The following is a 72,089-nucleotide window of genomic DNA, read 5'->3' on the forward strand; positions in this document are numbered from 1 at the left end:
CTCTGAACTCTGATTCCAGCTTGATTTCAATCCTGCCTCCTGCCTCATGATCCTCACCAGGTACTGCCCTTGATTTTATCTCTACCAACAAATCCTTGCTCCTAGACTAGCAATCCCACATGCCAGTCCCTTCAGGATTTTGTGACAGAAATTATCCTGGCCCTTTGATTTGAATGTATCAAGATCTTTAAATATTTTTTCCACATTATAAATGGTAATCTGCATTTATGGACACTTATTTCCGTCAGCTATACTGCCTTCGTGCACATGCTCCAGTTTATCATTCTTATTGAAATCTGAGGCCAAGTATTCATTTAGTTTTGGGGCCCTCTCTAGATTGGCTTTAATCTCCTCCCCATCCACCTGGCACAGTGGGCCATCTCCATCTTTCCTTATTCACTTTTTTTTTATATGGCTATAAATCCTCTTATTTAATTTCCTTGGCACATGCTAATTCAGCTTGAGTCTTTGCATTTTTCTCTTTATTCCTATATTTTATAAACTCCACAACGTAGCTTTGTTTACTGATCAAACCCTTTGTCCATTCCCTATAGGGTGTCGTTATCAACCTTTTTATTTCTTGTGTGAGAAATAAAATAGTGTTACCCTGTAACCTTCCAGAAAGAGCATTTCATCTCTTTATCCAACTTCTCTCTTTGTATGCCATGAATAACACAAACAACAAGGGCAGACTAGCTGGCACAAGCTAGAGAAAGTGCAAGAAGCTGAAGTGCAAAGAAAAGAAAAGAAAAAACAAAGCTTAAGTGCAATGTCACAGCCAATTTTCAGTGTACTTGTTTTCCTTCCCTTGGGGGTGCTCAACAGTAGAGTGCATTGGCTACATGTGCCCACATGCACTTCCATCCATAGTTGCATTGACAGCACAAGGACAGTATCTGGGGTTGCAAATTCTGCTGACCATCATGCCAAGCAGCTGTTCAACTAATTCTGCTGCTAACAGTCCTGCTTCCTTGTCACCAGGTTATAATTGAGCAGCCCACTGCCATTGTTTCCTCCGCTATCCCAGCTTGAGGTGCAACTGGTTTCTGGTGGTCCCACTCCAGCATCTCCCTCTAGACTTACAAGACCTGATCCAAGCTGGAGGCTAAGTTCTGCCTGGTCCTCTTTCTGTCCCCACCCACCGCCAGGTTCTGGACCCTCTCTCTAACAGCCAGAGATTCTCTAGATAGGTACCTTGCCTCCACAGAGATGGATGACCACCAAAAGCAGTGAAATGGCACTTTTTTTTTTTCCTATTCAGAGGTCAGGAAGTTTCTCGCTTTTAATTTTCTGTGTCACAGTAAGGCAAAGGTTGCAACTTTTAAAACCTTGGCATGTGTTCTCTTCCATGTCTGCTGTCAAGTAGCTGCTTCCAGTGTTCCTCCCCACCAAGACACTGACAAATGTTCTAGGTGTATTTGTTTATTTATTTTATTTAAATGTTTAAAAGTAGCTTTTCTGAGTCCAGGTGAGAGGACGCCAGGCCAGGCCAGGCCAGGCATCCTCTACTAGTGCTGGTCTTAACATGATTTCAGAATTTATTGGAGAATGCCGAGTAGAAAGAATCAGTTGTTTCAGGTATCTGGTAGAAAATCATCTATCTATGCCACTGGTATGTAATGTGCTGGTCAGTTTCCTGGATCCTCCCAGTGAAGGGGAGCTGGGAGCCAACCTGCCGCCTGGTTCCTCGCTCCTCCTGTCTTGCACAACATTTGAGTTACACAAAGGTGCCCAGGAACGTGGGGATCTACAATATTTGGACTTCACACCATCTTTTGGCAGTGAGTTCCATCAGCTGACCGTGTTGTATGAAGAAATATTCCCTTATATTTGTTTTAAACGTGCTTCCTATTAAGTCCATGGGGTAATCTCTTGTAATAATAGTCCCTTATTCACTATTCTTTACAGTTTTGCTGTAGCCCTGTTGGTCCCAGAGTATTAGAGAGACAACTGGGTGGGATAATATCTTTTATTGGATGAATAAAAGTTATTACTTCTCCTACCTATATGTGTAACGTTATTTAAGTTCCCCATGCCATTCATGATTTTATAGATGTCTTTCATAACCCCCACCTTAACTATCTCTTTTCTAAGCTGAACAGTCTTAGTCTGTTTTTATATGGAAGCTGTTCCATTTTCCTAATTGTTTTTCTTGCCCTATGTTTTTTGAGACAGGTGACAAAAATTGAATGGGTTATTCAAAGTGTGGGTGTACAGTGGATTTAAATAGTGGCAATATGATGTTTACTGTCTCATTATCTATCTTTTTCCTAATGGTTCCTAACATTCTGTTAGCATCTTGACTGCTGCTGCACACATAGCAAATGTATTCAGAAAACTATACATAATGACTCCAAGACTCTTTCTTGAGTGGTAATAGCTAATTAATATATATATATATATATATATTATATATATATATATTTGCCAACGTGTACTACTTGGCACTTAAGAACATGGAATTTCATCTGCCACTTACTTGCCCACTAACCCAGTATAGTGAGATCCCTTTGTAACTCTTTCTAGTCAGCTTTGGACTTACCTTTCTTGAGTAATTTTGCATCGTCCACAAACTTTACTACCTCAGTGTTTACCCCCACATCCAAATCTTTTATGAACACAGCAGGACAAGAACCACTTGACATTCACATCAAAAGAAGAAAGTGGGGATGGCTAGGCCACACTTTCAGAGAACCATCATCCAGCATAGTCTGCCAAGCTCTCAAATGGGACCCGCAAGGGAGAAAAAAAAAAGAAAGAGGAAGACCTCCGACAATGTGAGGAATATCTACTGAGACTGAAGGACAACTGGGATACTCCTGGGGTCAGTTAAAAGTTTTGTCCTCACACTGAGTGAAGTGGTGGAGATTTGTAGATGACCTATGCTCTGTGTGGAGTACAGGGGTCTAAGTCAAGTAAATCTAATCTTCCTGAGCATTTCACTGTCACCATCACCATCGTGGTCAGGCAGTTGGTAATATACTCTGATACACTCTTATTTTTCAAGCACAGAATTTGTATCCATAGAGATTCTGAGGTAGACCTTGATTACCTTAATATTTTTACGATATTTGATTCTATACTGTCTTTCAAATTTGGTTCCACACCCTCTCCCATATCACCTATTCTGTCATTCCTATATATTTTGTACCCTGGTTTTATCATGTCCCATTGATTATCATCATTCCATCAAGTTTCTCAGATGCCTATTCTACCCAATATCTTCATTTAATACCACCCACTCAAGCCCACTTGTCCTAATAGCTGTATATCAGTAATTAAAAATCCATCAATATTTAGTTGACAGCCTTTATGAGACTTAACTTAACGGAACTCTTTCTCTTCAGTTCCTATCTCGTCTTTATCAAAATTGATCCTGTTCTCTTTACTGGGATATAGAGAATCTCCCTCATTATATCCTCCCCTAAGGGATGTCAGTGATCAAACCATGTCCAAACCTCAGCACCTGTTGATTTTCCCCCTAGTTCTCACCTGCATGAGATATAAGGAGAAGAGGAACTGAAACATACATCAACACTTCCAAAATATTTTCACTATGGGTAACTAGTCGCTCATTCTGGTTCCATCACCTCTGAATTCTGTATTATAAGGGAAATGTCTTGTTGACTCCCAGTGGAAATCCTTCTCTGCACCAAAACTACTAACATTTCCTTCTCCTTCACTGATACAACATAAATATTCTCTTAGAAGAGTACCATACCATCTTAGGCCCTTGATCTCAGTTTCTCATTATGCAATCCACCCTCTGATTCACTTGAGGATTTCCTTGATGCTAATTTGCACAATGGTTCATTTTGTTATCTGAACACACAGCACAGCTCTTGCCATGAAACAGAAGCCAGATAATTTAAACAAGATGTGCAGGGAAAGAAGTTTTATCTAGATGAAAATATTAACTCAGACATAGCTAGGAGTAGATTAAGAATGTGTGCTAGCACAATGCAGGTTGAACCTCTCTACTCCAGAACTCTCTTCCAGCAACATCCATAATCTGGCATGATTTTAGTTAGCCAAATGACCACTTATCATGGGTGTGGCCATGTTTTCCTGTGTTCCCAGAAAGTTTGTTTACCACCACTGTTCCTGATTCTCAGTGTTTTGTGCTGTTATTTAGCTGTAATTTACCTCTGAATGTCTTTTAAGAGCCCAGTAAGCAGTGGAAGTGTTGGCAATGCTGCTAGACCTTATAGACATCCTGTGGTTCAGCAAATTCTCTTGTCCGGCACCAGTCAGGTCCTAACAGTGCCAGACTAGAGTGGTTCAACCTATTGGTTAGGATACAAAACTGGGAGCCTTTGCTTCTACTCCTGTCCCAGCAACAGACTGTGACTTTGGCCAAGTCATGCAGGCCTTATCTTTAAATGCTCACTAACCTTTATGTGGCTCAGTCTTTGGATACTCATCTTCAGACGTCTAGCACCTGATTGTCAGAGGCCCAAAACTCCAACTTTATTGTACAAAGAAGGGGAAATAGTCTAATGTGAAAGTGTTACAGTTGGTATCTTAGTTTTGGAAGTCAGGAACTTAGGGTCCCTTTGATCAAGATATAAGGATATCCAAGGTGGTATGTTATGTAGTATTATTCCAGAAGGAAAAAAAAATATGTGCAACTTGCGTAAGGATAGAAGACTTAAGAATGTTGTTCATTATAGTTAGTCATGTCCCTGAATAGATTAGTTTGGGAACATTTATTAAGGTTCTTTCTAAGATGTTTCTTCTTCCTAAATACTATGGCTGGAATAAAAAATCATGAAAAATAACAGGCAATAATTATTACACTTTGCACTTGCATACAATAAACTGCTTCTATTACTGTTAGCTTGTGGGAAATTAAAAAGTGCTTAATTAGATTTATAATTCAGAGCACTCTCATAAATTATTTAAGTGAATTTAGTGGTGGTTTGACAGAACACGGAACTAATAATTGTCATTGTGGATCAAATGCTTCATGATTCAGGGAATAGGAGTTCAAACTTCTACATGTTGCCCAGCCAAAATGCTGCAAGATTAAGCTTAAAAAAACAAATCTCTGTATGAGGACAATTATTCATGCTCCAAACCAATTCAGTTTTTGGCTCTTCTAAGGCTGCCGATTAAAGATGACTACAATGATATTTTTATCATATGGAAACCTGGAACTGAATTGGACTAACACAGGGGTTGGCAACCAAAATAGCAAGAAGAGACATTATTTTTCAAATTTGGTAAAAAACTCAATAATTCTAAAGCTGCAATGCATGTGAATATGAGATGGTCCTTAATAAATAACTTCAAATCATATGTTTTATAAACTCTATTTTAAGAACAGGGCACACAAAGATTTGTAATGCAATACATGTTTGCTGCAGAATATTTGTAAACTTTTTTACATATTCTATTTCCTTGCGCTTTACATGTGTGTGCTTGTACCACTATCTTCCTGACTTTCACTCCTGAACCCCCTCCCTCCCTGGAGGATGCTAGATTCTAAATAATTTCATTTTTGTTTTTGAAATCACTGTACTGCTCCTCTGATACTTGGATAAAGCACTCTTTTATATTAACAGAGATAGTCATGCTTGTCTATATACCATCAAAACAAAAAAGCAGTCCAGCAGCACTTTAAAGACTAATAAAATAATTTATTAGGTGATGAGCTTTCGTGGGACAGACCCACTTCTTCAGATCAGCTGAAAGCTCATCACCTAATAAATTATTTTGTTAGTCTTTAAAGTGCTACTGGGCAGCTTTTTAGTTTTGACACTCTTTTATATATTCACCACCCGTGAACACCTTTCCTTCTTTCACAATCTCTTGAGTTACCACAAAACTGGCCACAGTTCTGCTACTCGGTGATTTAACCCACTCAGCGAATGTGTTCTTACTTTGCTCTGCTTTTTGTAGCAGCTCCTCCACAGCCTTTTTTTTTGGCATCTCCTGCTGAATACTGTTTAGTGTGTTTTTTGAGAAAATGCTTCTTGAGTCTGCATTTTTGTTGTTGGCAAATTTCTCATTGCAAATAAGACATAAAGGGATCCCAGCTGAACTTGATATAAATACGAAGGATTGGGTCCATTCAGTTTGAAATCATCTTCAATTTTCCATTTATTTAAGTCATTCCAAACCCACCTTAATTGCACCAATTTTACTTCACGTTTAATGTCAGTGTTTCTTCTTAAAATGTGTGTAACCCTTAACAGCTTCCTTTTCCTTTTCAAAATCAAGACTTTATTAGAAAAATGATAAAAAAACCCAAATATATATGATATCATATCCCACAATACGCTGCACATATTAAATTGGGAGTTATTCAGTGTTTCAAGGTCACAACTTGTTTACTATTTAGATAGGAGTTGTTCATTATTGGGCTTTTCGATGTTCACCATTTATCAAAAATGATCAGGAGGTAATTTTTTTTAAACTTTGCCATTATAGCACTGGGAGATTGGGACCCACAAAGAAGTCCTTGAAGAGTTGCATGTGGCTCCAGAGCCACATGTTGCAGACCCCTGGACTAAGGTCATCACTTGTCAAATTCATGTGTTAGATCTTGTGAGCTATGACAAAAGACCTTTTTTTATCCTATCACTTTGCCCACCCAATCCATTCTCTGAGTTCCTGCTTCAGAAGCAGGACTGGCTGGATTAAGTTCTGACCTGTATGTGTCTGCAAAAGAAAATTACAAAGTGATTGTGGGGGACCAATACAATTTGCAAAAAATAACTTATTCAATTATTATAAGATTAAAATTTCAGTACCACCATTCTTTGCATACAACCTTTTCTGGATTTCTCATGCAGGGGGGCCAGGATCAGGTTACCATGTTGTATGGGATTAAGGGTTGTACATGCATCCCTCATTAAATGAGTACTTTACTTACGAGTACTTGCTTAAAAGAGAGACACATGTCCCTACCTTTGTTCACTAGATGAGTGAACTCCCCCCACTAATATGAGCCTTACCCCACTCCCCGCAGACACAACCTGCTGCAGCCTGAAACCTTGGTGGCCCTGCAGATTCAACCCACCTCAGCCTCACCCCACTGCTGAACCCGCAGACCCTACCTGCCGCAGCCTGACCCCCCCCACCAGCCCACAGACCCAATCCACTGCAGCCTGACCCCCCTGCTGGCCCCACAGACCCAACTCACCATAGCCTTAACCCCCATCCACCTGCCCCGTGGCCTCACCCTGCCACAGCCTGAAACCCTGCTGGCCTCGCAGACCCAACCTGCTGTGGACCTAACCCCCTACCCCCACCCCACAGACCCAACCTGCAGCACTCTGAATGCCTCCCCACCCTCCCCATGGACCCAACCCACCACAGTCTTAACACCCTGCCCTCCCTGTGGACCCTACCAGCCACAGCCTGTCCGCCCCACAGAACCAGCCCACCACCAGATTTTAACCCTCCCTTCTACTCATTGCCCCAAACTGCCCCCAGCCTTTAACCCTCTCCAAGAGCAAGATTTGGCCCAGAATGTTTAAATACCGACTACATTCTTGCTTTCTCTGTTAACACCCCATTGTAGCAAAACATTAAGTGCACATTAGAAATTGGTCCCTTAAAAAAGTCGAAAGCCATCCAGGTGGGTTGACTTGCCACATAAGGAATGCTGCAAAGTGTCAGAAATGCAGGTAAAACCTCATAAATTGGTCCTTTATAGTCTCATTCATTTACAACAATTCCCTGTGAGCAATTGTTGGCTGCCAAATGCAAAAGCTGACTTAGATATGGTATACTGAGGATTTTACTTGAGTTATAAACTGTTCCTTAAGAAATGGGTATATATGGTTCTTATCTTTATGTGAAGATTTTTGTCGGATCTAAGCAGTTTATTTGAACAGCTCCAAGTAGCTTCACTGTGAGACCTGGTAAAGTGGGTGTTAGTCTCAGTGAAGGTAAACTTGTGTCACTGAACTGATATTTGTGTGATTTGACTCAAGAGCCCCTTAATGCCAACTAGGTTACAGGAATGTCTTGATTCTGGTATGCACATTCTGCACATATGGCTTTTGCTGTCTTAAATGAAGCCCTGGGTCTTTCTGATCACTATTGTAAATGTATGCACTGATACTGTGTAAGGAATTATCTAACTGAAAATATGTTCTTAGCATCTGTGTCATCACATGAGTCGCCAGCAGAGGGAAGTAAACAGGTTTCATGTCGGAGAAGACTTGTGGATTGTGCTTTCTCTCTACCAAATGTAAATAAGCATTGTAAGATAAAAGGATGGATGCCTATTTATATAGGATGTTATCAAAGAGATGTGAAGTCAACAGGGAAGCAGCACACAGAAGAAACAGGCCACTGGGGGTTATCCTTCTTCTGAGTACAGACAATAAATGTTAGGGAGTATAATAAAAGGTGAGTTTGAGATCCCTGATCTAAAAAGTCTGCTATGATTTTGTTTTATATGTAAAATTTTGTTTCCAGAGCCTGAACTCACTATTACTTGAATCATTGGTAATAAACTTATCCTAGATTTCACTTTCTGTACATCTACAGCAGTGGTGTGATATTAAGTAGGGTGATAATTCTGAATGGAGCCATACAAGCTGACATGTACACTCTTCCCCTGAAGATGGCAGACCTGATATTTCTGTGAGTGCTCAGCTGAAGAGGGGCTGGATGCTACAGGAGAATACATTGAACAAGCTTGGGGTTGGGGTCCACCAACTGTTAATATGCAAGGCAAAATTGCACAGAGCCCAGAAGAGAATGTTTGGATAACTCACAGGCTGGTGGTGTCAGGGGGCTGATACCCAGTGAAGAGCAGCAGGTCTCCCTCACATTGGAGGCAGGCATGCAACGACATGACTTGCGGTCCAGAGTACCCTAAGAACCATGTCTTGTGGGTGTGAAACAGAGATAGGGCACAGTGTCAATTAATACAGGATTAGGAGTATCAGTGGGGCCTCCAGCCACCTTGGGCCCTGGGGCAAGGTCGAAGGGAGTTCCAGTCACCACTGCTACTGCAGCTCTGGGCCTCTTTGAAATGCTGGGCAACTGTCCCCTTTGCCCCGCCCTCTCAGCGGTCCTGAGGCGTATATTGTCCTTTAACTGTGCTTGGCCAGAGAAGCAAAGTTTAACTTCTGATGTGCTCCAAGGGCATAATGTCAATGGAATGAAGGCTACTATTCTCTTCTCCTTCGAATTTCTTCTTTGGCACTCAGTTCTGCCATGATATCTACCTTAAATCATCCAAACAGGGTTAGTTAGGTTGTGCTATAGTCAGGGAAAGCTGCTTTTGTTGTAGTTATTTTAAAACCTCGATAATAATTTGCAGCCAACAAATAAATTAACCATGTAACTATAGGTTTTATATTCATAATCTTTGTTGCCTTCCATCTTTTCTTCCTACTCCTCATTGCATTCCACTGTTCCCAGCTGTAGGTTTGGTTTTCTTTTTTTTTTGCACACGTATTTTTTTCGTCGTCTGTGTTTGTACGGCAGCTAGTACAGTACAGCCCCCAAGCTAAATGTGGGTCTTTTGGACACTACCCTGATACATCGTGCATAGCATTCTTATTGGTGGTAACAATAGTGGAGCTCCACCTTTTAATCATTATAAAATCTTTTCTGAACTCATTTGCATTTTCATCTCCTCCCTCAAATAAACATGTTTGGCTTTACAGACGTCATCATTCAGAGTTGCAAAAACTATGTCAATGCAATAGCTCTCAAAATATCAACATGAACGCTTTGAAGAGATGAACTTCACAGTTCACACTGTGAGGGAAGAGATAAATAGCCATCACTTTCTGCACACTTGATTTCCCAGTTATCATAAATTATCTCCTGTGGCTCTACTATTGAGCATGGATGGCAGTGTTCTTGTGACATGCTGCTGACCAGGACATTTGTGTGAGAGTAAAGCTCACTAACAATCCATTCAATACCCGCACCTGGGGACCCAAAATACACTTCCTCTCTTTCCTGCTTTGCATGCAAACAAGTGTGGCAAATTATGAGACTTCTCTTAGAAAAGTTTAAAAGGAAAGATGTAGTTTATTTAGATGAGTAAAATTAAAATGATTGTTGCCAGCCAGTCCCGAAAGCATCATTTTTATATAACTTTTATTTTGCATGAGTTACTGATGCACTGTATTTAAATTTGTTTTTTAGGTTTTTTCTGGGTACTAGCTGTAAAATGGACCATAGCGCTGTTTCCTCGCCCGACTGCATAGAGCAGAGCTGCCACAGCACTTCAAAGGGGCCCAGAGTGCCAGACACAGCTACTGCTGCTACTTTGGCAGTGGCCATATTCCTGGGCCTCTTTGAAATGCTAGACACTGGGGCAACTGCCCCCTTTTCTCCCTCCGTAGGGATCAATTCCAGCTAGATTCTGTTCAATATCTTCATCAATGATTTAGAGAATGGCATAGAGAATTGGCAGATGAGACCAAACTGGGAGGACTCGAAAGTACTTAGGTGGATAAGCTAAAATTCAAAATGATCTGGACAAATTGGGGAAATGGTCTGAGCTAAACAAGATGACATTCAAATGCAGAGCACTACACTTGCACACATACAATATGGGAAATGACTTCCTAGGAAGGAGTATTGCAGAGAGAGATCTGAGAATTGTAGTGAATCACAAGCTAAATCGAAGTTAACAGTGTAACATTGTTGCAAAAAATCACAACCATCATTGTGGTATCTATTAGCAGGAGTGTTGTAAGAAAAATATGAGGATTCTTCTGCTCTACTCTGTGTTGATTAGGGCTCAAGTGGAGTATTATGTCCAGTTCTGGTTTCCATATTTCAGAAAAGATGTGGACAAATTGGAGAAAGTCCAGTGAAGAGCAACAAAAGTGATTGAAAGTGGAGAATACATGAGGGAATATTGCAAACATTGAATTTGTTTAGTCCAGAAAACAGAGGAGTAAGAGCAACATTATAACAATTTTCAAGTACATAAAAGTTTATTATAAAGAGAAAGTAGAAAAATTATCCTCTTTCACATAGAAGAAGCAATGGGCTCAATTGTAGTATAAGATATTTAGGCTAGACAGTAGGAAAAACTTCCTGTCCGGACAATTAAGCACTGGCATAGTCTAAGCATGTTTTGGATTCTCCATTACTGGAGATTTTTAAGAGCAGACTAAACAAACATCCTGTCAAGAATGGTCTAGTCAATGCTTAGTTAATGTCTCTTTCTAGAAACCAGAGATGCATAGGACTGGAAGGGACCTTGAGATGTCATATAGTACAGACCCCTGCACTCATGGCAGGACTAAGACATCCTTCCAACCGTACTATGTCTAGTTTATATTAGTGAAATAATGTTCCTATAGTGTTAAATACAAGTTATCTGAAAGAAACTGCGATGCATAGTTACGACATTTTTTGATGTTAACCTTATGAAGTTTCTTAATAAAACACAAGCTGGATCTGGAACTATTCATGTTCAATAATTATTACATTAGCTCTCTTTTTGGTTAGCAAATCTTTCAGCATCCTGTCCCAATTTTCTACAAAAAGATATCTATTATTTGCACACACTAGCTTTTTGAAATGAATAATTATCATTGTTTGTTTGCAGATGTCTTGTTTTGTTTATTCACTATAGGTTCTTCATGACATGTACTTCGTCATCTAAGCCACATCACATTTTCTGCTCCCTGAGTAGAGTGAAAAGCTGTGTCTACACTACAGCAATCTTGCGAAATATAATCTTCCAGACAATCTCTTACGGTAGATCTTTTGAAAGAGCACTTCCACACACAAAAAAGTGGATCGATCTGCTCTTTTAATAGTGAGTGTCCAAACAGACCCCACTTTTTTGAAAAAATAGGGCAGGGATTGAAAAATCTGATGCCATGAGGACTGCCCTTTCACAAAAAGGACCCAGGGAGTGCTTACAAGTTGCTTTTTTTTATTTTTTTGAAAGAAGGTTTCAAAAGGAGGTGTTCTTCCCGCTCTGGGAGCGGAAGAGGCTTCTGGACAAAGACCTGCATTCTTTGATTTTGGATCAAAAGAGTGCTGTTTTTGAGTGGACACTGCATGTGTTCTTTTGAAAAAGACACTGATTTTCCAAAAGAACTTGCTAGTGTAGACACGGGCAAACATTTTAACCAGGAATATAGCAAACTGCAAATACTAAAATATAAATTACATGAATTACTATCCTTATAAATTCTGACATAAATAATCATTTATGCTGAAAGTCTTGAACCTCGATAGGTTTAGGCACATTTTCGTGACTGATCACCATTTGTGTATAATGAATAAGCTGAGCTCTCAAATTATATTGAAATGAACTGGCTCTTGTACTTATGGGTTAGTCTTCTTAATATTTGCCCAGCTCTGACAGGGCCAATGACATCACGATACAAAAAATAACCTCACAATCTGGTAATGTCTACATAAAAAGTTTATTTCCAGTTCTTTTCCTGACATTCTGAAGAACTGCTTTACTCTGTGGAATAGGCTCCATGAAAAGAAACTCCATTAGCTCTTTGGGGCATAATATGCAATTCTCTCTCTGCCTACATCATTTAACTTAACTGGCAGAGAAAAATTGATTTGTTGATGTCTCATCACAACTACCTGCATCCAGCTATATGTCTGTAATGTATTTCCAGTGACACAATACTGACATTTATAGTATCTTCATGAACTCACTGGAATTCTCATACCTGATTTTAACTGATGCCCAGTGCAAGACATTGCTTCTGTGAAAAAAGGCTTTATTTATGTCTATGTTTTGTATCTTTGACCAAAGACTTCACAATATACTAAGAATTTTGGAATCAGTGTTAGTGACAAAGGAAAAAAAAATCAGCTATATCCCTTCAGGCCCTAGAGGAATTATAGTGTCTTTTGATTAACTTCTAATACCACACACACATCTATCTATCTATCTTAGAATGTAATGATAGTGGGCTAACTGCTTCAGCATAAAATGAGAACCAAGCGGAATCTGTGTGCAAGCCATGAACCAAGCCTGTACCAAATCTTTGGTGAGGTTCTTGTTTTATTTTTGGCACTGAAAGTGCATGTGCCAAAATACCATGAGTTGGTGCTTCCAGCCCAGTTCATGAGCATTTCAGATACCCATTTTGCAGTTACAAGGAGATCTGGGAAGCATACCAGCTGTGAAGCCAGTTACTTGAGAAGATAGGGAGCTGGACTGTGCATCTTCCCTGTAGGGGCACAGGGAAATGAAGATGCTGCAGGAGGTCACTGCTTCCCCATCTTATGCACCAGATAGGAATCAAATGGCGTGTCGGATTTGCACTTTTCTGAAAAGGAATGATGGCTCCAAGCTAGTACTGCTGCTGGTGCTACTCAGTCCATGGAGGATAGGATAAGGGCAAGCCTTCCTTCAAGTCATCCAAATGAACTGAACCCTAAAGATCATGAGGTAAGCACTGAACCCTATTGCAAGATGGCGCAGCAGCCATACTTTCTCTGAGGTGCTCCTTTCCCGAGGCAGAATGCCTCGTGGCACTTCTAGGCTATGTCTACACTAGCATTCCTCTTTCAAAAGAGGCATGCAAATGAAGGAAATCGAAAATGCAAATAAGGCATAGATTTATATACCAGGCACCTAATTTGCATATTCTTCTTTTGAAAGAAGAACAGCAGTGTAGATGCAGCTGTTTCGAAAGTAATCCCCATCTTCAAAAGAACCCTTCTTCCTAAAAAAAAAAAAAAAAGAAGAAGAAGGGAAGAAGGGTTCTTTCGAAGATAGGGATTACTTTTGAAAGAGCCACATCTACAAGGCTTTTCTTCTTTCGAAAGAAGAATATGCAAATGATGTGTCAGATATGTAAATCTGTGCCTCATTTGCATTTTCAATTTCCTTTGTTTTGCATGCCTATTTTGAAAGAGGAATTTTAGTGTAGAAGTAGCCCTGGGGGGTATTGCACCTTCCCACTACTTTTTTTTTTTTTTAAATTATTACCTTTTCAAAAAATTCTCTTCCTCTCACTTATCAGTATTCTCCAGCTCTGAAGAAGTGGGTCTGTCCCAGGAAAGCCTATCACCTAATAAATAATATTGTTAGTCTTTAAGGAGCCACGGAACTGCTTTTTTGTTTTGAGAAGATACAGACTAACACAACTACCTCTCTATTTACCTATTCTACTTGGGTTTTTATACTGCCTATCATCTGGCTACCCTCCAGGAGTGCATAAAGTGACCTGATGAACATCTCTCATGTGTGGTTCATTTCCTCTCTCCTCCTCTCTGAAGGGGAGAACTGATGTTCAGTGGAACGTGTTGGTAGGGTTTAGATTTAGGGCAAGTTTTGAAAGTACATGCTGCTACTCATTTGTCAGAGAAGATATGTCAAAGACGTGCTCAACACGAATACTAGAAGGTGGTGAGGTTTGTGTCAGGCATTAGGTTGTGGAGAAATTCACTCCACAGTCTTAAGCTGGCACCGAGAGTGTTCTGTCTCTTTTTTATGGTAGAGTTCAATAATTCCTGAGGAGCAGAGTTGTTTACTATCATCTTTAACCTGGAGCTTTAGGAGATCTTTTAGGTAATCTGGGCATAGAACATTGAGCACACAGGCCCAGCATATCAAAACTCCTACACGCTTCAAAAATTCTACCTGTCTCAGTCCCTGATAACCAGCATTCAGAGTAAGATCTGCAGTCTCCATTTGTCCGCTTCTTAGCAACAAAAATCGTCATCATTTTATAACAAAAATTAAGGAACAGATTTAAATAGCAAACTTGGATTTATCTAAAACAGGAATAACCTTTCAATTCCAATGTGTGCTCATTAATTTACTGGAAGAGAATGTATATGACAATTGTCAATCACAGATGTTCTATACGCCATACTTTTTCATAACATTTTCTGACTCATACTTCATATGCTATTTCACAAGCTTGACTCTGGTAACAACTATCAGGCCCTATGGCTAAGTTCTAGGTCAAATCTCAAACCAGACGGAGCCTATTTTCTGCATACAGTTTGATGCATCTGACAAGCAGACTCGCTAGATTCAGTATCAAAATCACAGAAATCTACAGCGTACAACTGATACAAAGTTACTGAGGATAACCAAAGAACTGATGAGGTTTTTAGAACCATTTCCAGTCTGAATCTAGAACCCGCACTCTAATCAGGAACTATATCTGAATCCTGTTTACGTGGCCCATTTCTCATTTGGATATACTGCGTGAGCTAATTACTGTCAGGGCATCCAGCACTTTTGTGTGGGAGACCTTTAAAAACCTAAATCTAAAGAACTAAAACTCTTTGTGACTGATATGGTTAGTCTGATGTGCCTTGAGGGTCAGTTCTTAGATATTGGCTATTTTTATTATTCTTCAGTGACGTAAATGCTGTTCCTTTAGATCTTCTGTCCACTGCTGACCACATGGTTATTATTTTCCAGTGATAAATGACTGCCTTTATTGAATAATGAAGCACAAGTCTGATTTTAGTAGCCTTTTTCTCAGGCTGAAAAAATAAGTAAAAGGAAACAAAACTGAATTAATAATGAATTTACTTTTTAGCCATCCATACAATGAGAACCTGACTCATTAATGCTTCCAGCTTTGTCACCAAATCTTAGTTAAACATCTGAGTTTGGCAGTAGATTCCAAGCTGCCTTTTAAAGCCTGTAGAGCTCTAAAGTGGTAATAAAACCAACACAAACTATGGAGAGTTTGGGATCATCTTAGTCCTGCAGACTCACAGAAATTGACAACGAGTGTGATAAGCACTGTGCTTATGCAGCTAATATTTGCCCACATTTCAGCCACATACACTGGATACTCTTAAGCTGAATACTTCCCAAATCAATGACAATGTATTCATTATGCAGTACCTGCTATACTGCATTCACAGAGCAAGATCTTGCCTCTATTCTGAGCTATCCATGGAGGGGCAAGGGTATTCCCCAAGGGTTCTTCCAATGCAGAATAGCTCTTCTTGTGTAAATAAACAGGGGACTCTGAAGGGGATGTGCTGGAGATCTACCAAAGACACCATAGCACCATTTAACCGTGCTGTCTCAGTTTCCACATCTTTAAAGCTAGACTAATAGAACATTCACAGGGTTTCCTTCGTTTCCCCTGCCCAGCCACTTGGGAGTTGCCCTCAGCTTGGGAGTTCTACAAGGACTCAAATTGGCTGCCACACCATACTCTTTTCCCTGCATCTCCTACTCCCAGTACTTCCAAAAAAGATTCAAGCAGCTCCTGGACCAACACTGACCACTCGTGGCAAAAATTTGTCCTTGCCTGGGAAAGCAGGTTTTTCAAGCCTTGGTGAAAGGTATTTGCCCTTAGGTCATCCTCCAGTGGCTCCCTCCTAAGGACATTCAAACATGGACACCTTCTCACTAGCAGTCAGTATGAGATGCATCCTGAATCCTGGAACATACTGTCCTTGTCATGCCTGCTCCCTTACTTGTGTTCAAAGTAACCTCACTGTTGCAACATCACTGGGGCAAAGAAAATCCCTAACAGAAAGAGACAGACAAGCCCAGAAAATGGGTAAAATGGCTCAGGGGGATAACGTGAAGGACATTATAGAAGGCTATCAGTGGGACCCAGGCACTGGTCAATATATCCTACTGGTAAGTAACATGAAGAGAAAGCAAATATTCAAGAAAAGCATGATGAAAAACATGAGCATTTCCAAGGCATGATTTGTCTTGAAAATGGAGATAATTTCTCACTCTCTTCATTAGAATTCATGCTCCAAAATAAAACATGAGAATTTGAGTCAGTGGGAAGCAACATGATTGAGAGGATACTGCAAGCAAATGCCACCTACTGATGAGTATGGTCTCCGGGGGCAGCCATGGTAGTCTGTAGCTTTACAAAAAACCAAGCAGTTTTGCAGAACTTTTAAACTAACAATTTTATTTATTAGCTAATGAGCTCACCCACAAAAGCTCATTACCTAATAAATAAAAGTTAATCTTTATGGTGCTACAAGACTGCTTGCTAGTTTAGTTTTTTTTATTTGTTTTTTTTTTACTGATGATTAGGGCATTCTTCAGATAAATTTTTATTCAGACAAAATAATTCAGTCAGAAGAGCTCTGAGGTCCAAGGTATAGGAACAGCTCATAGTTAACTGGTGAGAAACCAACTCTGCTATTATGGCAATTGTGAACATTTCAAAACAGAATGACAATTACACAGTTTCCTACCAGATCATTTTACTGGGTTTAGAAAACAAGTAGAAACTGGACTGTGCAGAGAGCTAAAGCTGGATGGGACTGGCAGAAAAGGAGGTCCACAGTGAATGTGATGCTGCTGGGTTTCTACCTTTAACAATCACAAAAATTGCTGAATCTTATTTTAATAGCAAGGAGTAGTAGTTCCAAAAAAGACCAAGTTATTCTTAACAGCTGAAAGGAGCAAATAATGCAAAAATGTGACTTGTGCGGAATACTGACCCACTTTTCAAATCAGTCATGTTTGCCTCCCTTTAGTTAATTTTGCCATTAGCATTTATACAAACATTTTTTTTCCTCAAATGAATGTTAGGGAATGGCTGTTTTTCCATACAGATACTCAAATTCACCTGCATAAAGTTTCAGTCATCCAATCAGGAACCAGAAGCAAATCCATGTGACATAGCTGACAGATTGCACATGATGAATGATGAACAGAAATTGTGGAATTTCTGACAACATTCAAAAGGCTGCAGTGTGCACAGCTAAAAACAACTGAAGACCAGTTCCTACTACCCTGATGGAGCCTGAGTAACATCTGACTATGCAAGTAATCTGCCTACAGTTTGGACATCTGTATGCCAATGAGTAGAAAACAACAATTGCAAATATTTATATGTGGAAAAATTTCCAGCAATCATTTGCACAGTGCTCAGTAGATATAGAGGTCTATTCTAAGTGCTGTGCATTCTAAGCACACTGGGGAATATGTGAGAACAGTCAAAGATTAAAGTGTGCCTGGACCCTATGATTTCTGACAGCACTAAAAAGAAGGATCTCTGTAGCAACAATCTGTTCTGAGTCAGAAGAATATCCATGGGATATAACTTCCACAGTCATGTTGACTTGTTCCGCTGCTGACTACATCCATCATATGCCGGCCATTGCACAGAGCAGATTAGACAGCAATTACAGGTTGATTTGGAAGTGTGCCAATTTTATTTTACAAGCAGATCTAACATTCTTGAGCTGTGGTGGGGAGAGCACTATTTATAAATATTTTGAAAACATCATTGCATTGTTTAAAACATTTTGTTTGTGAATGAGGTGTAAATAAATTAAAGTGTATTGGTGTGTTCTTTAGCTTCTTCTCTGCCTTTGCTGCATTCACTTGGCACACTAGCGTTATTCGGATTTCAAGGGAGTTACTATTTATTGCCTCCAGCATAAATGAGAACAGCACCAGGCCTGTGAAAATGAGATCTGAATCAGGCCTTAAAAGCTAGCTCATATCACAATCCCATACTATCTTAGATAATGCATTATCATTGATTTTGATAATGCATTGCCATGAAATTAGAATGGTAGCTGTGCGTATAATTCTTTCATCCATTCTGTAATTTTCTATGGATTTTCTAGAAAATTAATATAGTTAATTAAAAATACTTACTGATGGTGTTGTGACTCAGAACCAGCTGTGAGTCAGAGTCCCCCAAGGCACTTCGGTAAAGGGCACCTCTCCAGCTTCAGGAGCCCCAAGAAAAAATAGACTTCAGTTAAAAACATAACAGTATTAATTTTGAGCAAATTCACAGACTCTTTTCATTTCACTTTTCTGTTGGTTGTGTCTATCTTAGCCCGGGACAGCCCCACAGTTCAATAGCACTGTGCCCCTCATGCCCAATTACAAATTGACAACACTCAGGGGCAGGTTGTAACATTATAAGCTGCCCCTCAGAAATGGGAGAGGGGGCACAAAGCTGCACTCCCCCTCCTGCAGGAACAGACCAGAGGACAAATGCTTACAGTTCCTTCCTGTTGGCCCATGAGGTTTCATTTCAGAAACATTCAAAGGCAGGGAACTAAAAGTAGAAGAGACAAAGAACCCTGAAAAGTCTGGGGGTGAAGGGAAGTGCCTCACAGGACGTCACCTCTGGCTCCCTGTAAATGCCAGATGGTTAATCTGACCTGGGGGCCTTCCAGTCCCTGCCTGCATTTCCATCTCCAACCTCCCAGCTACTCACTCGAGGGAGAGGGGGAGTTGGAAATGGTACAGAGCCAGACAGTCCAGTAAAGGGGAAATTTAATCTAACCCTGAGCAGCTGGGCGAGGTCAGTAACACTGTAGCCCTCAAGGAGCATCACTAATTTGAATTAGTGACCCAAATCCCATATAGTTATTAATGTTATTTAGTGACATAGAAATTGCCAGACTGGTTCAGGTTCAGTCTCCATCAAGTTCAGTGTCCATCTCTGATGGTGACCCACTTTCCTTTCTTCCGGGCAATATGTAAATACCCTGCAGGAGGCAGATGTAGCTAAATCAGCCTTCTGTATGTTAGAGCTTGTCCTGACCTTTAATAGTGCGGGGTTGACTTAAGCGTTGAAACATTAGATTTAATACTGTTTCCAAAATTATCGTTAGCTCTAATATATACATCACATGACATTCTTCCTATCCACGTAAACTTCCAGTCTCTTCTTGAATCCTATCAAGTTATTGGCTTCAGCAATTGCTGTGGCAATGAATACCACAGTCTGATTACGTGTAGTGTGAAAATGTCTCCTTTCATTCGTTTTGAATATGCCGCCTTTCAACTTCATTGATTTTCCCCTTCTTCTTGTATTATGAAGCCAAGAGAACAGATCTTCTTGTTTCACCTTCTTTACACTATTCCTTATTTACATGCTTTGATGTATTTCTAAATTTTTCAGCGTATTCCTAAGGTTCCCTTCACCGTATCAGGATTGAGGGTACGTACACACAAAGCTACTTTGAAATAACAGCCTTTATTTCAAAATAACTATCCCAGCATCTACACAGAACAACCGCTACATGGAAATAATTTTAAAATAACAGTTGGCTTATTTCAAAATAGGTAAACCTCACTGCACAAGGAATAGCACATATTTCAAAATAGGGCTGTTTAGACAGGGAAATAGTGCCAATTGTGAAATAAGCCATGATGTATCCAGTGGCTGTATTTCAAAATAGGACATATGGCTGTGTCTATACTAGCAGGTTCCTTTAAAAGATTTTTCAAAAGAAGGGGGCTCTTTCCAAAAATCCCATGGAGCATCTACACACAAAAAGCATTCTTTCAAAAGTAAATCGAAAGAATGCAGTGCTCCTTTTGGTATCCCTCTGCCTTTCTCGTTTGAGGAAAAGCACCCCCTTTTGAAACCTTCTTTTGAAAGCAAACGTGTACACACTCCACAAGGCCTTTATTTAGAAAGAACATTCTTCATTTTTGATCCCTGGCCCATTCTTTCAAAAGAACAGGGGTTATGTGGATGCTCTCTTTTGAAAGAGCAGATGACTCTTTAGATCTTCTTTTTTGTGTGTGGACGTACTCTTTTGAAAGAAGTTCTTTCATAAGAGACCTTCTGGAAGATCTTCTTTCAAAAGATCTCTGTAATGTAGACGTTGACTACGTATATAAACACTGTGTTTTGAAATACCTTAGTGCTATTTTGAAAAGCAAGTTTGGCCATGTGTACGCTAGCAGGGCATGGAAATGACACAGAATGGGGAATATCAATGCAGTGCTGCCATGCTTATGTAACTCCTCCTTAGCAGAATGGTGGTCACGCACATTTTGTGAAGCTGCTTACTCTGAAGTGCTGACAGGCAGTCTAGCCATGAGCGCTTCCAAATACACGCCTAACTTTGAAATTCCCTTATTGCCAGTTCATGTAGACATGGCCTTTGTGTGTAGCTGTGTTATTTTGAAATAAGCTATTTCAAAATAGCTCTTCGGGAATAGCTTGTTTTGAAATAGGGCTGCTGCATAGACATATCCCGAGACTGGTTTACTTTTCAAAAATTGTCTCGCAGGCTAATTCAAAATAACACATGGTGCAAATTGCATAATTTACTTTGAGTTAACTTATTTCAAACTGGGTGCCATCCACATAGCACCAAAGTTTGAAATAATTGGCTATTTCAAAGTTTCCACTACCCCTTGTAGGACAAGGAGTACTGGAACTGGACTACCATGCTCGAAATAGTACTGCAATTTTGAACACAGTTTTTAGCTGAGGAGTTGGTATTTCAGGATACGTTTATGTCCCTAAATAGCAACTATAGTGTAGGCATAGCCTTAGTTTTAGCTAGAGGCAGGAATCCTGAAATTATTATCACTAGCTAGTTCACACCCGAGAGATTTTGCAGCCTAATTTTAAACCAAAATGTCTCAGAGAAGTTCTTGAGAAGCTTTGAATAAGTACCCAATGTTTAGGATGCTTAGCCAAACTTTGGGCTCCCAACTTAGCTCCCAATAAATGCATGGCAACGTCTTCCGTAGAATTCAATGTGAACTGAACTGGACCCCTTACAAAGATAGCCTATCACTATTATCTGCCCGCCCCATTATCACAAATTAAAAGCAGGCTCAACATCTCTGGTTTTACTGTGGCCTCTGGAGTTACTCCAATGAAGGACAAAGCTGCTCACTAAATGGAACCTTGAAAGACTGAACCTTCTCTCAAAAGCACACACACTTGTGTCCTATGCTTCCTTTCACTCATGGTTGGGAGCTGTTTTGTATGAGGGAAGGAATAGTAAGCCAATTCAGCGGTACTACAAATGGGTAGGAAGTGCCATATCTGCAAACAACTGCAGTAGATTAAAGTGATTTCTATTGAAAACTTAGCTGATTCATTTGAGCAGGGGTATGTTTGTGGGGTTTTGTTTTGTTTTTGTTTTGAGGTTTATTCAATTGTCATTATGTTTCTGCAGCCAACACAGATGTCTTTTGGTATTGTGCTATTCATCTTTTTATTAATTATCTACTTAGACATATGAACAGGCCATTTGGAGCCTATAAACACTTGGGATCTGAACTTTTCTGTATCATACACACTTATGTTCTTCCTCTTGTAGCAAAAATACACTTCATTCGAAGAAAGCATTCAGGTATTGACATAATAGCCACTTCATTCATAAACACCCTGGGACTGAACTCAGTCCCTGTATTGTTTTTTCAATAGAAGCCAGAGCAAGCAAAATCTTTGTGCTCCTTAATTTTTTCAATGATTACACAGAAATTGTTATACCTTTTTCTTTAAATTAGAAACAGAAGTCAATAGCCAATGCAACCTATTCATGTGAACACTTAAATTGGTCATAGAGCACTTTGTATCACTTTCGCTTTAGTCATCCCCTTTCCACTCTGCCTCGACTGAATTTGGCCCAGCCCTGTTTTTGGAAGCTTTCCAATGGATTTAGCAGGCCCAGCAAATTCTGATAATCTCAAAAAGTATTCAAAATTGTGGAGGCTTTTCAATATTTAGTCTCTTAATTTTTAAAGATTTGCCCATCTCTTACTGAGACTGAATATTGTGCTGAAATTTTGTGCATTTCAGTGAACTATTGCTCCGTGACAAAGATATTGGCATCAAAATATGTACTTCAACTCAGGGCCATGGATAATGATAATAAAACTTCATGTCAGTGTTGGGAAAACTATCCCTATGGATTAAATGTGAGGCAGATTCTATTCTACATAGGCTCCATCCCTACACAGCTGAGCACATGCTTTGCAGAGTAGGCAGACAGATACGAGCTTGCGCTACTTAGGCTAGCATAGTAAAAATACCATCATGGCTGCAGCTACATAGGTAGCTGCCTGAAGTATGTACTACGGTGGCTAGGTGAGCTTGTACTAAGGAGGCTATCCCAAGATGCCTCTGAAGTCACACTGCCATTTTCAGCATGCCAACCGAAGCAGAGGCGGCACCACTGCTGTGTAGATGTAACTTTGGAGGTGTTGGTGGTAGCCCTGACACTACTGACTATGGAACTATGCCAGACCTCTGGAAGTTATTACAGGTTGAACCTCTCTAGTCTGGCACTCTCTTGTCTGGCAACATTTGTAATCCAGCATGATTTGGTTAGCTGGATAACCACTTATCATGGGTGTAGCCAAGTTTCCTGTCACAGAATCACAGGGCTGGAAGGGACCTCAGGAGGTCATCTAGTCCAGCCCCCTGCTTCAAGCAGGATCAACCTCCACTAAGTCATCCCAGCCAGGACCTTGTCCAGCCGGGACTTAAAAACCTCAAGGGATGGAGAATCCACCACCTCTCTAGGCAACGCATTCCAGTGCTTCACCTCCCACATGAAGTTTGTTTCCAGCCACCAGTCTTTGCTCTCCGTGTTCTGTGCTGTTATTTAGCTGTAATTTACTCCTAAATGCTTCTAAGAGCCTAGTAAGCAGTGGAAGTATTGGTAGGCCATGTCTACACGTGCACGCTACTTTGAAGTAGCGGCGCCAACTTAAAAATAGCGCCCGTCATGGCTACATGTGTTGGGCGCTATTTCGAAGTTGAAATTGATGTTAGGCGGCGAGACGTCGAAGTCACTAACCCCATGAGGGGATGGGAATAGCGCCCTACTTCGAAGTTGAACATCGAAGTAGGGCACGTGTAGACGATCTGCGTCCCGCAACATCGAAATAGCAGGGGCAGCCATCAGCTGAGGGGTTGAGAGATGCTCTCTCTCCAGCCCCTGCGGGGCTCTATGGTCACAGTGTGCAGCAGCCCTTAGTCCAGGGCTTCTGGCTGCTGATGCGGCAGCTGGGGATCCATGCTGCATGCACAGGGTCTGCAACAGTTGTCGGCTCTGTGGGTCTTGTGTTGTTTAGTGCAACTGTGTCTTGGAGGAGCCCTTTAAGGGAGCGGCTTGCTGTTGAGTCCGCCTTGTGACCCTGTCTGCAGCTGTTCCTGGCACCCTTATTTCTATGTGTGCTACTTTGGCGTGTAGACGTTCCCTCGCAGCGCCTATTTCGATGTGGTGCTGCCCAACGTCGAAGTTGAACGTCGACGTTGCCAGCCCTGGAGGACGTGTAGACGTTATTCATCGAAATAGACTATTTCGATGTCGCTACATCGAAATAAGCTATTTCGATGTAGCGTGCACGTGTAGACGTAGACGTAATGTGCTAGATATTATTGATCTCCCATGGTCTGGCAAATTCTCTTGTCCAGAATCAGTCAGGTCCCAAGGGTGCCAGATGAGAGAGGTTCAACCTATACCTCTTGGTAGTGTGTCTGGTGAGTACTTTTTGGACTCTCCTGTCTGATTCCTTTGAAAGAGCAACACGTCTGACAATGTTTCTTTGAAGAATCAGGCCTATGACAAAATAGATTTTAAAAATACATTTACACAGGATGAGAGCAATTAAGTTCACTGTCAAAGCTCCAAAGGCTGGCAGTGCATTTAAACCCCATCAGCATACATGTTAGCCGGTGGCCGGGTAATGTGCGGTGAGATACCAGCTATGCCCTTGTTACCATCCGAGTCTTTCACTGCTAGAGTGGGGAGCCCCTAGCACTCTCACCTATGGCCAGGCTGTGGTAACCAAATGGTTAAAGTTCTTTTTATTGTGCCGGCTGTGTTGCAGTGACAATGAGTAACAGCAGTCAGGCTTAGATCTTAACTAGTTACAAGTTTATTAAGCTACAGTTATAAGCGTGTGGTTACAAAAGGCTATTGTCTACTTCTTATATGCTAGCAGAGTACAGGTGTTAACAGGGTACATTACAATTCAATACCACAACGTCTTAATGCAACAGCATCTATCTATAGAGCTCTAATTCTTTAACTGTGCGCACCAAAAGGAGACCTTAATATGCGTACATCTTACCCTCCTTAATATGGGTATATCTTACCCTCCTTGCGTCTCTCGATACCAGCGTAGCCAAGCCAGGATCGGTCACTCAGTTCCACGGAAAGAAGAATACGAGGTTGGGGGTCCCCAGTTGCGGACCTCAGGAGGCAATCACCTGACCCGACCAGCAGGCAGTTGGTGAAGATGCACTCAGAGTCAGAGTGCTGCTGGGTCCATCTTTATACCCCCTGGGTCACATATTCTCTTTCTTATCTATGGTACCAGATCCTACTGGTCTGTCTTTTGTGACGCCAGTTTTACAAGGGCAATTCTTACTTAATTTGCACTTGTAAGACAGGAGATAAGCAATTTGGGAGTACAGGACATTCTTTTACAAGGGCGGAGATTCCTCTTCTGGGATGGCTGTGTGGGTGCATCAAATCCATCAATGCCAGCTGGGGTAATTTCCTGAGGCCCCCTTGTTAACGGTTAGCCTGCTAGCCCTCTATCTGTGTTTTCTGTTTCTCAGGGTCAAGATGAGCCAGCACATCTGGGCCCCTTTAGGAAGGCATCAAAGATTGTGCTGTTTAACTGCTGTTCAGTGCCCTGTGTGCTCTGAGGCACCTTAGAGGGGAGGCAAAAGCTGGTCTGTAGTGGGGAGATTTTGTCTGGCTACAATACACCAGACAGCAAAGCTGAAATGAGGGCCAGAAAGCGGAAGGCATTCTTTTCCAAAAAAGAGAGAGAATCTGGACACCATCCCAGCCATTATAAGGCCAGAATTTGGAGGTATTTGATTTGGTGGATAATAGTCCCTAACTTTTAATGGAAATCTTCACCTAAGTTATCCAGCCACTGACTGTTTTCAATTCCCTCCTTCTCAGGATTGCTCATCTCAGTTAGCCACATTGCACTGACCTCCCCCTCAGCACGAAAATTCTGGCAGCTTAGTTTGCTCCTTGTGAAGTCGTTGTCCCAGGCTGAGCAACATTCTATACACTCTTTCCAAATCAGCTAAGCCCCGGTGTCTCCCAACTCAGTCACCTGAGTAGCTTTCTATGAGGCTGAGTTCAGTGCCCAATTTGAACACAAACAAAGGCTACATCTACACGTGCACACTACATCAAAATAGCTTATTTCGATGTAGCGACATTGAAATAGTCTATTTCGATGAATAACGTCTACACGTCCTCCAGGGCTGGCAACGTTGATGTTCAACTTCGATGTTGGGCAGCACCACATCGAAATAGGTGCTGTGAGGGAACAGCTACACGCCAAAGTAGCACACATAGAAATAAGGGTGCCAGGAACAGCTGCAGACAGGGTCACAGGGCAGACTCAACAGCAAGCCACTCCCTTAAAGGGCCCCTCCCAGACACACTTGCACTAAACAGCACAAGATCCACAGAGCCAACAACTGGTTGCAGACCCTGTGCATGCAGCATAGATCCCCAGCTGCCGCAGCAGCAGCCAGAAGCCCTGGGCTAAGGGCTGCTGCACATGGTAACCATAGAGCCCTGCAGGGGCTGGAGAGAGAGCGTCTCTCAACCCCTCAGCTGATGGCCGCCATGGCGGACCCCGCTATTTCGATGTTGCCGGACGCAGATTGTCTACACTTGCCCTACTTCGACGTTCAACTTCGAAGTAGGGCACTATTCCCATCCCCTCATGGGGTTAGCGACTTCGACATCTCGCCGCCTAACGTCGATTTCAGCTTCGAAATAGCGCCCAACACGTGTAGCCGTGACGGGCGCTATTTCGAAGTTGGCACCACTACTTCGAAGTAGCGTGCACGTGTAGACGCGGCCAAAGTGATAGAAAATGCCTTTCTCTCCAGTACAGAAGGGGTGGAGTCTGCTATTTGAATACAATGCTCTGTTTTGATCTGAACCTCCTGATCTCTGAGCACAACATCATTTCCAAGGCTGCACCGCTTTATTAATGTCAAGCCATGTTCCATATTTTAGGGCTGCATTGACTGCATATGGCCACTTTAGGGGCACCGCGGTTTCTGTTCACTTAGCAACACATCTTTTGGTCTGATTGACAGAATGAATATATTGGCTTATGAATCTCATGCCCAGGTACAACACTGAAAATGAGCAACTGACAAAAAAAAAGGAGGGAAACGTTTGCTGCGAAGAAGGATCAAGTAAGGAACAGCAACCTATGGCCTTAAACTGTTGTACATCACAAGAGATCAAGGGTTTCATAATTAATCTGAGTTCACCTGTGTCATGGATGTGCTCAGACTAACATTCCGGATAATTTTTTTTTCCTCTTCCCACCACAGGAAATCTATGTGTCAATGTAGCACCTTTCTTAACTAACCAATTCACTTACCAAAAAAAATATCTGAACTTCTTGACATTGTGATCATGTGTTTGGCTTAGGGGCAGAGTACCAATTAACACAGAAGCCATATTCTGTCCTCACTTAACAATATGCAATCCCCCCACCGCAAGTTCAGCTGCAAATACTGATTTATGGTCTGACAAAATCTGAAAATGTATTTCTTGATTGCAGGAAACTTGAGTATAATAATTAAATATTAACTATCTCCCAATGGAAGCTTAAGGATTAAATATTTAATAAATTTAATAATTAAATATTTCCATAGGGTATATCTTTCAATGATAGTATATTGAGACACTCCAGTATAGTGGTCAAAGGCAGCATACCTTTTAGTCTTTTCCATCCATGGGCAGAATAAATTTTGTTACCTGCACCAAAGCAGGTGCAGATGTGGACCATAAGTAAAAACACACGCTGTTCACTGTGGATAGCCACGTGTGCTCTGCTAATCAGCTGTGCAGCACCTGAATCTCTCCTGGTTGGCTGCCCAAGTACTTGGCTTACAGGGCACGCTGATCAAAAGACAACTGTCCTTGTCCAACTCATCTTAACTGAGACTACTCATGTGACTAAGGCCAGGTTGCTTCAGCCCCATGTGCAGTTCTTGTTAGGATCAGATATTGTGGCACCGGGAGCCATATCAGTCTATAGATCAATATATATGACAAACAACAATTCCTTACATTTGAATTAAACATGGTGTCTGTTTCTTTTTCTTAAGCTTACTACTGATGTCATTGTGCCAATGTGCACAGCCTGCCCTCGGTCTGGTGGCTGCCTCAGGCTGATTATTGTAGCTTTTTTTTCACTTAATTGATTAATTACTGATCACTGGCTTGTTCTGATATTCCTTCTGAAAGTTCAGCATTTACCTAAATGTTTCAGTCCAGTCAGAAAAGGTCTACATTAGAGAATATTTAGCACAATTCTTGCTGTCCTAGCTCTCACTTTTCTGTGTAGGTAGCACAGCTTCTAATTAATATCTGGGAAATAAATAGCATTAACAATGAAAATGCAATTTAATTTTACATACATTTAAAAAAAAACTATGAATCCTTTGCACCATACAGATAAAATGATTGCTCATCTATAGCAACCATTATTTTGCACAGAAAATTTAAAGTATTCCAAAAAATCTCCTACAATAAGGGGAAGAAAACTAGATAGTGAAGGGCCCCAGGTAAACAGAATATTGTTTTTGTATGACCAGGGCATGGAGGTTCCATGACTTAGCATCCTTGATGCCTGGTTCTAAGTAGGGAGATGGCAGATGTCCACATCATGTTGCTTATGAAGGATGTGACAGTGTAAGAAACTGAATAAAAAAAAAACAGATTTTTCATATTGTCATAGAGTATATGTCTGTGGAAAAAGACATGGATTAAGAGCACTAAGATCTTCACCATGGAGATCAAGTAGTCATCACCTAGATGAGTCTTTTTGGTGTCAGCTGTCTATGTTCTGTCCACGGTGGAAATACACTGAAGGGTGGTGCATTCTTTGTTGATGCACACAGATCAAATACAGAATACCATCCCCAGTGCAGAGTGATTTAGCCATAAAACAAATATGTCTGCTACCCCGTTCGAAAGACAATACTCTGCATGGTCATTTAGCCTCAAAGCCACTTTTCTTTGGTTAGCTCAGTATAGGGCTCATCCAAAGCCCATTGAAATGGAAGAAGAGGATTGGCCGGTGCAGGTTCAGGGTTCTACCCATACGCTCTAGATCGCAGGATGAAAGCCTAAAGGACCTGTTCCTTTGGCAGGCTTTCATGTAGTAGAAAAAGTATCTAGAGCTTTGAAAGAGAGCTATACAAATTAATTAGAATAAGAACTGAGTTACCGGAAAATATTCCATACATATTAGAATTTCCAGGAGAGATTGTGTTGTTTTTGTAGTTTATTAGTAAAACTGTGTACGAGAAGCGAAATGAAATCTGATTAACTGATTCTGTGCTAATTTCCACAAAGTTTAATCAGGTCTGTCAATGACGTCTGCGCAATGTGCTGCCAATCTGAACTGATCATATTATTAACGCCTCCCCAGAGAAGTGAACCTTAAGATTTAATTGATTTACTAATTTCAGTTAAATCTTCATGGGTCAGATATACTGGCAGCCACAGTTAGACTGTTCTGATGTCATTTCTGCTATTTTCCCCTAGTTTAATGGGGAAAACCGTAATTTCATTTTAAATGAAGTTTGAATAACTGATAGGCAGCAAAGACTTACGCAAGATTAGTCATGGTAAAAAGTCAGGAAAAACAAAAATAAACATAAGTGAAAAGATGGGCCAGGCTTTACCTCCTTGTTACTAGTGTAACTACATTGATTTTAATCAATTATACCTGTTTAAAACTGGAGTAACACATTGGTGAATCAGGCACATCAGGCAGGCTGGCTGCAGGGAAAATGGCGCCCTGGCTGAGCTTGCATTTTGGTGCCCTTTGTTTGAATTTAAGTGCAGATACACTGAGATCCCTCATCTCCTGGCACTTCCCTGTGTCAAGGCTAGACCTGGCCCTGACCCACCCTGAAGGGCACTCCCCAGGCCCACTGGGTCTCGCTGCTCACCCCAGGGCAGATTCTCCTGAGACACAAGTTGCAACAAAAGACCCCACAGCTTCAGGCTCTTCCTCCACCTGGGAGCGGGTCACACTGTCTACCCCCTCCACTGAGCTGAGATCCCACATGGGCCAATGAAGCCACCCCCAGTAGAAGCAGAACTCTACCAATGGGGGCTCACCTCTTACTTGCCCAGGCACCAGCACCTGCTTGCCACATGGCATCTCTTACAGCAATGCCTTGGGGGCTGCCCTTATTGCCCACTCACGAGGGCGGCTGACATCTGATGAAATCCAGGCACCACTTAAGTCCATGTGAATTTGGCCAGTTTGGGAGTCTCCAGTGGAGTCTATCTTCCTCCTTTGTTGCATGTGGATTGGACTTTCTGGGACTTAACCAAATCAGTGAGGGGCTGTGTTACCACCTGTCCTGCACCTCTCAGTACCTTAAACTGTGGTGCAAAGCCAAGACACCAACAGCTGCCGTACAAGCTTGCAAGACACTCCCTGGCATCCATCCCTTAGTTTCTGTTTGCACAATAACACTAACATCCCCCCAAGACCAAATTTTCCCCAAACTGTTTCCCCGCAGGGTCCAGCTCTCCTCTGGTATGCTGACAGACATGAAGTTCATTGCTCCTTTAATGAGTCAATACATTGCAGCTCACTCATTTAACTCTGGCTTGACAAACATGATAAGACTCTTGCATTTTCAACCAGCCATCACTGTTTGCAGAGTTCAGACAAATCAGATGTTTGTTTCTATATGCACTCATAGAACACATTTTTTGCATAAAACATATTGACCACATAACTGTACATTGTTTTCCTACTCTTTTGCTGCCCATGGGGTGAAAAAAACTAATGACTCATAAAGCACATCGCTCCCCCTTCAAAAACTCCTTTTCTAATAAAGCACACAAAATCACGAGAGCTACCGACTCAGTAATAAATCATTTGGCATCCAAAGAATGTACTTTTGATTCTTTGATAGATCTGGTGGTGCACTGCATTGTCTGAGGTCTTTAAAGTATATTTCCACCCTGAAGAAAGAGTATCTGAAAGAGCCATAACTTTGTGTCAGTATCTGCAGGTGGGCAGGTAGAGCTGGTCCGTCTGGACTGAAGATAGCAACATTTAATTGAACACCTTATGTTTCTGAGAAAAGTTTCCCACTTTGCACCTCACATCCTGCAGTGGCAGGAGCATCTGCACAAAGCAATCTGCCACTACGTTCACAGGTATAACTTAGCTTTTCGTAGATATTTAGCCAGCACTGGCATGTGGATGAGATATTTCTCTGTTCAGCAGGTGAGCGAAATACAGTGTCAGAAGGTAAATAGTTGTGGGTGAAAAATCCTCTGCACCTTTCCTTTGTCTTGAAATCTCTACAAAGCAAGCATGCCCAGGGCAGCTCAGAACCTTGCCTATACTCTGTCTGCTGCCATGAATGACACAGTTTTACATAATCGTAAATACAGCCCCCAAATCAAGGGATTTTAAAAATAATACTTCTGGGGGCCTTTGCCTTCTGGCTTGGCAATCTTTCGGGATCACACTTTCAATTGTTTCCTTTCCAGTCATAAGTGCTAGAAACTTACTTTTAAAATAATTGAGATTCTTACACAATGTATGACTGGAGGAAATGCGTCTTTAAGAAAAAAGCCAAATATTGTGGGACTTATTATAAAGAGAGTTGGCAACATTCCTTGTGTAGGATGCACCCCTTTCTTCTCTTGACTTGTATATGCAGTGCTGAAGCAACTGCTAGGAGGACCTGGAGAACTGACAGCCTGGAGTCATAGCTTGCCTTGCAGTGGAGGCCAAGGTAGCAGGAGTAACAAGGACCAACGAAGCAGGGTCTTGAATAATGAATACAACCCATGGGCAGTACAGTTCAGGAAGAAGAAGAATAAAAATGTGTGTTGGGATGAAGAGGAAGACAGGATGTAGCAGGAGATGACCTGTCTGTCCTCTTGTATGCCTAAATCCAGAAGGTTAGGTTTACCTGGTTTTGTTGATAAAACTTATGGAAGGTCCACACACAAAATGCATTTTGTCTACAGTTTGTCGACAAAACTCAGCACTTGGTGGCAGTGTTCTGCCTCTCACCTCTGAGGCACAATGCTGCTGTTGGCAGATTTGTCAACAAAAAAGCCATGTGGGTGCTCTACGGGGGCCTTATCTTGAAAGACAAAGCATCCAGAACGCTGAGCAGTCCTGTCTGCTGTGCTTCCAGTTGCCTGTTTTGTCGACAGAGCTGAGCGCTCTTCTGATTAGCTTTTGCGTGTGACCGCACTCTGTGGACAGAATCTTTGTTAGAAAACCTCTTCCTACAGTGACTTCTGTTCACAGAGCACTGTAGTGTAACTATAGCCGAAGAGAACAGAAATATGAGCAATGCTGCCTTTAAATATTTTGATGCAAATTAACCATTTTGGTATGTTTCTACATTTTTTGAGTGCTTTGCCTGTTCTTACAGAAGAAACATGCCTGTTAGCCTGCTGCATGTGTCAGGGACCCATTGAACTAATATCTGTCACAGCAAAGGCAGCATAATTGCGTGAGTGTAAGCAAGGGCAGAATTTGGCCCTTTCTGTATATGCTATGATGAATCAAAATCAGGAGAAATATGCCTTATATTTTGCTTGCATTATACATTTATAATAAGTTTAGCATGTTGCCCTGGTTCAATAACAAGTACACGACACCTATCAGTTAACAAAGGAATCTAAGGGGGTGCCATTTCTGTCCTACAGCTCCCACAATATTATATGTGCTTTACACCTCCACGTGTATTTTCTCAGCATGCATTCTTATTTACATCTTTGTTGCTGCTTCTGTTTCAAATTATTTAAATCACAGCCTGCCTCTTTAAATAGGAGTGCCTGGAAAATTAAACTTTTCAAAGTCAGTCAATATAGGGTGTAGCAGACCCTTCCTCATTTCTTTCATTCTGCTGCCACCATGTGGCCACTTAATTTCATTCATTTAATGAGGTTACACTTTTATCTGCAGTTCTGTGGCTCTCGTGCAGCAAGCTGTAGATACCATTTATACGCCTTTCACATGCCTGTAAACTTTTTCAATTAGGGATGTTTTAGAAAACATAGACAAACAAATGAGTGGCATTCTGGATCAATGTAATACAATAAACACTAGCAAAGGAGAGGACCTTCCCAAGACTCTTCTCTGTTTCAGTGTTAGTGGTGGTTGGTCCAGCAGAACCTGTTTATCGTATGGCACAGTGACTAGGAAAGGGGACTGCACATTCTGTTTTAGGAGTTAAATAACTAGCTTTTTTGCTGCGTTAGGTCACACAACACTTCAAGTCTAAATAGTATTAAGAGAATGATCTATAATGTACAAGTTGGCTTGGCATGAGTCCTGAAGTGACTCCCACTTAATGGACAATGGCTAGTTCTTCACGCGTGGCACATTTTATCATTACTTTGGCATTCTGCCATTAAGGAGTGCTCACAAGTGCTTTTGTCCTGGATTCCCCATCTTGAAGCAGAAAATATCTTCGTCAGTATATGTGTTTCCACTTTGGTTCGAGGCCCTAAAGATCTTGGAAGAGGGAAAGGATTGTCACCATTTCTCATGCCACAAGATTGTCGTCCCCTCCAATATGTTATGTCTGAAATGGCTGAAAAGGCTTATATAGCATGGCCTGGCCACCAACCTCGACATTTTGAGGGGAAGCTGAGATTTTGAACTTGCCAACCACTCAGCGCTTCCTTCATTGTTACTAACCATAGCAGTGCCCCAAGAGATTCTGTGGTCTGAAGCAGCCCTCTGCCAAAATACTGAAGGTTTGTTTCCAAAAGTAACATTTTCTGTCCTTGAAATTCAAATATGATTTTTTTCTGTGCTCCTGCTGTGAGACAATAACTCTCCATGTCTTGTCCTGTTCCAGGCTCTTCAGTTTTTATAGGCTGCAGTATCTCTAGAACCTGCCCACACTGCAGAAACCAGGCTTATCATACCTTTGTGGACCATTCCAAGGGAAAGCATGTCTCACTGAGATTGTGGAAAGCGCCAAAGGCAAAGGAATGTGTAGCAAGAGGAAAGACTTGCCAAGATATTCCGGCTTGCTTGAGGACAAGTAGAGGTGCAGGAGCAGTACCTCACGTAACTGTACTTGAAACAGGAACAATGGTTAAGGGAGATAGAGCACAACACAGAGAACTGTGTGAGTGACTGCTGTCTCTGTGACCAGAAGAGCAGGCTCCTGCTCTGCCCACACCACTGACTGCATCTCATCCACAGTACCCTATCCTGAACTCCAGGAGCTGCTGGATCAACTCCATGTCTGGGTGGTCCATGGAATCAGGCCCTATGAGCAACTGTGCAATGCAAATGTGGAAGGGAGAATGGGGACCAGGGGACTCACAAGAGTGGTTTGGGAGTGAGTCTTGCACAGAGTTTCCTTGTTTGTACTTGTTCCTGGGTACTTTTAAGGCTCACGGGCCTGCTGGTGTTTTGGTTTGCTGATAACAGCTGGCCCATTGGACAATGGTTTAATATTGTACTTTTCCAGTAAGTGTGTTAAAAAGGCTTTTATTTTATAAAGCAGTCTTGTTGCCCTCACTGCAGCACATCACTGAATGTGTATTTCAGCTAATAAAAGTAAACCCATGAACAACTGGGAGGTTAAATGATAAGCTTAATTCCGTCCACTGCATTGTGGGCACTGGATCCCTGTGTTTTGTCCTGGGACAACATTTTCTTTTAACAGTCAGTATCGATATTAAGGCCAGGATATGCTGAATTCAGTTCCATTAACCCTGGGTTTACCTTTCAGTGTAGAACTATCCTTAGTGTTCTGAAAAATACTTGGGACAAATGTAGCCCTTTGTAAAGGGGCAGAAATAAGGCTGAGCTTTAAATCTGACTCTGCATTTCCTGTCTTTTGAGTAGAGTTGAGTGAATACTGCAAAACTTTTTTCACAAAAATACATTTGACTTTTTTTTCCACATTCAACTGTGTTTCAAGCTCCTTTTGTGTTTTCTTTCCACAAATATTCCCATGAACAAATTTACTGGCAAGGATATTTATAGCAGCAGTACATGTTTACCAACTACTACAAATATTTGCAGAAAGTTGCCCTCATCCAATCAGGGATTTGAAACTGACCATGTCATCTTTGAAACATCTCAAATTATGAATGCTCATGAGAAACTGCAAAATAAAAGGTTATATAAAATATTGGCATATAATTCCAAGTAATGAAGATAATGAAAGATGTAAAGACAAACGCAGTGGAAGAACTGAATTCTCCTGAGGACAGTGTGCTAAAAGAAAGTGAAAATTCATCAAATAAATTGATTTCTCAACTTTAATATTGACTAGTGCTGTAGAGGAGATGGTGGAACAGAAGATATTAGTTTGCAGAGCTTCCTGAGTACATACAACCCAGAAGACCTCAAAGCACTTTCCCAAAAGTGAGGGATTAATCCTCACGATCCTTCTCCCATTTTATAAATCAGGAAATGAGAGGTGTGCCTACAGTGGACTGCAGTCCAAATCTGGACACCACAGTTTTACTGCCTCACAGTCTGAGCCTGGAAGCCCAAGTCAAGCCAGACACAGGTGTTTTGTTGCAGTGTGCAAGAAACTCTTCACAAATGTAATGCAAAGACAGATCCTGCCCCCAAAACAGTGTACAATCTAAGGTTGGAGTCCTGTAATTTGTCATATTAGAGCACAACTTCTTGTAGAACTGAGGTCTCTGTGAATATTTGGAGACATCAAGGGGAGAGAACAGGCATGGAGTAGTAGCGGAAGTGAAGTGCTGGAGTGACTTCCTGAAAGTCCTGCAGTGAATCGGTCACATTCCTGGGTTTTAGCCACAGTGAATTAATGCTGAACAATTATACTTGACAGCAAGACCTATCAGACCCTTTTTGTGAAAGTATTAAAACTCTGGAAAGCATTCAGGAGCGGGGTATGTGGGAGGTTTTCTTTTCAACCATGTTCTTAGGTGGGACAGCATTCACTTATCATGATGTTTTTGTTTTGTTTTGTTTGAAAGTGTACACTATATTATGATGAACCCCTTGATATTTGGAATGCACAAGACAAAGAAAATGAAATCCTAACATCCCGGAGAACACTGAAGTTTGATTAACCAAGAGGGATTAATTCTTATAATCTAACTTGCCAGGGTGCTTTACTGAAAAGAGAAAAAAATATGTAGTTTTCAGAGATCTAAATTATTTAACTCTCTGTTATGAATCAAAATCCTCAGGGGTAGCAGGGGAGTGGGGGACTTTCCAGCTACCAGCTTTTTATATCCACTAGGTCCCAATAACACACAGATGCTGTAATTACCTCAAGTGTGGTATATTAATTTTCCAGCAAGACACTAGTACAGGCACTGTAGGGTATCATATGATGTTTTCTCTTCTTGGGGAACTCCCAGGGAATATTTCTTTTTAGAACAACCCTTTCCATCATAAATCTTCCTTTCTATTCTTTACCTTGATAGGCACTGAGGGAAGCTAATGTTTGCTAAGTGCTTTGAGGATGAAAAGCTTAATCATTATTATGGTGACAGTTAAAAAGAGAGGATGGAAAGAAAAATTGAAAGGAAAATGTGGGAGAGGGAATTGAAGGCTGAAATTTTATCACATCTGAATGGAAATAAGATTCCCTTTAGGGCATTCAACATCTTCAAGAGCAAGTAGAAAACATGCTCCAGCCTGAAAGTTTAAAACAATTTTGCAGAGAAATATTCACTGTCATGTGGCGGGACCATACTGAACCCCTGAGAGAGAAATTGCCTTTTGTCTCTCTCCAGTGACCAAAGGGACCTCCATCTTGTTTTTCTCATCCAAGAGAAGTCATTACAACAGGGGACCAGGAGGGACTGGGATGGGGAAAATTTGCCAGTGCAGATTTCATTTGGAACAAAGAAAGACTTCCATGGGGGAAGAAAGCATTTTGAAGGGGTTCTAAGAACCTAACTTGAGAAGAATGAAAACTTCCACTGAATTAGACTTGTAACGCTGCTTTGAGGTACTCATTATTGTCTTTGTTTTACAGGCAGAGAAACTGGGGCACAGAAAAGTCAAGGAAATTGCCTACAGTCACACAATTATGACAGAGCCATGAACAGCATTCAGATCTCTTGAGTCTAAGTCCCAGACTTGAACTTTTATGCCTATTACCATAGACTTGGTATAGGTGATATATATCAGATCTGAGACATACCACATTGATATTATAAGTAGGTACTATTACAAAGTACAGTGTAAGGACTTATTTCCACAAGATGCTGCATAAATACCAGGAAATGGGCCCTAGTATAATATTCTTCCTTTACCATTATTAATAGTAATTATTTTATTATTAACTTTTAGAGGCCCTAGCTGAGATGAAAGAGCCATTGTGCTGGGATTCATACATGCATACAAGAAGTCAAAATTCCTGCCTGAAGAGTTTACCACCCAAATAGATATGACTGAGTATGAGGAAGGAAGCATTGTTATCCCCACTTTACATAGGGAAAACTGAGCCAAGTTAAGTGACTTCTCCTAAGTCACACAAGAAACCATGACAGACCCAGAGAGGCTGAGTCTACACAGAGCTGTTTGCCCGGTAGCTCCATGCTAATGAGCAGTCTCGCAATTGCAAATGGCTGCTCATTAGTGTATTCCCATGGCTCATAAGCACAGACACAGAAGATCTCACTCTCAGCAGAGGGGAGTGCTGGCAGTGAAGAGGCTATGTGGACATGCCTCTTCTGGGAAAACCCCCTCTGTCATCAGCCTCTTATGCCTTACATCCACATGGCCTCTTTACTGACAGCACCCCACTTCTGCCAAGAGCGAGATCTCAAGCAGCTATGCTAATGAGCCCTGGGAATATGCTAATGAGCTGCCATTTGCAATTGCAAGACTTCTCATTGGCATGGCGGTGCCAAGAGACTGGCTCCATGTAGACCCAGCCAGGAACTGAACGAAAATCTCCTCAGTCCCATTCCAGTGTCCTAATCCCCAAACTATCCTTCCTTCCTCCCATTTGAAACTCAGACTTAAATATGATTTTGCTTCAACTTTTTTTTTCCTCTCATGTGTGGACCAAAAATAAGTTATATTGAAATTATGGGCTCATATTTTAGCTTGGAGTTAAAACAGGGGTCCCTCAGACAATTAGAATGCGTTTTCTGGCCGTACAGATGAGGAAAGGTGCTCTATAACATGGCTGGGACATCACAGTCAGGCATTGTAAACATGTTTAAACAGTTATATTTGTAGCACAGAGAAAGCTGCCCTCTCTGGGCTCATCGTAGAGTTCTCAAGTTCAAATCACTGATCATGAGCCCCTAAATACCAATTTGCATGTTATATAAAACCATGCTCAGTTAAGGAGGTATATTCCTGCTCATTAGCAAGTGTAATAAAAATAGCACAGGGAAAAAGAACAGCATTACTGTTTTATTTACGTAAAGAAATGTCATTAAAATTCCTTTGATTTTCCTGAAGGCAAATTTTTACTTTATTAGGAATACAGATCTGGCCTAATTTCCCAAATGCAAATGAACGAGTATTGGAGATATTTAAATTACACTCACAGAGCTCAGACCTTTCACAAAGAATCTTTTCAGAAATAAGAATTTGTGAGAAAAAAATACTCAACTGAAGTTGGAAAACAGAAACATGACTTTCTATGGTTCACTTTTATAATGATGGGGGCCTATTTACTCTAAATAGTGTTAAGAAGAAAATTTTTACTGTGAACCAGAGGTGAAAGCTTATTGTAGCAGGTCAACAGGGAGTCAAATGGATGTGATTGTCAAAGGAATTTTCTGTCCTTGGGAGCTAAAACCTATCTCTCTTTTTTCTTTTTCTTTTCTTTCTTTTTTTTTTTTCCTGATTTGTTTTCAGTGCTTAGCCAATTTTCAGTCTGGGTAATAGTGATCATATCCAAGTCAATCTGAATTAATTTGGACAGACACCGTGTAAATGTTTTACTGATTTTCTCATTGGTATCGGACTCAGCTGTGATTCTGCAGTGACCAGACTTCATGGAGGAGGGGAAAGAGATTCCGTGGCTAGAGGAAATGTGCCACCCCAATGTCTCTGGAGCACGGTGTGGTCCATGCTGGGCAGTGAGACTTTCAAAACCTACATAACAATAGAAGTCAACAGCCTTCCCAGCACACATCCTGGGTTAAACACATCCTTTCTGTGCATTTGCACTGCCATTCAGTTGCACCTGCTTTGTGCTCTGCAGCACAGAATAATGGATGCTTGCTACGTAGCTGCAATTTTTAAACAGCCCATGTGCCCATGCCACTCCTTCCTTGCTTGCTCCTTCTTTAATGTAGGCCACCCATTTTAAACCTAATAATTGGCTCCTTATTTTAAGTTCTTGGGAAGGGATTTATATTTCCTGAGGAAAAAAATCTTTGACAAAAATGACATTTTAAAAAATTTCTTAGATTTTTTTTGCCAAAAAAAAAAAAACCTGGCAACCCGAAACCCAAAAGTTTTGGTTCAAAATGTGGGGAAAAAACAATTTTTAGTTGAAAGCTCAAATGATTTGCTAAAACATGATATTTTGTTAAAAAAGCCATGTCCCCCCAAAAGAAAACATTTTGATAAAAAAAATTCAATAAGCATTATGCCTCATGTTGCTCTAACCCCTTCAGCTCCTAACTTTATGTTTGTTTTGCTAAATCTTGTTTCTCAGGCAACATTTATATTGCTTAAATACCCACCTTTCTGTTTCCAGCAACCCCTCAGAGAGTTATCTGTCTCGTATCTCATCTCCATACAATCTTCTGGGTTATAGTAGTTTCCATCTTACCGCTCTGGTCTTGATTCTTGAACATAGAACTTAGACAACAACCAACCAACAAGCCTGAAAGGCTGGGGTGAAATGGTTTCCATCATATTAGTTTTGCACAGTGGCTGTGTCCACTGTCTGCACTATAAGCGACTGCACAGGATGCCTACAGTAATGGCTGGTGCATTGAACCCACAAACAAGAAAGTGAAACTTTGTCTTGGGTCAAGGTAAGGAGGGTTGAGGGATAAATATTTGCACAGATCCACTGGCTCGTCCACATTTTGCAACTGGCACAGATGGTCTTCCAGCCCTTTGAATAAAATAGTAGTCATGTGGGGGGACCATGTAGACGTGGAAAGTTCAGCTAATACCCATACTCCAAATGGAGAAATTGATTTCACTTTTCTAACTGTCCTGAATTTCATTTGCAGAGCACTATTATTCAGGCTTCAAGCAGATAGGGTGAGTTGTGTCATTTTTTTTTCTTTTTTTGTAAGCACTATAATCTATAGCTCCAGAATTCCTCCAGTGACACTTTGGGGGTATCCATAAGTGTATACAGAATCAGAATTGGCTAGGAAGTGGAAATGAAATGAGAGAGAGGGGAAACAAGGCTCCTATCTTGTAAACAGGGATATATAGCCTCAGCGGCACCAGGATCAAGGGTCCTATATGTTATTGTTCCCCTCTGCAGAGAATTCTGTGCTGTTAGGAAGATTCTTCAGTAAGAGACACTGCCTAAGTGGTGGTTTGCTGAAGCTACAGAGGACTATAATGATGAGGTTCCTTTGATCAAGTTATTAAATAAAGCTGGAGTCTCCATAGTTGCCTGAGGTGGTGGAGCCTCAGGATAGGACTAGGCAACACTTTCTAGGGGGCATGGAACATGAGAGCAACTCAAGGCTACCCTCTGACACCAAGCATCAGTGGCGTATAGTAGATGGGAAAGAGGTAAGTGATGTAACAGAGGGACATTTGTATATTGGTCATTCACATTGGGTGGGGAGCTGAGTTAAACTACTGCCAAAGCTACTATAAGAGAGTATTTTGTCTATTCATTTGGGTATATTGGTTAATGTTGATCTGTTGGGTTCATTTCTCCCTCAATAACATTTTCCTTGTGTCATACACAGACTTGTTCGGGTGCCCAGGGAAGGTATTTAGCAATTCCAGAAATTCTGAGCGAGGGGCTTAAGCTGGTAGTGTTTGTTAGTTTTAAGAGGGTCTGCTTGCTATTTTAACCTGGTTCTCCTTGCTTTTGACAATACTTGGAAAAAGAATCACAAATAAATGCAGAGATTAGATTATTATTGGCAGAGAGATGGATAGATGTGCATCTGAAATATTTTGTTCAGAAGTTGCATATCTGTGTTAACACAGGGAGGACGCATGTAAACAGAGAAAACAGAAAAACCTCTCTAAAATAATCCATCTTTATTTTCATGTAAAATTGAAATAATATGCTTGCCTAACATCATTCAGATTTGTTCCCCTATAAAGGACATTCCATTAATAATACTCTACCCAATAGATGCAGCTGTGATATAGGGGTTAATTATTTAAGAGTTGTTTGTAAATAGCTTGACTCTCAACCTACTTTAATGCTTGAAAATCTGAATTCTTTACAAAGCCTAAATTTAAATAGTGGGGAAAGGTGAATTACAAGAAGAGCGCATGTTTAGGTTGGGTGAGGTAACAAACAACATGCTAAACTATCCTGTTTATGATAATGGCACACCGGAGAAATATGCATTCATCAGAAATAATATAAATTGTCTCTAGAATACTTTCACAGCAATTACGATTTTTTTTTTTTAAATTTTGCAGTTAAAAATGTAATCCATGCTGTAGGTAAGCAGCATCACCCTGCATGCAAGCTAAATGGTGAAAAATGCACACAGGCTTTGGCGATTCCCACCTACTATTCAGTCAAGTGGGCTTCAAAATGGCAAGGAAGAGAAAGGCAGCAGCAGTTATAGCCTTCAACCTAGGATTTTCCATCTGCCAAATTAAGCATGTTATTTGTTTGTATATTTAGGTTTTAAAATGCACTTAATCATAGGCATTAAGTTCCTTATTCAGAAGCATGGCTAAGTACACATTTAAACTCATCCCTATTCAAGGAAAGCACTTACTTATGAGCTTATGAGCCACTGATTTCAGGATTTAAGCATATGCTTTGCCCACAAAAGGACGGGGTTCATATCCTGCTATTGATCCACACATTTAACTTGTATCAAAGTCAATGGGAAATTGCTTGGCTATGGCCATAAAGTAGTTCTTCACCCTTTAAAATCTCAACTGTTATCTTCTTTTTATTAGGTGTGGACTAAATGAGGGACAGTGGTTGTATTTTGCCTTAAATTGTAGGGATCTGATAGCTGAAAACAGGGAAAAAATTGAATATTGGCAAAACAGAGCATCATGTACAAGATTTAAGAGGAAGAGATTCTGTTGAATATTCTCAGTCCATATCTAAACTATTATTTGTAGTGAAATGATTCTTGGCTGTGCCATTTAATATAGAGACAAGGCTAAAATACCACACACCAAAAATCAACTTTTGTGAAAGTTATTTATGAATCTATTGAAAACAAATATTTTAGTCCCCCTTCTAGGTGGGAGTATTCAGTTCCACTGATAATAATTGATCGATGGTTTGAAGAGTGGTGACGGCAAGCTAACAAAATTCAAGGATATTACAGCTCGCACTTCCCTGGTCTGGGGCAAACGAGAATTTGCTGGACCGGGGAGGTCCAGGGCTTCTGCCCCCAGGCAGCCCTGTTCTCCCAGGGCTGCTGCAGCCCCAGCCTCCAGCCTGCCTCCCCCGGACTACAGCCCCAGCCTGGGCTAACCAGGGCTGCCACGGGGCTCCAGCTGCTGTGGGGCAGCCAGGGGATTTGGCTCTGTCCTCTGGCCCCACAGAGTAGGTGGGGGAGGTTCCTACTCCCCAGCTGCTGCAGGGCATACAGGGGCTCCAGGTTCAGCCCTTGCACTGCCAGGGGACAGATGGGGCTCCTGCACCGGCCCTAGTCCAGAACTCTCTTGTGCAATATTCAAGATGTGGGCAAACCACGAATTTATATTGCAATATGATGTTTTCTGTCTTATTCTCTATCCCTTTCTTAATGAGTCCTATCGTGTTCACTTTTTTCACTGCTGCTGCATACTGAGTGGATGTGTTCAGAGAACTCTCCACAACAACGTCAAGATCACTTTCTTGAGTGATAAAAGCTAATTTAGACCTTATCATTTTATAAGTACAGTCAGAATTATGTTTTCCAGTGCCTTGCTTTGTATTTATGAATGTTAAATTCCTCTACCAGTTTGTTGTCCAATCTCACAATTTTGAGAGATCCTTTTATAATTCATTGCAGACTGCCTGGGACTTAACCAACTTGAGTAGTTTCGTATCATCTGCAGTTTTTGCCACCTCACTTTCTATGCCATTCATTTATGTGTTGAATAGGATTAGTGCCAATACGAGCCCTGGGGGACACCAATATTTACCTCTCTCCATTCTGATGAGTGATCACTTATACCTACCTTTTGTTTCCTATCTTTTAACCAGTTTCCAATCCAGGACCTTTTATCTTATCCCATGTAAAAGAGGGAGGGAGAAAAGAATCATGGGATAGCAAAAGCCAGTTACAACTCAGATTTTAGAAAGATGTATTTGCTTCCAACATTATGGACAGGAAAGATGTTATTTTTTTAACAAACGCTTCTCCAGTGTGGCACCAAACATATAACATGGTTTGGATTTCTCCAGATGCTAGCCTACATCCCTGCGCTTTGAGATAGTGATAAATAGGCATTGAAAGGTCTAGAGGTTCAGATAAAGTAAGTATAAAATGTCTTTAAACCATTGGAATCTCCACACCCATCTCCAGGACCTAGTTTTCCCAATCTCCTCCCACCCTGATAGGCCTTTACATAATCTGATCGTAATCAATAGAAAGTGCAAGTGCTGCTCAGCCCCTCTTAAAAATGAAGACACTTTAATCTACATATCCTGCTTTGAAAATTTTGACCTTAACTTAACTGTCTTAATTTTTGTTGTAAAAAAAAAGAATTAAACTATTTACCTTACAGAAGGGTTGTGATACTTGATTGGTGTTTGTAAAGTACTTAGAGATGCCTGGATGGACAGTACAGAAAAAATTGCAGTGTATTATTCCTATTCAAACCAAAGCATTGGGACAGATTCTCAGCTGATCAGCTTAGCTTTATTGACTTATTTGTCAACAGACTTGCACACTAGTGTTAATGTGCATGAGTTGAGAGCCTGCTCCCTCATCTTTTGAGATTAATCTATTAATCTTCATTATTAAGGAGTTTGTTACAACAAGTCAGCTTATACTTAATGCTTATAGGGTAATGTTAGAGTTTAAGAGGTCATTTTTCCATCAGCAATTAGTTTCCCTTACGAGAGGATATTTTAAATTAAATGTTACTCCTACTATTTCATCAGAATTGTTTGTAGTTTATATTCTACATTTGCCTTGTATCCTTTACGCAGCTCCTTGTAAATTTGCACAAAGGGAGAGTTTAGGAAGCAGCTGCAATTTCTCTGTTCAATACACACAGCATATTTGTAAACAATCGCTTTTCAGCTCCTCTTCTGAACTCATATTCTTCCTGCACATCAGAGAGGGCAAATTAATTATTATAATGATCTGGACTGTGTACTCATTCCATATAAGAGAAACCAAGACCCATTCAAATAGAGATTGATTTTTTTTTAGAAAAAGAAGAAAAGAAAAACACAGCGCTACTCTCTCAACATACTTTCACGCTTAATGTTATTTCAGTCTCTTAAAAAATTAAAAACCTTATAGACAGTGTCTCTTAATTTTGTCTAATTGTTTTCTTTTCTCCTGGATGGATAGGCCAGATGTGCACATTGGGATGGAAGATTTCACACGCACAGCTTCACAGTAGACCATCAGCTATGCTCACCTGTTCTATTTCTCTTTATCCTACATTTAATACTCATGGTGGCAACTAACCAGTTTCAGAACTACAGAAAATTTTTTTTGAAATTTTGATTCAGCACCACCCTACTGGGGCTATTTAGTGGATGCAGACGCTACTGTAGTCTGTGTCACAGCTGTGCATCATACAGTTCAGGTCATATGTCGCCTATCACACAGAGACCCCTGTTGGAGAAATCCTGTACCAAGGCCCTTTATTTGTGATTTGTATGGGGAAGGGTAAATATAGCTGTAAATGAAGTGGGGTGCAAGTCCCAGATCATTTCAGTGCTTTTAAAATGTCCAAGATGCATTTGTGATGACAGTGAACTTCTATTTATATACAACAAAATCTTGAAGTTCTTTTCATTCAGTCCTTTCACTGTTCACTTTTCATTCAGTCCTTTCGGCTTTAAAGGAGGCTTTGTCAAACTAAAATATAAGCTGGAACTTAAGGATGTGTCTGTGTGACAAGGTAGTCTGCCCCTTAAGGGCCGTGCTGCCCGCTGATCGGTCCCCCCATCCCATGGCATATGCCTTTTGCAGTTTGGGGTCATTCAATATTCAGAACCTGAGGACATTTGACATGGGAGGAAATGGGTCCAGGAAAGAGTTAATATTTAGAAAGAATTCTGTTACTGTATCTTCAAGGACGTTGGGTCTGGTAGAGAGAATGAGGTAGGTCTCCCATCTCTCACGCCCAATAAGAAATGAGTTGGAAGAAGCAGCCAGCACAATTATTGACCCCCTCCTTCACAGCTGCTCATTTGCCTGCATGCACTAAAATATATACGAAAGGTTATACAAGATCCTGAGTGACTCGGGAGCAGACACCCAAACCTTCTGAGTGTGAGGACTATACAGTGACAACTTAGGGAGATAAATTGCTGCTCAGCTCCAGGAGAAAGGCTTAGATTCCCGGCATAAGAAGAGACTTAAAGTGGAGAGACCCCTGAGCAGTCTGGGAACAGAGCTTAGAGGGAAAGCTCCAGAGGAGCTCTGAAAGTGGGAACGATCTTTTGTTTCTTTGGCAGTTTTTGCTATGGCCCCTTTCGTCAGAGCCTGGGCAATTTAAAAAAAAAAACTTTCAAAAACAATTAGGAAACAACGTAAATATCTCCTGAGGTCTGATATGGAGTTTTAATGTAATCCCTTTTTATTTTTTTCCATTTATATTGAACAGTGTCGAGAGAGGATGGGTGTGGGTCCTTCCCTAGGATCCAGTTGGCAGGGAAGGCAAGTGTGGGGCTAAGTTCCTTCTTTGTTTACTTATCAATTTAGAAAAAGTGCTTAAGCTAAGAACATGTACAAAACTTCAAAATAGCACAACTCCGTGTACCCCGAATAGGCTCTCTCCTCCACATTTGACTCCACATTTAACTTTTGCCTTCCCCTTGTCAAGTCTAAGCAGAGTCAAAGGACCAGGGAATTCAAGAAAAGATATATTCATAGATCTGTATTGTTATATGTCCTCTAGGCAGAGGAGGGAAGGGAAATGGCGGGGAGGCAGATGTGCATTCACATGCTGAGAACACAGCCCAGCGAGACTGGCTGTTCAGAGATACTTTTATGACACTTCTTGGGAGCACGAACCCTCGATTTAGCAGACCCTGCCAGTTCCCACCTCACCCCCGTTCACAAGTTCTGCTGGTGTCCATAAAACCCTAAACCCACCAGCCCTCCCACCTCGCCCCTAACAAGTGTTCTAAGGCAACTTACCAGAGCCATGGGAGCTGCCACTGCTGGCGCTGGAGAGACTGCCTTCCAGCTGCACTGGAGGAACCGCCACAGCTGGACTCTCCACCGCAGCCTGGACAGCTGCCAGAGACACCACATGTTCTTTCCCCTAGGGATGGGGCACATGTGTGGGAAGATGGCACTTATGTACACAGCCCCATCGCTGTGGGGAGAAACACCTGGTGGCTGCAGATGTGGTCGTGGCTCCTCCAGGCCATGGCGACAGTGGGGCTCCAAGCCATGGCGGCTTCTGCTACCGTGTCATTGTCGTCTCCAGCCATGTCAGTGGCAGGACTCCAGCTGCACGGAGGGGGTCCAAGCCATGGGCCACAGTGGAATCTCCAGCGATGGCAGGGCTCCTGCAGCTGCAGCGGGCCTCCAAGCCTCAGCGAGGCTCCTGCAGCCACAGCGGCAGTGGAGTCTCCAGCTGTGGTGGGGCTCCAAGCCATGGCAGAGTCTCCAGCTTTGGCTCCTCCAGTGGTGGTGGCTCTGGTGAGTCACTGGCTTTTTTTTTTTGGTGGGGGCAGGACAGGGGCTGCAGGAACCTGGTGGGGGTGGGTGGGCGCTTGATACCGTTTCTTTAAAACAGAAAATTTTGTTTCTCATTTACAGTAAACCCTTCGATTTAATGGACTTTTGGCATTAACAGACACCCTTCTCCCCCCATTAGTCCATTAAATCGAGGGTTCACTGTAGTCATCAACAGTTATTTACTTATTTGTGCTTGCTGCTGTAGTCCCGTAGGTTATACTGTTGGGAGCGGTTCGCAACAGAGAATACTTAGCCCAGGGAACACAGTCGGAACACGGGGTAGACATCCCAAACTGGTGGTGTGTTCTAGAATTAGGTTTCTCCAAGCCCAGTAACAAATATGAAGTCCCCAAACACTATCCCAGTCTTATCAGGGCATCACAAGACACAGCAGCACACGCAGTTTCAGTTGATTACAGTCAGACTGTAAAAGCCTATCAGGTGGGAAGGGATTAGGAAAATAGGTTCTGGAGCTGGGTGAGGGGACTCCAAAGGTTTAAAGATATTGTATACTTACATTTGCTGAACCTCTAGACCTTTCAGCGTCTGCTCATCACTATTACAAGCACAGACAGTTCCTTAGACTCTCCAGTCTCTCCTGCCACCCAGACAAACTGGAGCTTGTGAGAAAAGATCACTTAAACTAAAATTGACACGACACCAGGTTGCTCCCAGTCACAAGAGACCAGTTACTTATGCAGATCAACTGGTACGTTAGAGGGCTCACATGAAAGGTAGTGCTCATAGTCAATTCTCTGGTAAACTTACTAAAGGTTTATTCGCTTAGAAAAAGAAGTGGGAGATATTGAGAGGTTAAAGCAGATAAAATATACAAACAGGTGACTCACATTTTGTAATTCCAAATAGTGGCAGTGATGAAATAAACTACCAGGTTCCCAAAATCTTTTCAGAGTTCTCAGAGACTACATCTACACCAGCCCCTGCCTTTTTGAAAGGGCATGGTAATGAGGGAGTTCGGAAGATGCTAATGTGCTGCTTCAGGAACGCACACTGCCTGTGTAGATGGAGGCCTTTTGAAAGGACCTTCTGGATTTCAAAAGCCCCTTCTTCCTAAAACCAAATGGGAAGAAGGGGCTTTCGAAGTCTGGGGGTGTCCTTTCAAAAGGCCCTGTCTACACATGTGGCGTACGTTCCAAAAGTGGCACTTTTGAATTGTGCACAGCTGCTATTATGCTAATGAGGTGCTGCATATTCATGGCAGCACTTCATTATCATCTTCCAAACTCCCTCATTACCACATCTCTTCCAAATGGAAGGGAGTAGTGTTGATATAGCTATATTGTTTCTGGGGACTCTTCACTTTGCAGCTGGTACACTTTCTTGTAAAACTCCATACAAGATCTTTCCTTGAATTCTGTCTTATGGCTTCTTCTCACAAACAACGAGCTTACAGTGGTACTACGCATGTGGGTTTTCACTTTGAGGAGAGTGAAAAGTGCAGTTTGGGTCTTTGATATTTGACCATGAAACGCATGATCACTTGCTTCGAAATTAGCACTTTTGTGTTAAATTTCACCCTTTGCATTCCACAAGGCCTCTTTCTCCTTGATAGCAAGACTGGAATACAGGTATTAAAGAGTATGTACTGTTCAAGAGAGACATAAATGATGTGAAAATTAGTGTGTAGTACTGTACATCATTCATGCAGTAGATCGTAAAAGATAGCATAGACACAACAAAGTCAATTTGGGTCAAAAATCCTTTGGAAAAAGATTATCAAAGTGGTTCTATTGCTACAATGTTATAGGGATCTGTTATAGATGTTAAGGGTCTGACATGGACTTGGAGAGAGATCTTCTGAATATAATAAAAGAGAGAAATGCTTCTAGAAATTGTGCCATTGTTAGAACTTTACCAAATTGAGAGCCATATCAACAGCTCACAAACTGTGACTGAATTCTGGTAATTTTTGTGCTTTTACTCTGTACTTTACAGATTTTGGGGAAAGGCAGGGGGAGACCAGCATTTCTCAAATTCAGCATCCTGACCCAGAAAGGAATTGCAGGTGCAGGGTGGTGGAGTCCACAAGCTTATTTTAGAGAATTGTGATATTGCCACCCTTACTAGTGCACTACCTTCAGAGCTGGACAGTTGGAAAATGGCAGATGGCAGCTGTTTGTTGGGCATTCAGCAGCAGCACAGAAGTAAGGGTGGTAATATCATGCCATGCCACCATATTTCTATGCTGTTGGCTTCAGAGCTGGGTGGACAGAGGGTGGCAGTGGCTGATTATGGGCCCAGCTCTGCAGGCAGCAGTGCAGAAGTAGGGGTGGTAACATTATACCATACCATTCTTATTCTGTGTTGCTGATTGTGGCAGCTCTGCTTTAGAGCTGCACTCCAGGCCAGCAGCTGCCACTCTTTAGCTGCCCATCTCTGAAGGTGGGGTTGCCCCCAGCAGCAGCACAGAAGTAAGGACAACTGTGCCACATCCACTCCCTACAATAACCTTGCAAACCTCTCCCCTTCAATTCTTTTTCAGGCAGGGACTCCTGCAATTACAATACCATGATATTTCAGATTTAAATAACTGAAATCAAGACATTATTGTAGGTAGTCCGTAGTGTCCAGCAATGACATCTTGAGCTTGCACAGGCTCATCGGTTGTGGACTCGCATGTGGCTGAGGAGACCAAGCTTTGAACAGTGTTCACAGTGGGGGCAAGTGAATTGTCCTGGCTCAGTTGGTGCAGCTGCTGCTTTTGCTTTCTTTCTCTCATGAGCATCAATGAGGCGTACACATCACTGCTCTCCAAAGTTGTCATATGCGTGTCATACAAGAGCACGCCAGCCTGTTTGGTCTCTTGCATGCTGCTCTAGCTGATCTGGTTTTAAACCAGCATGAACAATGTTGGCCTGCACACAGTCTTTATATCTCTTGCAAGGCCTGCCTTGATTCCTTTTGCCCCGGGAGAGTTCACTGTAGAGGAGTTGCTAAGGGATTCTTGACTCTTCCATTTGTATTATGTGCCCTTTCCAGTGAAGCTGGGCTTTCAGAATCATGGCTTCGATGCTCATGGTTCCTGCTCTGTCAGATATTGTGCTGATTCAACACTCGTGCTCTCAGACGTCCTCGTGCCTGGCTGGCCTGGCAGACTCTGGCATTGATTTCTTTGTCAAGGGAGCCACCATTGGCTATCACACTGCCAAGGTACTTGAACTCCTCTACTGTTTTTAAGTCTGTTCCTTCAATAAAGATTGAAGTGGGGAGAGCAGCAGATCCTGGAGCAGGTTGAAACAGAACCTCGGCCTTTCCTAGGCTGATGGTCAAACCAAAGAGGTAAGTGGCATCAGCAAACTCATTGACGATATGCTGGAGATCAGATTCCTTGTGTGCCATAAGTGCACAGTCGTCAACAAAAAAGGCTTCAAGGATGAGCCTCTCAAGCATCTTGGTTCTAGCATTCAGATGACGAAGGTTGAAAAGTGACCCATCAAGTCTGTATTTTATGTAGACTCCATGGTCCAGGTCCCTAACTGCATGGCTGAGGACGCACGTGAAAAAGAGGCTGAATAACACTGGGGCCAGCATGCACCTTTGCTTCACTTGATTGGATATCTCACATTGATCTGAGGGCTTGCCTTTTGAAAGAACAAAGCCAGTCATGTCATCGTGGAACAGGCGTATGAGGTTAACGAATTTTCTTGGGCAGCCAAGTTTTGACAGGAAAGTACACAGGGCTTCTCTGTCAAGGTGTCAAACGCCTTGGTCAGGTCTATAAAGACAGCAAACGGATCCAAGTTCTGCTCTATGCACTTTTTCTGGACCTGACAAACAGCAAAGATCATGTCAATGGTGCTGTGGCCTGGGAAAAAACCACACTGTGTCTCTGGTAGGTTCTCCTCTGAGATGCTGGTGATCAGATGGTTGAGGATGACTTGAGCCAAGATGTTCCCAGCAGTACAGAGAAGGGAGATGCCCTGGTAATTTCCACAGTCAGCTTTGTTGCCCTTGTTCTTGAAGAGCGAGCTGATTGTTACATCCTTCAAGTCTTTGGGCATGTCTTCCTCTTCTCAGGTACTGATCAAGATGTTGTGAAAGGCTTCAATTGACACTGGTCCTCCCACTTTGAAAATTTCAGCAGGGATACCGTTCAGCCCAGGGGCTTTTCCAGAGCTGGTCTGGCTGACTGCCTTTTTGATCTCATCCATTGTAGGGGGCAGGTCAAGACTGTCTGTTGTGGGTTTCTGAGGGATCTGGTCTAGGGCCACAGGGTCGACAATGGAGGGTCTGTTGAGAAGGTTGCTGAAGTGCTCTCTCCACTGATTGTTGATGCTGTTCTTAATGATTTATAAAACCATATTTTCATTAAATTAACCAGAGTAGACCATGAATTTGGTAGTGTCCTAATCGTTATGTAAAAATTTAACTTCTTATATATAAATTGGAGAAAAAATGCTGGTAGGAATGGTAAGGCCTGGAGGCAATAACCAACATATTTCTTCATCAATCACTGAACTAGCACAAGGTGATGCAATTTTAGGCTTGATTTTGACAAGTAGTGAACACATTCTAGAACAGTTGTCATAGTAATAACTTTTGATCAAATAATTGTAAGTTGATTCACTTTAAATTAAACAGAGTGAGAGTCAAAAACAGGCCGGCAACTAAGGGTTTCGATTACACAAGGGCAGACTTTGAAGAACTCAGGAAACTAGCTCAAGAGGTCATCTGGGATGAAGACCTCAGGGATTCAAATGTGGAGAAGTCCTGGGTTTATTTATTTTTTTAGGCAAAGATGCAATCTCTCTCTGGAATTTGCATCTCAAGCAAGAGGGAATAATTTGTAGGGAAGGACTCCAGACCTAGCCGTGAACAAACACCTGAAAAGGGTTAAGCTCAGACCCTATAAGGAACAGAAGTGGAAACTGATTAGAAACAAAAGCTCTATTTGGAAGGTCTGAAAGTACAGGGATAAAGTGAGAACTGCCAAAAGTCAAGCTGAGTTAGACTTCGCAAAGACAATTAAAACAAACAGTGAAAGGATTTTTAGTCATATAAATAGAAAGAAAATAAGGAACGAGTAGTCTGCTATGCAGCATGAATAGTTTACCTCTCTTTTCAATAAGGATGGTAATACAGAAGCTGGAGACACAGCCAGCAAAGCTAGTAGAAATGAATATGAAGAAATGAAAATGACCACAGTGAGGCAGAAATAGAACTGGAAAGAGCTTGTTTTGGTGGCTAACTCAGCTATCAGAATTTTAGGAAAGCATTCAATGCGGTATCACATGGGAAATTATTAATTACAATGGAGAAGAAAGGGATTGGTGTAAGAAGGGTTAAGTGGGTAAGAAACTGGCTCCAGGGGTGATGCTGACAATGGGTTGGGCTGAAAGGAGAGCTGTCAGGCTGGAGGAACATTACTAGGATAGTCCCTTGAAGATCTATTTGGGGATTGATGTTATCTAATGATTTCGTTAATGACTTGGACATAAAAAGCTAGGAGTGGGCTAATGAAATCTGCTGGTAACACAAAGTTGTTGGGAGCAATTATCAGCACAGAGGAGGATACTGATATTATACAGGAGGAACTGGATAACCTCAAGGACTGGAGTAACAGAAAGGGGATAAAATTTAACAGTATGAAGTCAATTACGTGGGGGCTTATAGAAAAAAGACCTTCTGCTGTAAGCTGGAGGCTTGTCACTTGGAAACAGACTTGGATATACAGTATTAGTCTATCACAGGATAACAATGAGTAATAAATGCAGCCTTGAAAAATGCAAATCTGATCCTAGAATGTATCTGGTGAGGTATTTTCATTTGAGACGAGGAAGTACTAAAGCCTTTGGAAAAAGGCAGTGGATAAAAGCTTCTCTGGAATATGGTGTACAATTCTTGTCACCCAAATTCAAAAAAGGTGAATTAAAACTGGAACAGGTGCAGAGAAGACCTACTTAAGATAATCAGAGAATGAAGACTATTTTTTGAAAGAAGGTTAAATGAACTTGGCTCATTTAACCTAGCAAAATGAAGTCTGAGAGGGGCTATGATTGTTCTTTTTAAGTATATCCAGAGGTAAATATGCAGGAAGGACGAAAGCAATGTAAGCCAATAGACAATGTTGGCACAATAAAGTTAGGCTGAACACTAGAAGAAGGTTTCTAACGATCAGAGACATGAGATTCTGCAACTGCCTCATAATAGGAACAAGGGAGGCAAATACTTGACTGGTTTTAAATTGGAGCTTACTAATTTTACGAATGGATTTATAAAATGGAGCTTCTTACTGAGTTCAGTGACCAAGGAGGTCTCTTCCAGGTCGATATTCCTGTTTACTGTCACCTGCAGGTCAAAAGAATTTGGATTTTACAGACACAATCAAACTTTGATTAATTTGGTTTTAATATGGTAGCACCATATTAAACATTCATGTCATGGTACTTTTCACTAGGGGAAAAAAAACAAAAAACCTAGTACAGGAGACTTGAAGTTCCTTCCCTTTAAGTATTTATATGCTGCGATCACGAGAGGAATTTAAACTGCTCTTAAGATGTATTTGTTTTTCTTACCCTGAACATGATTAAATTTCTGGTATCTGAACAGCAGCCACAGATGTATTTTTCTTTTCTATATTTCATTACTAGCTGATAATTGTATTGTATTCCATGTTGAAATTCATCTCATGAACACATTATATGTGTTTGTTTCAGCTGCCCTCTTATTTTTAGACTGTCTGATTCACATATGTATAGATATAGCTCTAAAAGCCCAACCTTGCCATATGTGAAGTACTACTTTCTACTATTTTAAATCAGTCTGGGAATTTCCCCTTACCTCATAATGTCTACAATAGCCCCTGCACTAAAAGATGTTGATTCAAGAAAAGTGTGTTCTCAAAAATATATATGCGTCGTGTCTGACTGATTTTTAAAATGTCTAATCCCCATCTCTTTAGAGCTGCGTCTACACGTGCACGCTACTTCGAAGTAGCGGCACCAACTTCGAAATAGCACCCGTCGCGTCTACACGTGTCGGGCGCTATTTCGAAGTTAACTTCGACGTTAGGCGGCGAGACGTCGAAGTCGCTAACCTCATGAGGAGATAGGAATAGCGCCCTACTTCGACGTTCAATGTCGAAGTAGGGACCGTGTAGACGATCCGCGTCCTGCAACGTCGAAATTGCTGGGTCCTCCATGGCGGCCATCAGCTGGGGGGTTGAGAGATGCTCTCTCTCCAGCCCCTGCGGGGCTCTATGGTCACCGTGGGCAGCAGCCCTTAGCCCAGGGCTTCTGGCTGCTTCTGCGGCAGCTGGGGATCTATGCTGCAGGCACAGGGTCTGCAACCAGTTGTCAGCTCTGTGTATCTTGTGTTGTTTAGTGCAACTGTGTCTGGGAGGGGCCCTTTAAGGGAGCGGCTTGCTGTTGAGTCCGCCCTGTGACCCTGTCTGCAGCTGTGCCTGGCATCCCTATTTCGATGTGTGCTACTTTGACGTGTAGACGTTCCCTCGCTGCGCCTATTTCGATGTTGGGCTGAGCAACGTCGAAGTTGAACATCGACGTTGCTGGCCCTGGAGGACGTGTAGATGTTATTCATCGAAATAGACTATTTCGATGTTGGCTGCACGTGTAGACGTAGCCTAGATGAGACTATATAATCAGAAATAGGCTACCGGAGATACATTTTTCCTAACAGCCCAAATAAAGGTCCCAGTCATTGCATTTGGGTACTATATATGAGTAGAAAACACACGAGGCATACTTGGGGATGGAAACGTAGAATAAGAAACAGAAGTTGCACGACATGCTTCTCACATCAACTTCATTTCACAACTGCCTTTCTGTGGTTGCAGCCTGGACACTGGGCTCTACAAGTCTTAAAGGGTACAGCAAGGACAAAAGACCTTCCACATGGCATCAGATCTCCAAAGCAAGCCAGTGAAGTTCCCCTCAGTGTAATTTTGTTGAATATTTTAGCCTTCTCAGCATTTGAATGCAACTTCATGCACTAAAAGGTTATGTTCTGGGATGTTCCCTATTAGTGACTACATAGGATTATGGACCTAAAGAAGGCAGTTTACTAGGTAGGATGAGATATCTTGAACCGTAGGCCAGAGATGTTATGCCAATAGCCATGTGCACAAATGGGAAAGTATCCTAGTGCATATTCTTGTTCTGAGTAGTACCATGGTTATGGAAGTCACTTCCTGAAGGTCTGAAACTAAGTGTTCATCTGATCAACCTATTGATCCAAATGCAAATTTCACCTTTCCAATGTAACAAAGAATACCGTAATTAAAATAAAGAGGGGCTTATTTTTAGTTCTTTGTTTTTCTTTGCTGAAACTCTCAATGAAGACATGAAGATATCAATAATAAGAATGAGTCATTGTAATTTACTTTTCCCTTCTGTAAGGTACTCAGATGATGACTGACAATGGACTGCAAATGTAAAGCAAAATAGAGCCGGAATCACAAAACTTACCACCTGATGTGTAAAGACAGGAGTCTTGCTCCTGGGGACATTTTTGTACCCTCACATGTTTCATGATATTAAGCGCCAAAATGCTTCCAAACTGGTTACATATTATTTTAATCCAGCAACTCTCTGTAATATAAATCAAAATTATCATTTAATCAAATATCTTAATATTTTATATCTAATATTTCAAATTAGCTGAGAAGGACAAAATCTCAGTAGGATGACTGAATATTTTAGAATGATCACTGATTAAACATCATGAGAAGATTTATCTCTTTTCATTGCTCTTTACAAAAGTTTGAAAGAACCAAGAGCATTATTCAGAATATATAGTATTTGTATTTAAATATGAGATCAGGGTGTTTTTAAAAATGGAACAGTAAAGAAACATAGTAAAATTGATTTTTTTAAAAAATGTGCTGTCAAACTGTATATTAAAACTAAGCCTGGATCAAAAAACAGATAACATACAGCACTGTAATTTACTTATAGTGAGTTTCTTGGGAAAAAAAATCTTCTTTCTCATTAACTTAATGCTGTCGGGCCAGATCACAAACAGCATAATTGTCAAATAACTACATGTGCAGTAGAAGTTTAATTAACCAAATGTCTATTAATCATAAGTTCTGGTGTTATCGATAGTGTTTTATTGTTATGATTGCACCTAAGAACTCCTGTCAAATGATGAGTTACATCAGAAGACTTTAGTTTTTTTTCAAAGTGTCTCTTGACCAGGAGCACACACTTCAAAGGTCCTTGAGATGTTCCTGATACTAGTATAAACAGTTTGTCTGGGCTTTAAGATTTCAGATGATGAATACTTTTGTATAGTTCTGTGTGCATGGGAGAGCTATCGGCACCCACAATTATCTGCAGGAAAGCCTTTCTGTACAGATGTATTTTTCTGGTGTATGTGCAGTACAGTTAGGTCCTGTTTAGCCAGTTGCCTTGGGGACAATATTTTGTAAAGGGAAACTGTTTCTCCATTAAGAAAAGAAGGGAGAATAGGGATGTCAGTGGGTCCTACTAGGGGCAGGGTGGCCTAGTGGCTAGGTCCCTGACCCACAGTACCTTGGGTCCCGAGGTATAGGACTTCAGCCTGCTTGCTAGAGGCTGTAGTTTAAGTCTGGGGCATGGCCCAGACAGTCCAGTTTTCCCCTCCTTAGTGGGGGGAGGGTTATTGAGGATTCTACCCCCCTTGTACCTGGGAGAGGGTTTTGAGGCTGCATCTTCCAGTGTCTGACTCAGGGGCAGCTCTAGCGCAGGCCCTGCATGTGTCAGAGCCAGGTCCTATCTCTTTGCAGGTCAGCCTTGAATTGGGCTGGCTTCCCTCCTTTTATCTAGCCTCCAGGCCTGACGACGGCTGATGGTGAAACGGGGTGGGGCTAATTGGGCAAACAGGCTCCATTTAACCCCTGCCCTGCCAGGCCTTACTCTCACTCCCTTGCAAGGGGACTGGGAATATGGTCCGCACTTGAACTGAATTTCTTGTCTCTTTCTATGTCCTCACATGGCTTTAGAATGGGTGCATTGCTGTGGCATCTAAACACTTCTAAGAGCTCCCCACCAGCATCTCCATGCCCTTTGGGGCACCTGGCATTGGCCATTGTCGGAAGACAGGATACTGGGCTTGATGGGCCTATGGTCTGACCCAGTGTGGGTGTTCTTATGTTCTTATGGTCTTAACTTCACGACCCACCCAAAAAAAGTTAGGAGCAGATTCGCCATAGTGTGTTTCAACACTCTTCAACCCTTTATCAGGCCTTTTAACATTAGCGCAGAGCAGTGGTGGTAAGTGTCTAAAATAATGATTGTGGTTGGAGAAGGAGCTTCGCTACTGAGGTACTAAAGGGGCTGATGTGTAGGAAGAAACAGAACCTTTTATCAGGAAAGAGGAGACAGGAACCCTGAGACACTGAAGTTAAGCTTCCCCATGGGATGTCCCAGGAAGACTCTTGTGGTAGTGTTGCTGCTCTCCCTAACCATTATAACTTTGTTTTTGAAGTACTGCAACTGTGCATTCTGAGTAGTCAGCAAAGACAGACCTTTTCCACAAGGCAGAACTGATGCAACACATTGAGAGGAGAGATGGGCAATTACTGGGCTTCTTACATTTAGGCACCTACATGTGGATTAAAAAACTGAATTTTTGAGGTTTATTTTTAAAACTCCTGGCCCACACTCAAGCTTTTCTATTTAGGTGACAATTCTGAGCATCTGTCCCAGAGGGAGGAGTCATCAGAAGAGGTTTTAGAATAAACAGTATTAAGTCACCAGTACCTGATGGCATTCCTCTAGGAGATCTAAAGGAACTCAAATATAAAATTGAGGGATTATTAACAGTGGTATTTCACCTATCACTTAAATCAGACTTTGTACCATATGACTAGTAATGCAACACCATTTTTTTAAAAAGCTCGAGAAGGGTGACTAGGGAAGTGTCATTCAAAATTGCCTTTTTCTGTTCATTTTTCTGATGCATCTGGCACTGGCCACTGTCAGAAAACAGGATGCTGAAGTGGGTGGATGATTGTTCTGACCAGCATCGCATTCTTTTTTCCCTTTAAATATAAAATAAGTTATCTGTAAGATTATTAAACTATTCATTATTATTAAGCAAAAAAGCTACCATCTATTGCATTGCCTATGACAGGGACAAGAGACACAAATACACAACACTAGAGAAAAGAACTCATGCTTCTTTTGTTGCTAGTCTTAGGTTTCTAGAAGCCTGTGCAATCTGCCAGGTTTTGAGTGGCCAACCTGGTGGCCATAACAGGACCTTGTCTGGTGATTGCAGTGTCAATTCAGAGTAACGGCTAGTAATACATTCAGGAGTCAGGTACCAGGCTGAGAACATAAGAATGGCCAAATTGGGTCAGACAAAATGTCCATCCAGCCCAGCATCCTGTCTTCCAATAGTGAGTGGCTAACGCCAGATGCCCCAGGGGGAGTGAACAGAATGGGTAATCATCGAGTGATCGTTCTCCTGTGGTCCATTTCCAGCCTCTGACAAACACAGGCTAGAAACGCCATTCCTACCCATCCTGTCTAATAGCCCTTGATGGACCTAGCCTCCATGAATGTATCTAGTTCTTTTTTGAACTCTGCTGCAGTCCTGGTCTTCACAACCACCTCTGAAAAGGAGTTCCACAGGTTGACTGTGTGCTGAGTGAAGAAAACCTTCCTTTCGTTTGCTCCTTTTGTTGCATCTGATGAAGTCGGTCTTTGCCCACGAAATCTGATGCTCCAATAAATCCATTAGCTTAGAAGGTGCCACAGGACTACTCACTGTTGTTGCAGATACAGACTAATGCATCTACCTCTCTGATACTTGTTCCTTTTTAAGTTTTAAAGCCACTGCCCATTAATTTCATTTGGTGACCCATAGTTCTTATGTCTTGGGAACAAGAAAAGAGCCTTTCTTTATTCACTTTTTCGACACCAGTCATGATTTTATAGACCTCTATCATATCCCCCATTAGTCTCCTCTTTTCTAAGTTGAAAAAAGTCCCCGTCCTTTTCATCTCTCTTTGTATGAAACCCATTCTAAACCCCTAATCATTTTTGTTACCCTTTTCTGAACCTTTTCCAGTGCCTAGATATCGCAGTTTTCATACTGCTTTTTCAGTTCAGTCCAGAAATCTGGAAACTCCAGCCTGTTTCCAAGGGCAAATTTTCAAATAGGTGCTCTAGTTCCATTCACATTACCCATGATTACCCATTTGTGCACTGAGAGCAATATTCACTGGCTATGTCTACACTACAGAGATTCTTCAAAAGAAGTTCTTCTAGAAGATCTCTTCTGAAAAAAATCTTCTGTCAAAAGTAAGCATCCACACCCAAAAAAGCAGATCCAAAAAATCAATCCACTCTTTCAGTACAGAGCATCCACATGGCCCCCACTCTGTCAAAAGAACAGGCCAGGTCTCCTACAATCTGGCACTATGAGGACTGCTCTTTAAAAAAAAGGGCCCCAGGACGTCTATACATAATTTTTTTCTGAAAGATTCTTCTGCAAAAAGGCACTCTTCCTTCATCCGGGAAAGGAAAATGACCACTGGAAAAAGTGCTGCATGCTGTATGCTTCTAATTTAATATCAAAAGAACGCATTTTGCGTGTAGATACTCCACAGGATTTTTTGAAAGAGCCCTGGCTTTTTCAAAAACACTCGATAGTGCAGACATAACCACTTTATATAAGGAAGCAACCAGTGCAAAGCACCACTTAAATCTTCAAAATAGAGTTTCCATGGGACTCAAGTGATACTGGGTCTCTGCATGGGAATGAATTTCACCCCTATTGGCAGATTATTATGCACAGGATATGCTCTAGTTCAAACAGGAATTAAGTCAGGACAGTTCTATAGCCTTTATTATGCAGGATGTCAGAAAATACATTCATAGTGGTCCCTTTCAAGCAATGAAGCTACAAAAAAAGTTCTGGGGTATGTTTGTGAGAGCACATTTTGATCAGTTTTGGACCTGTTTTTTCTTTACTCTGATGTTTTCCAACTTGTGACACTTAAGATGTCCCAGGCTTTCTACCTCCATCTCTCTAATGCAACATTTCTTGTTTGATTATATTCTGTTTCCATGATAGCAGCCTTTTTTACCAATGTCTTACTTATATGGTCTCCACTAGGTGTCATCCAATCAAGGGCTTGACTAATTTTTGACATCCACACAATGAGCCCTGGCTACTGTATCTCACCAGTGTACAGCAAATATTGTACACAAGCATTTCTGAGGTAATGCATTATGGTTGCTGTTGTGGGTTTTGGTCATTTGTCAAGTCTCAGAAGTACAGAAGAATGTGGGTATCGTTAACGACATTGTATAATTTTACCTTACTGCTTGTGTGAATCTCCTTATTTTTCCAGATATTTGCCTGCCTCAGAAAGGCTCCATTTGCCTTCCCAGTTTTCATTTCCACCTCCTTGTGGAATTGGCCAGCAGCACTGATTGTGTTTTCAAGATGTAAAAACTTGTTAACTGCACTTCGCTACTGATCGTGTGTGCACCATCTTTTCTGCCCCCTCTTTCAATGAGCAAGACTTGCGTTTTCTTTTGGCTAATTCTTAACACTACTTGGGTCTCACATTTTTCATTGGGGCCATGAATACACTGCGGAGCTGTTTTGGGATATTGAGATATCCCGAAATAGTAACTCTGCGTCTAGGAAATGCGCTCGGTATTTCGAAATATTTTTAGAAATACCAGGCATACTACTTTGATATCCCTCTATCCCTCACTGCAGGAGGAGTAAGTAAGTAAGTAGTTCTGTATTTAGAAATTTGGCACTAAATCCTGAAATAGCCTATTTCGAAATTGACTTGAAACAGGATATGCAACTTGCATAGCACAAATGGCGTAACTTATTTTGAATTAGTGGCACGGTGTAAACATAGCCTGGCAGTGGTCTTTTTCATAGCATCATCATCTGTGTGAAACAGATGTCATCTGCAAAACTGAGATCTTGGATTTTTTCTCCATGCTACATAATTCCCTTATCTTTCTTTGCTGTTGCTCCTCACATCACATAGTCTATCGGTATGCAGGAGAGGAGAGGTGATCAAATACATTCGTGTTGCACTCCACTGGTAATATCAAATCATTCAGTCTCTCTCCTTTCTTCCATATGCAACACTTTGTACCTTCTTGCAGCATCTTAGTCAGTGATTCTACCTTTCTAGCAAGCCCATATAGTCGCGAGATCTTCCATAGCGACTTTCTCTGAAGCTTTGGTGAAATCTATAAAATTCAAGACTAATCTTTTCTGACAAGCAAACTCTCTCTCAATAAATCATCTCAGAGTAAAGATGTCATCTATACAAAATCATTTCCATCTAAAGACTAGTGTCTTAGTAGACCAAGTGAACTGCCCTATGCCGGTAATTAGGGCCTCATATGAAACTCTGCTCCACAGTACGGTGCATTTTCTATAGCATGGATTTTTAATTTGACTTAAAAAGAGCAAATACTGGTTGTCATGTAAATCCTGCATTCTGCACGGCTCATTGACTGGAACGGTCATTTCAGCTCCCACTGAGCCAAAGAAGCACAGTGTTTCTCTCTAACAGCCACGTACAGACACAGTGTTTATGCCAATTCCGTTCTTAAAGTTGAACAGAAACAAAGAAAAACCAAAAAAACAACAACAATAAAAAAACCTGTGGCACATACTTATGAAAAACTATTTTTAAACAAAATGACTTGAATATGTAATATGAGGAAAAGTAGGAGGATGAATGCTTTAAGATATATGGATCCATATTTGTAATTTGTTTACTCAAGAGGAAAACTCAGCACAGAAGCAATATTTAATTTACAGTGAGATCTTATCTTGCCCCCCCTCCCTTTCTGCCCAATCTTCCAGCTGGGTTGACTGAAGGATGAGTGGCTAGCCTAAGGGATCTTGTCATGAATCAGCGGTTAACATCCGATTACCCAAGATCCTCTAGGTTTTTTTTTTTCTAATACAGAAAAAAAAGTCTTGGTTTATGAGAATTCAGCTGCAATTTGTACAAAAAGCAGTGATCAAATACTTACTCAGGCTGACAACTAAAATCTCTAAAATATTGTCTGAGTAACATCGAACGTCACAGTATGTGCACAGCTGTGTATAACGCTATGTCCCCAGACATATTAGAAACAAAATCATTTGATGAAATACAGATATCAGTGACACAGAGTTATGGCAATTTACACCAAATGGAAATCTACTCTTTGTATATTTTCTGCATTGGCACACTGATTGACTAGGTGCCCTTATGGTAACAGGCCTTTTCTGATAGTAATTTTTGTTCATTAGAGGATCTAATGATTTCTTTGTATCCTGTCTGTACAGATACATCTGTACAGGATCATGAGACCATGTATGAATTCTGTTTTGCAAGAACTGAGCAGTAATGAACTTGTACAGAGTCTGCACTATTTGTAGTATGCATTGTTTGTAAACATAAAAACAACTGAGAAGGGCTTTAAATTATCTTGACTGCTGACTATTTTATAAGTTATTATCTTCACTAACAATGGAGAAAGAGTATCACACAGCAACAGTGCATGGGTAAATTTAAATATTTTTGGTATAGTGTCTACTTCAAATCAACCTCCAGCTTTAGATAAAACCAAGAAACATTTTAAAATGGCATATTTGATGCTAAAAATTCTAATTTTTAAGATGAAGTTTTAACCACATTACAACTCAATTCTAATTCAAAATTCATTGCTGTTTTCGTTGCTGTTTTAATGCACCTTGTAACTATAATGTGAGCAAATTCCAAATAATCTTTCCCACATTTTTGCTTTCCTGGGAAAGATCACATTGACAGGTGACAGGGATTCAGCGTTCATGCCCATTCAATATTTAGGCACTCAGTTGACATTGCTAACAAGAGTGTCAATTAGTGGTAATTATGATGATGGAGATTTCTGTAATCTGGAGGGGGAACTGGACTGAAAATGCTCGGGATTATTGCCCAGTTCACTGAATCAATTATTCTGTAGCCCATAATTGCACAATAATTATCTTTGTTTTTCTCTGTACACTTGTGGTCTTTCAGACTTATTGGGCAAGCACAAGTCCCTCAGTTTTGCAGCCTTCCCAGCAAAGATGAAGATTCAGTGACCTGTTGTGTGGGTTAGCTTTTTCAGGGACAGTCTGGCTACGTCTACACGTGCAGCCAACATCGAAATAGCTTATTTCGATGTTGCGACATCGAAATAGTCTATTTCGATGAATAACGTCTACACGTCCTCCAGGGCCAGCAACGTCGATGTTCAACTTCGACGTTGCTCAGCCCAACATCGAAATAGGCGCAGCGAGGGAATGTCTACACGTCAAAGTAGCACACATCGAAATAGGGATGCCAGGCACAGCTGCAGACAGGGTCACGGGGCGGACTCAACAGCAAGCCGCTCCCTTAAAGGGCCCCTCCCAGACACAGTTGCACTAAACAACACAAGATACACAGAGCTGACAACTGGTTGCAGACCCTGTGCCTGCAGCATAGATCCCCAGCTGCCGCAGAAGCAGCCAGAAGCCCTGGGCTAAGGGCTGCTGCCCACGGTGACCATAGAGCCCCGCAGGGGCTGGAGAGAGAGCATCTCTCAACCCCCCAGCTGATGGCCGCCATGGAGGACCCAGCAATTTCGACGTTGCGGGACGCGGATCGTCTACACAGTCCCTACTTCGACGTTGAACGTCGAAGTAGGGCGCTATTCCTATCTCCTCATGAGGTTAGCGACTTCAACGTCTCGCCGCCTAACGTCGAAGTTAACTTCGAAATAGCGCCCGACGCGTGTAGACGCGACGGGCGCTATTTCGAAGTTGGTGCCGCTACTTCGAAGTAGCGTGCACGTGTAGATGCAGCTTCTGAGAGACAGGTGGACGAAGGCTCCCAGCTGGCATTCATTGTCTCCACTGTTGTCAGTCTCAGCAGAAAGGCCAACAGTTGAATAGGAATGAAGAGATGGTCCTCCATGTTGTGATTTGAAATGTATTGGTGGGGGAGTTTGCACGGCTATTGTCCCCAGCCCCTTCTCCTTTTTTGTAGGTAAACACGGGACCTCACTTTCCAGGGCTGTCAGAGTGGCAATTATGATGAGCACTAAATTCACACTCTTTTTTCTTAGGTTCCTAACCTTTCACAATGGCATTGACCACAATAAAAGGCTTCAGATGAGCGCTTCTTTTTTCAGCATGTACCTCTACGCCCAGTGCACTTTTTGTTGGAGTATGTGAAGATACATAAATGAGATAAGGGAGAGTTTATTGGAATTATTTGGAATTTGAATTTTTCTGGTAGAGCAGGTCATTTGAGAATGAATATTATTAGTTGTTTTAATCTTATTTTTGTAGTTTTTTATTACAATGTGAATAATAATGGATTAGATGCTTCATGACCTTAAAAAGAAACCTGAGTTAATACAGGTTAAACCCATCTGGCATGATTTTAGTAAGCCAGAAAATAACTTATCATGGGTATGGCCAAGTTTCCTGTGGTCTCCTGAAGTTTGTTTACAGCCATCAGTCCTGGCTGTTCTATGTGTTCTATGCTGTTACTTAGTTGTAATTTACCCCATATATATTAAATTATTTGTGCTGTGTCTGTCCGCCTGTCTGTCTGTCCAGACAAGGTTCTACCATGTTCCTGTCCAAACTGTGCTGGCCCCAGCCCCTTGTCTGGTTAGCTCGGGGCCCAGACCAACAATGGTCATCTCCCACACCATGGCAGCCCTACCCCCTACCCCAGCCAGCGGGGGGCCTGTCCAAGCCCCCCCACAATGGAGCCCCGCTCATCCACTAGCCCTTCTCCCATCCCCTGCACCATGTCAGCCCCAGCCCCTCCTCCAGCCAGCATTGGGCCTGGCCCAGCTCCACCCACGAAATGAACCCCCTCCCTGCACCATGCCAGCCCCAGCCCTCCCCCAGACAGTGCAGGGCCTGTCCCAGCCCCCTTGATGGAGCCCAACCCTCACTGTGCCAGCTCCTCCCCCCATCCAGCATACAGCCCAGACTAGCCCCCCAATGGAGTCCACCCCCCCAGCACCATCCCAGACACATCCCTTTCCCCAGCCAGTACGGGGCCTGGGCCACAACGCCTAACAGAGACCCTCCCCCACTGTGCCAGCCCCAACCCTCACCTTGGCCAGCGTGGGGTCCAGATCAGCCCCCAAAGGAGCTCCTCCCATGGCCAATGCAGGGTCCAGCGCCTGTACTTTAGATCCACATTACAACAAGTTTCTGTTTAGAACTTTCTTCCAGCTCAACTTTCATTTGCAAGCGGAGCTGCAAACAGGCCTCTAGTGTCTTCTAAGAGTCCAGGTGGCAGTGGAAGTGTTGGTAATGCTGCTAGACAATATTAACCTCTCATGGTCCAGCAAATTCTCTCATTCAGCACTGGTCAGGTCCCAAGGGTGCCGGACTAGCGAGGTTCAACTTCTATACTAATTGCATTTTCCAGTTCTTTACATTCTCATACAGTGGAACTCAAACTAAACTGAGACTGAGCAACAAAACAAAACAGACTGACACACAAGCTGCTGCGAATCAATACATGTGAATCTAATCTACGTATTAGAGAAAATTAGATGAGAGAAGAAATTGTGTGGAGAGCTTCAGACACAAATAATAAGGAAGAGTCACTGACTCACTTTTTTTGATAGTTCTCAGTAATTTTACTTTATGGAAGAGGCACAAAGAACAATGACAGGTGGTAAATGAAAATCTAACTGGCCCTGACTTCTCAGTTAATATGAAGTTATTCTCCCTGACTATTGACACCTTTGCCACAGGTTTGTGGAACTAGAGGTGCTATTGCACCCCCTGGCTTGAAGGGGTAATAAGAAACATGAAATACATGTGCTAAATGATCTTTGGTCTGCCCCAGTATGGCTGTTCGTACATTCTTAAGGTACCAGGATGAAATGGTATTCACTCTAAAGTTCTAAAGTTCTCAAATATGAAATTACAGAGCTGTGATATGTAACCTGTCACTTAAATAACTTTCTGTGCCAGCAGAATGGGAGAGATCTAATGTGATGCCAAACTCTTTTTTTTTCTTAGAATTATAAGACAGTAGGGCTATCTTCAGTACCAGGCAAATTGGTTCAAACTACAATAAAGAACAGAATTATCATACATATAGACGAACATGATTTATTGAGGAAGAGTCAAAATAACTTTAGCAAAGATGTTGACTTTACGCTTATGACTGACCATGCCATCTTGTTCAAGTCTCATACCAAACATGTGTTTGTGTCATAGCAGGTTTCATTTCAGCTAATAAGGGAAGTTACTAATTAGATGGTGTTCTTGGATTCGCTGAATCCAACCTTTGTTAAGCAGCAGTTTCCTGCATCTTAATACATTGGAAATTATTCAGGAAATTGCTTGAAAATGACAGAGTCGCTGAACATGATTTTAATGTTTAATGACTGGAATAATGCTATTGGAGTCTTCCTGAACCCAGAGGTCAGTTCAGCAGTTTGTTCTCTAAACACATCTGCTCAATGTGCAGAACATTTATTCTTACTTTTCATCTCCCAACTTTTAACCAGTTGCTGATCCAGAAGAAGACCTTCCCTCTTATCCCATGACAGCTTATTTTGCTTAAGAGCCTTTGGCAAGACATATTGTGAAAGGCTATCTGAAAGTCTAAGCATACTCCATCTACCCAATCACCCTTGTCCGCGTGTTTGTTGACCAGGCTCAAGGAATTCTAATAGACTGGTGAAGCATGATTTCCCTTTGCAACTCCCTTTAGAACTTTAGAGTGAATACCATTCTTTGCCTGAAGTTCTTATGTAAAAATAAATTCCATTCTATGGAGATCATTTATTTGCTTCTCAATCATACAATCTTTGCCTGGGAGAAGAAAGGATAAAATGAGTATGCAACTGTGCTATTCTGGACTCCAAAACTTTGCTCCCAGAATTAAGAAAATTATACAGAAGAATAAACAAAATGCCCTCGGGGCCCAAATCTGAAGTACACTACGGGAAACCCATTTGCTGTGTTTAATTTGACCCGCTTTCTTTTTTTGTGACCAAGCTAAAGCAGTTGCCTAAAGACTCTGTATTTGCCACAATAGGTAAAATGATTTGAACTAGGCAGCGTATGGGACAAATTGACTGATAATCAATGGAAAAATTCCTATGTCATGAAGCTGAATTTGATATAAATACTTATAGACCTTGTCAGAACATAAGCTCAGTTAAAACCTGTGGCCGTTATTTTTCGACTTTATTTTCCTATAAGTTAGGTTCCTAAATAGGAGTGACATCTTTTTTTTTCAGAATATACAAATGTGGCAGCCCAGCATCTCTGAAAAAAAATTGCCACTCTTGGGTGTCTAATATTTCAGAAATTACAGTTTAAAAATAATGGCCACAGATTTTAACTGGGGTTTGTTCTGACAAGTTCTATGACTATTTAAATCAAGCTCAGTTTCATTACATGAATTTTAGCTTGACTGTTACTCAGTGTGTTCCAGACATTCTCTGGTTCCAAATCTTTCAACTTATCTTGATAAATACAGAGGCAACAACTTCAGCTCTGTCACAAAAACTGTTCTCAGGATTCACTTGGTTTTGTTACTTTGTTAAAAAACAAAAAATCAGTCAAGCAGCACTTTAAAGACTAATAAAATAATTTATTAGGTGATGAGCTGTTGTGGGACAGACCCACTTCTTCAGACCATAGCCATACCAGAACAGACTCAATATTTAAGGCACAGAGAACCAAAAACAGTAATGAAGGTTGACAAATCAGAAAAAAAAGTAATCAAGGTGAGTAAATCAGAGAGCTGGGGGTGCAGGGGGAGTCAAGAATTAGATTAAGCCAAGTATGCAAAAGAGCTCCTATAATATCCCAGAAAATTTGCATACTGGTTCAAACCGCGTGTTAATGTGGCTCCCTCTCTGTTACTTTGTTAAAAAAGGAATAGAGTGCAAACACCAGACAGTAAGATGGCATTTTCATTCAAGCTACTGCAATATGCCCTCAATTTTGTTTTCTCTCCACTTGCAATATCTTTCCAGGAATTATAAACGCAAATAGGCTTCCCTCTCCATTCAAGAGAAATTGACCTTTTTTTCTTTCTAATGCTTGAATTTCAGGGGACTTTTGAAAAAGAACTCTCCACTCCTCGAAATCTTCCGCTCAGGAACAGAGCTGACCTAGGCATACACAACATATGCAGCAGTAGGACAATTTGGGACACCAAATTTTCAGGTTTCCCTATGCAGCCATATGGGCTGTGTGTGTAAGGGGGCTGCTGTCAGCCAGCACCAGGTCCTTCTTCTCCCTTCCACTGCTGGCCCAGGTCTGCCTTCTCCCTTCCCTCTCCCACTTGTTTTTCTCACCAGCAATGGTAGCAAAGAGTTCAGGAAGCCTCAGCCCCTGGGGCTGGAGCAAAGCTACACTCCCTACACTTGGAGCTCAGTGGGGAGGAAGGCTTGGCAGCAGGCCCAGGGGTATCTGGCTGCTGCATCACATTGTGGACAGCTGGGCTGCTCTGCCAAGGCTTCCCCCTCCACCCTCCACTGCTGGTGGAGGCTGCCTGTGCAATTCCGCCTCAGTTAGTCCTGTGTGCCCGCCTGGGCCTCACCACTGTTTGAGTGCAGAGCTGGGAGGTTTGGGGTGAGGGGACCCGGACCACAGTAGGCAGAAGAAGGCACTGACACCCTGTGGATGGACCTTGATCCATGGGTGCTTCCTGCTCCGGGTAAGTCCCCACAGCCCCAGTTCCCTCTGCCCCATTCCCCCCACCAGCAGCCTGGGGGAGACTCCATTCCACCTGTCCCAGCTCCCACCAGCAGCAGCTGTGTTCTAGGTAGGGGTGTGGGTCAGGTCCAGTTAAGGTGTAAATAATGACACAGGAAGTAAAATATAAATTTTTCATATTGTTTTAAAAATGTTTCAAACAATTTTTAATTTTTCCCCAATTTCATACAAAAATGTAATTCAAGGCCTGGTGATTCTGTCTGTAGGTCAGGTGAGGGGGCGGGCAGGTATGGAGCAACCCAGCCTCAGAGAAGGTTTTGTGCAAAGCTGTGCCCCCTTCACACAGAGGGACCAGTGGGGCACCAGTGTAATTATCCTGTATAGATCCTCATATTTACTAAGGATGACTCTGCTCAGGAAGGTGTGTTCTTTTACAAGTTTAAGGTAATCAACTGGACGTCAGCCATCCCGGCAAGCTAGGCCAGTTGTCTTTTCTTTGGCTTTTCCCACATACTGAGGGTTTCTGATGCCATGTGATGTTTCGCATGAGTATAACCTCCAGAAAGCAGCTTTTCACCCAAGAAGTCACTTTAAATAGTGTCGAGGGATGTACCTGTGCAGTGATGACTTTGGCCTGTCAGTTGTTCCTTAGGATCCATTCTGATCCCCGTGCACGACTGGAATTGGACACAGCAATCTATTTCTACCCTCTGGGACAGAATTAAAGAGGCCCTGGGTGGGGATGCTAGGGGCAATTTTCTCCTCCTAAGCTCTTTCTGTCAGGTTTTGCCTGCCCCTGGCAGCAGGTCTGATGGTAGCTGCTTGTGCACCCAATAGCACCAGAAGTTCAAATGAGAATCTGATTCCAAACCCTGCAGCTCTGAAACATGACAGAGAGGGTTCTTCTGGGTGCGGTAGAAGGAGTGCTGTGCTATTCTCTCTCGCCTGAGGCAATCTGACTGGGGGCTTACTCAGGTGGATCGACACTTACTTTAGTGGGATTACTCACTCGCAGCTCAGGTGTGCTAGGGTCCCACTATGACAGGACAGATCCGAGGCAAAATGGCTTCTTGTGTTCCCTGGAATAGAGGGGTGACAGACCTGCTGCTATATTACCTCCCACACCAGGGGACAGCTCATTCCTCTCACACACACCGCACAGTGCCGCAGTGGTGCAGCAGAGCCATGTCCTCATCTTTCTTCTCTTCCTCCCTGCCCACTCTGAGGAGCTACAAAGAGAGCAGTCCCTGCTCTGCTTTGGGCAAAGGAGCTGCCACTGGAGCTGACCCTTACACAGACCATGCAAATGTCCACTTTCTTTCTGATGAGTCAGCCACAAGCGGGCCTTTGAGTAAGCACAGTTTCATCAAAACGTGTTGAAAAATCAGAAAAATCCCAAGGCTCTCTCTATAGCTTACAGAATTCACTCTTAAGAATTCCCGCAAACCACTGAGTTGATACACAGTATTTGCTTTGTTTGCCGGGGAAAGGACGAGACTTGAGTGAGGGAAGGCAAATGTGGAACTGTCCCACACAGGACAGGAGTGGATAAATCCTCACCATTGTCAGCAATATGGGACCTGTGCTATTTTCTCCTCTTTCTGCAGAGACATCATGGAGAAGCCAGCCTGCTGCTTTGTGCTTTGTGAAGTACTCAATGATATTTTTCAGTCACTGGGAGGTAGGGAGTACATTCAGAGTCTGATATCTGAAACTTCGCATCCTGATTGTTAAAGATCATACAAAATATCTCACTTCCCATTATAGGTTCAAGAAATTCTACTTCAGAATCCTACGGGTCCATTCAGATGACAGGTTCATAGATAATATTATATTAAAATTAAAGTGTGTTTGTATGTAAAACAAGCTCTTTGGGGTCAGTGACCGTGTCTCCCTATAGATTTGCACAGAAATTATCATATTTTAGCCCTTATTTATTTGGACAATATGTAATTTATACTGTAATATTAATTTTAAGCAGCCTGATTTTCAAAGGTGTTCAGCAGTTTTTGCAAACCAGGACCAATATATTCCGAATTCAGAAATCAATTCTTTAGGTTGTCAGACAATTCCAATTTTGCAATGCACACCTGATCAGCTATTTCTTGGCAGCTTGAGGTATCTGTACTAACAGATATATCTGTGCCAAAGTAGATTAAGCTTGATAGAAAGATCATTGTTTTACCAGTGTGTCTGAGTTTATATTGTGAGCTAGTGAAAAACGGACCATGAAAGAGTTTATTTTCAGCAGCCAGACCAAGGAATTACATTGGTGGATTGAGATATGACATACGGTAGCCCCTTGATGAATCTCTAAGATTGTCTCTTGGAGAAAGATTAAAGATTGACCCATTCATTACAATGTCAAGAAGCAGATAATCCATGGTGAAAAGGAAAGGAAACCATAAGATAAATTTAATTCAACCATTGAAATATGGTGAGTAAAATGTGATGATTGCTATATTTGCCATTATACTGTGGTCAATTAAATTAGCAAGTGGCTCTGGCAATGATGTTGGATGAAGTGGAGATGGAAGTATCATTTTAACAACATCCAACTGACTTACAGCAAGTTATATAACAAGGGTCTAGTGTCTTGTCTGGCAGTCCACTGTGATATGAGGATTAAAGCTCTGTTTATAGACAAAGGTGGTTTTGTTAAGCATCTGCACTGTTGGATAGTTATCCAAACCAAAACTAGCACCCGCTCCCTCACCCTTGAGCAAAATCACATGGAGGCTGGAACAGCCATGAACGAACCTTCAAATCACTTTGACCTAAGGATTTGGGTCCCCCTCCCCAATCCCAGGGAGCATTCCTTTACTTGTGAAAAGAGCCATTGTCTCTTTATTATCTATGCAAGTAAACAGGACTGTGGTGTTTACATTCTCATTCAAAAGACCTGGATGGAATCAATTCCTCTCTGAAGATTAGAAAAACACCACTTCTTGTGTCTTCAGACCCTGCATTGGGTGGGTGATGCCAAGGAGGTTTATTTATTTCAGATGTTCATATTAGTCAATTTGAAAACTATTGTCCTTATGGTAGTGATCCTTGCATCATAAGAAGGATAACAGATAAACAAGCAGACAGCAAAGTATATTTCATTGAACTGTATAGTACTACTGGCATATGGTCCAATGCTGCACCCATTCAGACTACTGGAAAGAGCTCATTGACTTCAGTGGGAGCTGGAACAGGCCATTAAATAACCACGCCCTTGGATATCAAGTAATTTGTTACAAGAACTTCAAAACAAGATTTCCAAACTCTTCCAAAATTGAAAAACAGCACTTAACAGAAACAAAAAAAATAAAACAAAAACAGCAGCAAAGACTGGTAATTCAAGTGAGGTTTGTTAATCAAATTTTATTGCAGCAAATAACACAGTTGATGAAGCACAGTCCATGACATAATTGTTTGAAATTACTGATCTGATTGAAACAGAACAGTAACTACATACTTCTGCTTCTGGAACATCCCACGTTAAAACACTTCTTCCAAAATATGTTCTATTTCTTACATACAGGACAGATTGTTTTACTTCTGCCAAACAGGTCACAGGAACCCAGGAATTGCCATACACCCTCACCTCTGAATGAGGTCTGTAACCATGTTTTGTGGGGAAGATAGAATCTTTCCAATCATGGATAGAAAGCAAACACTTCAGAGAGAGACAGAATGCCTACCTGGTACCCCAAATTAGCAATATGCTGCCAGTATTTTAACTTATGAAT

The sequence above is a fragment of the Carettochelys insculpta genome, chromosome 3 (genome assembly GCF_033958435.1).
Source record: "Carettochelys insculpta isolate YL-2023 chromosome 3, ASM3395843v1, whole genome shotgun sequence".
NCBI classification, from domain to species: Eukaryota; Metazoa; Chordata; order Testudines; family Carettochelyidae; genus Carettochelys; species Carettochelys insculpta.